Raw genomic sequence first — 72,089 nt, 5'->3', positions numbered from 1 at the left:
GTGCTTACATGGTCTATAACTTAAAAATGTTTTCTGCCAGGTTGTTTCAATTATAGATTGGCTTCTTTGTTGTATAGAAGCTTTTTGTTTACATATAAACCTGTATGTTTATAGAGTTATTGCTTCAGTGTTTTCAAAATTCTTATTGCCCAGGACAATTTCAAGGAGTGCTTCCCAGTTTTTCTAGGAGTTTTACGGTTCCAAGTCTTATGCTTCAATATTTATAGTAATTTTAGTTGATTTCCTATGTGGTTTGCAATAAAGATCGAATTTCACACTCTGTGAACACTCAATTTTGTCACATCACTTACTAAAGAGACGTACTTGGTTTTTCTTCGTTGTGAATTCTTGGTATCCTGTAAAATCAATTGACTGTATATGCTTGAGGGTATATCTGGGCTTTATAAAATGTTGATTATTGTAGCCTTTTACAAGTACTTGACTGTGCTGGCCCCTTTACATTCTCCAAAGTTATTTTGTATTATTCTTTCCTCCATTGTCACTGCTTTAAACAAATTTCTGTACATTTTGTCTTATAGTCAAGTACTGTGATAACTCAATAGTTTAATTCTCAAAATTGGTTTGGTCTTTTGTGCTTCCATATTGATTTGATAAGTTGTTTACTGTGGAAAGCACCATTGGAATTTAGAGAGGTTCTGTGTTTGATCTGTATATATCTTTGAATAGAATTCCTTGGATGTGTTAGTGCTATAAATTATTTCAATTTATAACTCTCTTTCCCTCTGACAATCATTATTGCTTTTTTGGGGTTGAAAGAACTTTTGATGAAAGCATGTCTAATTCTATGTCCGTATGCTGGTTTACAGTTTACAACTTTAGGCAGGTGAAGTGAACAAACTTGCTTTGTGGTTCACTTACTCAGATCACAAACTCCAATTAAACTAATTAATCCTTAATTAACTATGAGATAATTTCTGGGACAAACAAATACAATAATTGCGGGGAGGGAGTTGTACTTTAGGGACTGAGATTCTGCAGAGTTTTCTTCTTCCTGGCAGGATGATAGCAATGAAACTGAAGTATTCATGATATATTTTGGGCATCAAGACTTCTATAACCAGGGGCTGGGAAGGTGGTTCAGTGGTAGAGTGCTTGCCTTGCATGCCTGAGGCCCTGGGTTCGATTCCTCAGCACCACATAAGCAAAAAGAAAAAAGCCGGAAGTGGCGCTGTGGCTCAACTGGAAGAGCGCTAGCCTTGAGCTGAAGAGCAGAGGGACAGCGCCCAGGCCCAGAGTTCAGGCCCCACAACTGGACCCCCCCCCAAAAAAAGACTTCTATAACCATAACATGAAAAGCCTCATCTTAGCAAAAGGATTAACCCAGAGCTTGTCTACAGCACAGCTCAGGTAGGTAGATGTGATTTTTTTTGTTGTTGGCTATTCACAGATGCCATTTGAGTAGAAATGTTAATCTGTCTTTGACTAATCTAGAAAATCGATAAGAGGGCCTATGAATCTTAGATACTACTTTCCTTTTCTAATATCTAAGGTATCAATTGTGAGCAAGAAAGTGGAAGGGACTATTCCAACAGCTATTCCTCTAGAAATGCTTGGACATCTCTGACCTGAGGTTTAAGATCTGGAAAAAAGCTCTTCAGTGGGTTTCCCATAAGATTCTCACTTTGGGCTGGGAAGGTGGCTCAGTGGTAGAGCGCTTACCTTGCATGCATGAGGCCCTGGGTTCCATTCCTCAGCACCACATAAGCAAAAAGAAACAAGCTGGAAGGGGCGCTGTGGCTCAAGTGGTAGAGGGTTGGCCTTGAGCTGAAGAGCTGAGGGACAGCGCCCAGGCCCAGAGGTGAGGCCCCACAACCGGACCCCCCCCCAAAAAAAGATTCTCACTTTGTGTTTTCCCCAGTGTGAAGATAGGAGAGATTTATAAGTTATTAGGAAAACTGTTTTTCTTAGCATTCAATTTTGCCTGCCAATATTATTACTGTCAGCGTGGTCAGAATCCATTAAATTTATTTAATATTTGATTCATTCCTGTTATTTTGCTAAAATTTTGACATTGTAAAACAGTGAAGCGCTTGATGGAAAATATTGGGACTCTATAGAAAGATATCATTAAAAAACTTATGTTAAGTCTGTTATGAGTTCCATACCTTTCATGGACACTCATATTTTTGTTTGGTTGGTAGAGGGACTCACTGTGCAGCTCAGACTGGCTTCCAACTATCAAACCTCCTGTCTCAGCCTCCTGTGTGCTGGAAGTCTAGTCATAGAGCACCATGTCCAGCAAGTGCAATATTTTTTTATTGTGAGAATAACATACAGAGGAGTTACAATTACATGGGCAAGATAATGAGTACATTTCTTATCAAGCATTGTTGCCTCCTCATTGTTTCCTCTTCCCATCCCTTCCCATCCTCCTTCCCTCTCCCCACCAGATCCTCCCCTAATGCCCCACCAAAGTTGTTAAGTTTGTTTTTCGACATAACGACTTGTACATCCCATTGTTGCAATGGGTCCACCTGGATCCCTAGTTAAACAATTTGTTTTTTCCCTTCCCCTCTACAAATTATACCAATATCAAAACAGTGAAAGTATGGGTTATACTGTGGGGGAGGAACATACAAAGCAACATAGAAATCATCTTATAAATATGATAGAAACTATTGCATGAAAGGGAAAAAAACATTGCAATAATTATCTTGGGGTTCATTTCCCTAACATCAACTTATCTGACCTTTTCTGCTTGACTCAGACATATACTACTTAAAGTGCAATAATTTTTAAGAGCTCCTGATATCAGACTAAATACTAACCACTTACTATTCCATCCATACTAAGCAATTCCTTTGTTCTTATAGAAGCTTTGGCATACATCACTACATGGTAGACATTTGGAATTATGTTCTGCTTTCTTTAATGCATCTAAGAATCCTGTTTAAGATTTTTTATTTCCTTTAAGTATCTATACAAAGAGGTTTCAATTCAAAATGCTTGTTTATGAGTACAAAGCATCTTGTCAAGAATTCTTTAGTCACTCAAATTTAGGGGACGAGGAAGAATCTAATAGACAATAGCTGCTACTCCTAAAGTCAGCTGATACAAACCCACGTACAAGTCTATGTTCTTACAATCCATATTTCCAAGGAGAAAAATGAGAGAAATATAATAAATGCTTTTATATGTGATAGAGAAAGAGGAAGGAGAGGGAAATATAATAAACCCATTTATATGTGATAGGGAGTCAAAGTGGACTGCTTATCGAATTGCATTCCATGTATAGAGAATAAATGCAAATACTATGAGTGGACTGTATGTACTGAGTTCTTTTATTCTTTTAAATTCTCCATAGTTTGGTTTAAGTTTGTATGTAAGATAGGAATTAGGAACTCTAAGATTTTATTGATTCTTCAAGTCTGAAAATCAGCTTGAGCTGATAAAGACCAAAGAGGCCTCATTTTCTATCAGGTCACTTTTAATCAAAGTAATCAGGATAAAGTTATACCTGTTTTTTTTTTTTAATCGTTTCTCATAGAGTTATGCAGCACCTATAAAATACCACCATGGCCCACAATTTGAACAATCTCCCTTCAGAACAATTATACTATTAAAGCTATTATCACAGATTCCTACATCTTATGAAAACATATTAACACACACTCCCTTCTAACAGCCTGGATAAACATAAACATGTCTCAAACCCATTCAGCAGTCTGACACAGGTCCCAGATATAAGTCAATGCAAAATCAAACCTTTCTCTAAAGACCTCCTAGGTAGCATTCCAATCTGGAGGGTATCATTCCTGGCTGCAGCCCATCAATTATCTGATTTTTTTTTTCAGATGGATACTTGGTACTTGTCTTTGGCTGACTCACTTTTAACTATTGAATCCTAAATGAAAAGGCTATGGCATTTGGCCTGCTATTGAGGCTTACAAAGTACTACAGAATATTTGTAAGTAACTAAATCACAGAATCAATTTGGGGTTCAAATTTATCTCTGTAATACTGAGATTAGTCAAAAAAAAGAGTTATAAAATTTGGAAGCAAGCCGGGCACTAGTGGCTCACGCCTGTAATCCTAGCTACTCAGGAGGCTGAGATCAGAGGTTCACTGTTCAAAGCCAGCCTGGGCAGGAAAGTCCATGAATCTCTTCTCTCTAATAAACCACTAGAAAACCGGAGGTGGCGCTGTAGGTCAACTGGTAGAGCGCTAGCCTTGAGCTGAAGAGCTGAGGGAAAGCTCTCAGGCCCAGAGTTCAAGTCCCATGAATGACAAAAAAAAAAAAAAAAAAAAAAAAAAAAAGTGGAATCAAAAACCAAATGTAGAAATTTTACTCATGAAAAGTAGACAAAAGGAAAATTGAAAAAAAAAACTAAGAGAGAGAATTGAAGTTGAACTATTCCTAAAATTTAGAAATATTGAAGACGTTGAAGGGTGTTAGGAAATCAGACAGGTTAAGCATGAACCCCAGACATTTGCAAGTAGATATTGGAAACATGACAGAATAAAATTTAAAAAAAAACAGGAAAATATCCTGGCCAAAATTGGGGCATTTACCTTCACCAGGCTGAAATTGAAAATAGATACAACATATTAGGATTTAAGTAAATTGAGTCCTTGGTTACTATGGACCTCAAAGGAAAATTTGGATAGAGAATTTAGACCATTGAATATTAGTTTTCAGGATGGCATTTGAGACCACAACCAATGACCCAACAAGTGTGAAAAAAAAAAAAAAGAAATCAGAGTTACTGAACAAAAACTTGATAATATATAAACCAGATAATATATATATATATATATATAGTGTATATATATATATATATAGGGAGAGAGACAGAGACAGAGACAGAGAGACAGAGACAGAGACAGAGAGAGACAGAGAGAGAGTTTGTTTTCCCCTATATGCCAGGAAATAGCTATAGGATGAAGTCAGTTTTTTTTTTTTTTTTTTTTTTTACAGATACATATAGTCACTACTGATGCTTTTCTTCAAAACAGCATTTCCTGCATCTAAGTTTTTCTACCTATGAAGACAAAAATGGCTTTGAACATTGCTAAGGCAAAAACTTCTTTATTACTGGACTTGATATTGTGGATAAACCTTTCTGCTTTTGTAATTAATATGCTCAGTTTGGTGGGAAGCACAGAGAGGAAATCTAACCAATTTCATTTCATCCCCTGGGTTTTTACAAAGACACTAATGCTGCTTCCTAAAGGAATGCTAAAGACAAGAGTAGCTTTTGGTTTGATAAATGTACTAGATGCCATAAGCTGTCAGAGTGTTGTTTCCGTGGACAGAATGCCCCAGGGCATTTCAGTCACTACCAGCATTCTCCTAATGGTGGTCCAGACCATCACCAGCAGTCCCAGAGCTTCCCAGTGGGAGAGAATCAAGCTGGTGTCTCCATGGCACAATTCCATGTGGGTCTTCTTTTGGATTCTCAATTCATTGATAAGCATGACTTTATCCATTCCAACAAAAAACTAGCATAAAGACACCTAAAATTAGCAAAAGTGACAACTTTTGCTATTTTCCACCAGAAAGTCAGAACATGAAATGCATTTTTCTCACTCTTATGATTCCATGCGATGCCGTGTTTCAGGTTATCATGGCTAAGGCCAGGGCATTTCTTCTCCACATGGCACCATCTTAGAACTCTGTGCTGTCTACCTTCAGAGCTCCATAATTCTTTGCAAACCTCAACCGGAGATGAATGCTGACCCTTCTGATGCTTTGTTTTCCTTTCCTTTTAAATAGACAGCTTATATCCTCTGTTCATATTTAACATTCTCCTTCGTGAAAGATGTCTTAGCAATGAGTGTTTAAGAATCTGTGACCCGTTGTTTGCCAGGCCATTTATGCCAATTCAAAGAGGTGAACTTTGGCTCAAAGTTGGCATGTTAGTGGGTGAGAAAAATATTAGAACTTTTGTTTCATTCATCTTTTGGAATATAAGCTTCAAAGTAGTCTTTGTTCAGTTATTCTCTGTGTAAAATACAATCACATCAAATAGCATTAACATAGACATATTCATAGTTGAACAAAAATCCTAGTAGCCTCCAGCTAAGGCTGACACAAAAACTAGAGAAAAGTAGAATGATCTAGAAATCTCATTTTCACTCTGCTACTCTCAAAAAATTGGATGTAATTCCAAATTCCTTTAAAACTGGCTTTTATCATTTATGTGGGGGAGGGGAATCATTGTTACTGCTTCACACATGTCTATACTCTAATTTCAAGTCCTGAGACTAGTCTTTCACTACCTCTATTCTAATAATAGGGATTCACAAAAACAATTTGGTAAATTCTAATCAACATTATTAGAGCAGGACTAATTGTACAAAAAGATTTGTGCTTTTAGATCTGTGTTAGGTAAAATTTATACATTGTAGTATTTCTTCTCTTGTAACACAACTATCATAAATACTAATGAAAGGATCTTTTGTGGCTAATTGATAGCATTTGATAACTCTAGTATTTCCTTTAGGTATATCTGCTCAGAATGGGATTGAGGAACTTAGAAAATAATAGTAAGTTCAGCATGTATTCATGTGGAATGACATAAACTTGTGATTTTAATAAGTAGGTAATACATGCTATAGTTAAGGCATTCAAAAGGAAGTGAATTTGATGTTAGATCACCATTCAGAAACCTCTGTTATTTGGTCTGTGATGGAGGCCTTGTGCACAAATGTGTTTGCTGCACTGAAGACGTTCTTTTCTTTTCTTTTTTGCTTATGTGGTGCTGAGGAATCGAACCCAGGGCCTCAGGCATGCAAGGCAAGCACTCTATCACTGAGCCACCTTCCCAGCCCCTGAAGTCATTCTTTTCAAATAAGTCAGAGGTGTATAGGAGCATGGGTGTGAGGACGCATTTCTCCCATGAAATCTCTGCATAACATTTGTGTTTTATTTCCCATCAACCAGTTGGCATTTTCACTTAAGCATATTTCTTATTGATAGAGTTCTTCAGTCTCTTAAGGATATTACATTCTATCTTTATTAAAATATTTAGTATTTATTTTCCTTTTCCAGGATCCCATATACAATATAATTTCTCGCTACAGGGAATTAGGCAGGAGGATCCATAATAACACTACCAATCGGCGTTAAGAAAATTATCATTTAATACTTTCTGCTCACTTTTACAAGCACTACACACTTTAGTTCATTGAGTGGGCACAGTATATCTGGGTAGTACAAAGCACCATAGCTAGTGTGTAGCTGAGAGCACTGGATCTGAGAAGCTATATCTTTTGTTTTTAAAAGTCATTAATTTATGAGATGGGAAGGAAATTCAGAGTGTGGAATCTAGAGTACCTAACGGGAAACCTTCTAGTGAGCCCTAAACATCATACTTCTCAAGTTTAATGATAGCTCTCCATCATCTAGAATACGTGCATCCTCACCACCACTAGTTGCACAAAACTGTGACTTAACTAGATTCACAAAATCTGTGTTTGGTTAATTTTTACGTGCTTGGAAAAAACTGATGCAATCTTGTTAAATTATTAACCATAAGTATCTTTTCCCAGCAGCCTTCAGAGGAGTTGTAGATGCATAGCTTTTCCAGGCCATGTGTAACACTATTCAGGAAAAGAAAAACATCTTTATTCCAAAATACATTGATATCTTAACAAAGTAATGTATATCTGAAAAAAAGTTCAGTCCTAACTCAATAGAAGACACAGTTACTGAAATGTAACCATGATTTCTAAGTTTCTTTAAGGATAACATATGTCATTCATGGATTATCTGGATGGGTAAAGTATAGAAACTCACCTTTTTACCTATGAGAGAACACTAAAATTCTGACTAAATATTTCATCTAAAGAAGATTATTTTCTATAGGCATTTAGATGAATATTCATGAAAACACACAGACCAACTCACATGTCTTCCAGACAGGTTTATCAGCTCAACTCTGATTTAATGTTAAACTTTAGTAGTAAGTGTGTTTAGTATTCAATAGCAGGTGCTATGTTAGATAACTTAGATGCTAGGATGGAAGCATATGCATAGGAAACTAGTTTGGTAAGCTTGGGAAAAGTGTATGAGATCAAATTTTAGGCTCATTTGTGATGAATATGGGGCAGTTAGCTGTGAAGTGTGATGGTTGGGCTAAAGATTGACTTTTGGACATTTTGATATTCTAAGTGTCAATGTCATATTTGTTTTGTGGGAGTTTAAATTAATTCACAAGTAACTATGACAAGAAGGAATTTTCCAACTGTGGAAGAAAAATATGGTGACGTTTGGCATGTGAGGATTTAGATTATTTGTTCTAAAATGTCATTTTGCTAATAAAAAGAGAAGAAGTTGTTATATAAATCACAGTATGAGTGATGAAGAGAAACTGACCTACAGAGGAGGGGCTTTCTGATTGAGAAAAATCACTTGATTTGACAATGTTTAAAACACAGAATCAGTTAAATTGTATCTTTGGTTGAAGGCCATAGGACAAGAGCTTCTGTATCTGAATATTTTTCTGGTGTTTTATTAGAAGAGCACTCTAGGGAGAATGAAGAATAAAAGCAAGGTATATAAGGAGAAAAATCAGCTTCAATGACCTCTAGCCCATGTAGAGGTTTGGGAATTCATGTTAAACAGCATTCTTAGTCTTATTTTTAAGGAGGCCGTCCGTACCACTAAGTCTTCCCATAGGGCTGACGGAAAGGGCATACGACTTCTCCAGGAAAGCTGCTTCATTTGATTAGACAAAATTTTCTAGAGCAATTACAATCCTTTGTAAGTAATTCTTTGAGGAATAAATATGTATAGCATGGTAAAACTAACCTGGGTAGAGCACCAACAAAACCCACAAGAGCCAGATAACTTATTTATTAGGCATTAATTTTACAAGAATGCTCAGGAAATGGATTAGGAATTCAGTGAATGATATTGCCTTTGTTTAGCTTTTGTCCATAAAGACATTTATTATATAAATTTTATATATGAAGGCTATAAAGAAAGGTGTTTGGGAAAGGCAAGTAGTAGGAATCATATGAATTTATGCCCAAATTGACACAGCAAAGAAAGATGAAAAAAAGGAAAAAATGGTATCATAGGCTGTTAGGAAAGAAGTGTTTACATTCATATATTTCAGAAACTCTTCTTTTCACTAAGCACAGAAAAATCAAGACACCTGAAATACATCCTTTCACTCATTTGTGTTTTTCAAAATGTGTTTCCCAGCACTGAGCATGAAGTCCAGAGAGGATGTGGAGTAACATCATTCAGAGGATAATCTTCCTTTCTCTTACTGGACCTGGAATTGTGGGCAACATCCTTGTATGTGTGAGACATGTGTACACTTTTTTCACAGGTCCTGACAAAAAGTCCATAGACCTCATCCTCATCCACTTGACTTTTTCTAATGTCATCATTATTTGTAGCACAGGGGTAAGAGAGATAGCCACTGTGTTTTATGTCAGAAATTTTCTAGGTGATGTGGGTTGTAAACTTGTAGTTTATCTGGAAAGAGTGGCTCGAGGGCTTTCCATCTGCACCACCTGTTTCCTCAGCATGATCCAGGCCATCACCATCAGTTCCAGGACCACACAGTGGAGAAAGCTCAAACCTAAGACTGCATGGCAAGTTCTCCCCTATCTCCTCCTCTTTTGGATTTTAAATTCTGTTATAAGCTCCAACTTGCTCCACTATATCACAGCAGTCAATAACACGAATGGATCTGGACTTGGAATGTATGTTGTGTATTGTCATATGCTACCATCTATGCAAATAGTTAGATGGCTTTTCCTCTCCCTCATGGCTCTCCGGGATGTGATCTTTCAGAGTCTCATGGGCTGCAGCAGTGGGTACATGGCTTTCTATCTGTATAACCATCACAAGAGAGTCCTTTATCTTCATAACTCCAGGTCTGCAAACAATTCCAGCCCAGAAATCAGAGCTACTCTAAGTACCCTTGTTCTTATGGCCTGTTTCCTTGTCTTTTATTGGGCAGATTTCATTTTTTCCTTCTATACAGGTTCCCTCATGACCTTTGACTCCATAATAATAAATATTAAAATATTTCTAGTTCTTGCTTATGCTAGTATCAGCCCCTTTCTTTTGCTCATCAGAGATATTCGTGTTGCCAAATACTGGTGTTCTCACTGAGAAATACAGAAATTATATATCCATTCCTCCATAACCAAAAGTATAAAAATGAGAAATTGGTTTGACCTGCTGTTCCAATATTTCAGAACATTAACATTCATTTAGACACATTTTCATAGGTTTATTTACATTTTTAATAGATCTCATCCTAAGCAATCTAAAATGGATTCATTTGTTCCAAGAATTTAGCAGGAAAGATTCTTATCAGCCTCCCATTTCAGTCATCCCTATGATTTAGCTCTCAGTTTCTTGCTTTCATGGGGAAAAAACTAGAAATTAAGTCTGTTACCATAATTTCTTGTTGTTTTTGTTGCTGGTCCCGGAGGGTTAACTCAGGTTCTGAGTATAATGCCTGAGCCTGTTTTGCCCAAGACTAGTGCTCTACCTACACTGGAACCACACTGCTACTTCTAGCTGCTTCTGAGTAGATAATTGGAGATAAGAGTCTCCCAGACCTTCCTGCCCAGGCTGGCTTTGAACCATGATCCTCAGACCTCAGCCTCCTGAGTAGCTAGAATTACAGGTGTGAGCCACCAGCTCCCAGCTGTTGCCATATTTCCTGAGCTTAAGCTCTTCACCAAACAGAAACCCCCAACTATTTTCCACCTTTGTGAACCCTCAAATGGATTTCCTTGCTTATAGCTCACACAAGTTTTTGACTTGGGATACATACTAAGTATATATACTATGGCTACAAAAGAACAATGACCTTAAGAGCAAATTATGAAGAAGCTGTTCAGGTAATATTCCTTTTCTGAGTTCTACTTTTAGGACAAACTGATGCTGATCTGTAAGAGACTCTAACTCTCTACACAACAAGGGATTCACCGGTGGTTCTGGAGTACTAAGGAAACTGACAAGAAAAAAATAGCGAACCAGTTACAAACCTAGTAAAAACCATGAAGTATAAGCATCAAATATATAGGATAGCACAAATAGATATGTCTTCCTTTAGCAGAAGCAATCTCAGGTTTCAGAAAGATGCTACCAATTAGGCTTAACTTAATAACTACTGCTATATTAATGCCATGAGTTAACCAGTTGTAACTCTGGAGCACCAATCTCTGTTTCTGATCACAGTCTTTTCATGGACTACCAAGTACATCTGAGTTTTTACTTGAGTTACAATGGTTGAGGGATCCTGGTACATGCTGGGATTGTACTACATCTTCTCTTGACTAAATTTAGTCCTCAACATAGAAAAAACCCCAACATCAGTATGAAAATTTCTCAATAAATTCAAGACAAAAATCTATATGAACTAGCCCCATCATTTCAGTGAATATTCAAGCCATTTTACTGTGGAGGTATTTTCACACCCATGTATACCATGTCACAACTCACAATAACAGAACAATGGAACCTGTGTAGTTGTCCATTAGCAGATAAATGAATTAAGAAAGGGTAATATGTGTACACAATGGAATTTTACTTGCCTACAGAAAAGAAGGAAACTAGATGGAACTGGTGATAATCATATTTACTGAAATAAATGAGTCCATCCAAGACAGGTTACATATTTCTCTCATTTATTGGAGCTATGGAAGCAAATCTTAATGGAAGATCAAGCTCATGAAAGTAAAAGGGGTGACTATGGAGATGGAATTGGAAAAGAGAAAAGATGGAGGTGAATATAATCCTAGTACTTTATATGCAAGTAAGGAAATATAAGTAAATTCTTTCCTTTGTACAATTAATATATACTAATAAAAATTAAAATGGATCCAAAGGATGTGTGTGTGGGAGGGGTGGGTGGGTGGGTTGGTGGGTGTGTAGGCACACACAAATAATACTTAAGTGAAATTAAGTATCCTCAGGTTACAGTAACTCATAAACTGATAAATTCTCACTAGGAATTCTCATATGATTCGCGTTTATAAGACATTGTATAAATTAAAATATGACTCAATTTGTGAGATGTTAGATATTAAACCTATAGAAATTTTGTAACATGTGTTTGTGGATTGTTAAGAATGCAGAGACAGATGAAGCATAAGGCAAGGTTTTTGAAAATATTTGATGGGTATATTATCAAATTAGACTTTGAAAAAACATATGGAGAAATGTTGGTTGGAATAATTAGGGATCCAATTCAGCATGGCTGAGATTCAAGGTAAATTAAATGGGTAAGTATTTAAGCAAGTAGGTCAGTTATACTATTGTAAATTTTATAAAAACTTGAGTGAGATTCTTCAGATTTTAACATCGTTATCCAGAAGACATTTTAGACTATTTTAGATGGCCATGAAAATCCCAGAGAGCAGAAGTGGTGCTGTGGCTCAAGTGGTAGAGCTCTAGCCTTGAGCACAGAGAGGCTTAGGAACAGAGCTCAGGCCATGAGAACAGCAAAAGATAGGAGAACAGAAAAAGCCAGTTATTATATCTCCTTATATAACTGCTGTTATTTATATTAGTTTTACATTTATCTACTGTAACTGGCTTTTTTCCCCCCATACTGCATAGAGAACCAAGCAGAGAGGTCCTTAAACAAGTCAGTGGTAATCAATCCAAAAGAATGTAATACTAGGACTGGGAAGGTGGTTCAGTGGTAGAGCCCTTGCCATGTATGCTTGAGGCCCTGGGTTCGAGTCCACAGCACTAATAAACAGAAAAAAAAGCCAGAAGTGGCGCTGTGGCTCAAGCGGTAGAGTGCTAGCCTTGAGCTGAAGAGCTGAGGGACAGCGCCCAGGCCCACAGTTCAGGCCCCACAACCGGACCCCTCCCCGCCAAAAAAGAATGTAGTACTAGAAAGGTAATTAAGAATGACATCAAGGAATTAAGTTAGGAGCCACACACCAGTGGCTCCCATCTGTGATCCTAACTACTTAGAAGGCTGCAATCTGAGGACCATTGTTTGAAGCCAGCCCAGTCCTAGCCTGTGAGACTCTTATCTCCAATTAACCAAAACCTGAAAAGTGGAGTTGTGGTTGAAATAGTAGAGTGCTAGCCTTGAGAAAAGAAGGGGAAAAAAGGTTAGTGACAGTATCTCGACCCTGAGTTTGGACTGGCACAAGAAGGATGAGTTGAAGAAGAAAGAATCATCTGGACTGGACTTCAGACAATACTGAGTCACCATACCCCACCAAATACTTCACAGTAATAATTAGGATCCGGATATTATTGTCAGTTTATATGCCAAGCCTCTAAATCTCCAAAAATGTATGTTTCTATCCTTTCCCCACTTTCTGGGTACTTGTTTAAATGCTTACCTGTCCCCTTGGAGAAGGGTAGGAAGATTTTTAAGTTTACAGAAAGAAAGGATCAAATATATTTTAAAACATAAAAAATGTCCCATGTTCTAGTAGAGCAAGTGTATCACAGACAATAAACAAGGACACAGGAAGTGAACAATTTACTTTTGAATGATGAGTGGGTCACCAAAGAAATAGGAGGTGAAAAATCAAGAAATGGCAAAGATCAAAGGAAAATGAAAACAGTACCCTTGGGATACAGGAAAAGAATGAATAAAAGGAAAAGTTTATAACTATGAATGCCTACATGGGAAATTAGAGTAATCTCAAATAAATAGCCTAACAATACACCTCCACATCCTTCTATAAACATAATTGAGTCTTCAATTAGCCTCAGATAACTTCTGAGCCAATCAAAAGTAGTAATTGTGGAGGGAGAAGAAAAGCTGTACTTCAGGGATTGAGATTCTTCAGAGGCATCCTTCTGCCCAACAGGAGGACCTCTGTGACCTGAGTGAAGTCTCACTCAGCCCAGATCTCCACAAACCATGGAGGTATAAATAGGCTCTGGAAAAATTCAGCTTGCCAGGACTACCCCAAAGCTTGTCTGCATCACAGCTACTTAGGTGAGTAGACTTGAAAATTTTGTTATCACATAGGCCCTGTAGTATTTCTCAGACACATTAATATTAAGCTGTCTTTAGAGAAGCCCTGGAGTATCTAACAGAGTCTTGAACCTTCACTCATTATTTTACCCTTACAACGGCATGTCCCTGAGACGAGCAACAAGAAGGACCATGTCTAAGAAAAACACCCTAGAAATATTTAGTTAATTCTCTTTTTTTTGTTCAGGATTAAATAACAAGCTTCTACTCCAGGATGAGTTTTGTATAAAATTGTCTGGATACCCACTTCAAAAAATCAGAAAGATATAAAAAATTTTCAAGGTTCTAATTTTTTTTAAGCCTGGGTGCTGTCCCTCAGCTCTTCAGCTCAAGGCTAGCACTCTACCACTTGAGCCACAGCGCCACTTCCGGCTTTTTTCTTTTTGCTAATGTGGTGCTGAGGAATTGAACCCAGAGCCTCAGGCATGCAAGGCAAGCGCTCCAACACTGAGCCACCTTCCCAGCCCTTTAGCTTCTATTTTTACTGACATGATAACTGACTATTAATAATTAGCTTTTACAACATTTCTTTGCCTAATGTTTAATGTATTGCTATGTTTCCAGTGGGTTATCCTTTGTTCTTTCAAAATAATTCTGTTATTAGTGTATTACATTTAATTTTGAAGATACTCTTTCTGCATCCATTCTTAAAATCTCTCGACACTTAGACACAACATTATATCACACAGTGTTGTCAACTAAACTTACATGCTTATTTATTGGTGGCCCTATTCATTAAAATATAATTTCATATTATGGGTATTCTTTAGAGAATTCCTATTATGTTTCAGACAGGCTGCTTGTAAGTATAATTTGAGAAAACTCAGCTTAAATTGATCCTAGTTATGATATTAGGGCTACTGATCTCATATTTTAATTGAAAAGATTGGGCCTAAGATGGATGCACTTATTGGCCTATGCTATGCTTATTACTCTAGATGAGATATTATGCCCCTAGCCGAAATAATTTCCTGCATTATTTCAAAACCAATCTGTGGCAATACACTTCTTGCTTCTTTCTTTTGGCATTCTTCATTTTATTCTGTCAGAATGAGAGGGGACTTACTAAGTGTCTGAGAAGGGGATTCCAAATATTATTTAGCGTCAGAGAATTTTGGGAACTTGAGGAAGGGCTAGAAAAACAATGGAAATACCAAAAATGATAGAGTAAAAAGAAAAAACAGAATGAAACAACCAAAAAAAAAAAAAAAAGCTTAGATCAGTCCGTCAGGCAACTGATGAATACTGGCTCCAGTTATTTGAAACAAACTCAATATCTGAGTATGTGTTTATTAATTTTGTGACCCAGTTTAGTTACACAAAATGACTGTGCAAAATTTTGAAGATCATAGCATAATTCACTATATGCTAGACATTTAGGATTGTGTTTCTTAATGCCTAAACCCAGGCATTAATATCCCCAATTTTTTTTTTTTTTTGGGTCCGGTCGTGGGGCCTGAACTCTCGGCCTGGGCACTGTACTTCATCTCTTCAGCTCAAGGCTAGCACTCTACCCCTTAAGCCACAGCACCACTTCTGGCTTTTTTGTTTCGTTTAGGTGGTGCTGAGGAATCAACCCAGGGCCTCGAGCATGCAAGGCAAGCACTCTACCACTGAGCCACCTTCCTAGCCTCTAAAATCCCCATTTGTGAGAAGAGAAAATAATAATTGGATGGCAATAATTCATACTTGTAGAATCATTGAAATGTCTGACACGATTTGATACTCACATAGTTCATCCTGACAGAGACCTTATAGACAGAGCTATCTAAAGCCATTCTCTAATGATTAGTAAGAAGGAAGAGGGAAAGGCTTATAATTCTTTATAAAATATGCAAATCCTGTTTTCATTTATTCTAGAGAAATTGTATGTGCTTTATTGAATATTCTTAAATGAGATGTTAGATCTGACTTTTTAGAAAGGGAAACTAAAACTTTATGCAGGCCTGAGATCTGGAAATCAGCTTAGACTGATAAAAAGGACAGACAGTTCAATAAACTGTTGGTATCTATGGACTTAAAACTTGCAGGAGCTTTGTGTTGGAAAAACGATGAGTGCTCAGAATGCCTGGCACTGATAACTTTAAAATTATTTAAATTCCCTATAGTACATCTAAGAACCGTAACTTGAAAGTGCATAGAGTAGGCTACACTACTATCACACAAAAAATATTATTATAACACACTGATACTGTTCACTGCCAAACAAACTTAAAATCACAAAAACTCTACTTGTTGGATTTTGAATTTTATTCAGCGATGTTGATAATGAAGGTAGGTGGGACAGATAAGGAATGGCACTAGTCAGGTGGTTTTACTAGTATGAAACTATGAAAAAAGCCAAATAGGTGGAGTGCTGTGCATTGGTGGATCATGCCTATAATCCTAAATACTCCGGAGGCTGAGATCTGAGGATTGCAGTTCAAAGGCAGCCTGCAGTAATACTCTTACCTTCAGTTAACCAGTAAAAACTCAGAAGTATGGCCAGATCCTTGTGGCTGAGGCCTGTAACCTGAGCTACACAGGAGACTAAGATTTGAGGATCATGGTAGAAAGCCAGCCCACTTAGGAAGTCTATGAGACTCTTATGTCCAATTAACCACCAAAAAAAAAAAAAGGAAGTTGAGCTGTGGCTGGCTCAAAGTGAAAGTAGTAGGCCTATAACCTTGAGCACCCAGCTCAGGGACAGCATTCAGGCCGGGAATTCAAGCCCATAACCACCACCACCAACCAAAAGTAGATGTGCTGCTCATGTGGTAGAGTGTTAGTCTTGAGTGAAAAAGCCAAGCAAGAGTGAAAGACTGAGTGTTCAAAAAAATTTTTATGCCATTTCTTTTGTTGTTGTTGTTGTTTCAATTTTATTTTATTGCAAGGGTTATGTACTGAGGGGTTACAGTTACAAAGTAAGGTGATGAGTACATTTCTTGCCAAACATTGTTTCTTCCTCCCTCATGTTCTCCCCCTTTCCTGCCCCTCCAATCTCCTCCCTCCACCAAGGAGTTCATTTCCAAAGTAGTGTTTTGTGAGTACTGCTATGTCATTGGTTCACTCTTTGTCTTTTGTCTCATCATTTTGTTATTCCTCTTCCCTTTCCCAAATCAGATAAACATACATACAAGACCCATGGCACCAAAGTAAAATACAGTGACAACAGCGTGTTATTATTCCAAATGGCATTTCACAATAATCAAAGAATTCAAAAGGATTGCCACACAAAGGAAGACTTTAAGGTCAAAAACTCTGCGTCATTCTTATGAAATGAATGTCCCTATACTCGAGAAAATTGCTGAAAACAGGAGCTATTTTTGCAGATAATTATCACCATTACTGATGCTTTTTCTTCACAAGGGCATTTGGTGGATCCTAGTTTTTCTGACATGACACAAGAAAGTATTTCGAATCTTGTCAAGGGCACCATCTTCCTCTTTGTAACTGCGCTTGGCATTGTAGGGAATATCATTGTTTTTGCGAATTTTGTATGTAGTTTTTGGAGAGTTGCTCAGAAGAAATCTATACACCTTATTCTCATCCACTTGGCTTTTGCAAATACCATAATACTTATTTCCAAAGGATTGCTAAGAGCAATAACAGCTTTTGGTTTAAGAAACTTCCTGGATGATATAGGCTGTAAGATAGTTGTTTATCTGGAGAGGGTGGCCCAGGACCTTTCTGTCTGTACCAGCAGTCTCCTCACTGTTGTCCAGGCCATCACCATCAGTCCCAGAGGCTCTGTGTGCTGGAGATTCAAGCCAAAGACTCCATGGAAAATTCTTCCCCTGTTTCTCTTCTTTTGGATCCTCAGTTCCTCTATTAGCATCAACTTGCTTCATTACATCACAAGTAGCAGGAAAAACATGTCAGAAGCTGCTAAAACTAACAATTATTGTTCTTTTCAACCAGAAAGTCAGGAAATAAAATGGATACTTCTTATTCTAATGGCCATACACAGTGCCATGTTTCAGGGTGTCATGGGTGGGGCCAGTGGCTACATGGTATTTCTTCTCCACAAGCATCACCAGCGTGTTCTCTACCTTCAGAGCTCTCACCTTCATAAAAGTCTTCCTGAAATGAGAGCTGCTCAGAGTGTTCTCTTTCTGATGTTCTGTTTTCTTTTCTTCTATTGGACAGATTACATTTTTTCTTTCTTTTCAAATTCTTTCTTACAGAAAAATTCTATGATATTAAATGTCCAAGAATTTTTGACCATCGGTTATGCATTTCTCAGTCCCTTTGTGCTGATTCACAGAGAGGGAAATCTGGAGGAGACAAAGGCATTAAGAAAATGTCTATTTCAATGACTTTATAGTAAGTTTGAAAGAGTTCTTAATTCTGTTTTGCTGGTTATCAATATCATTTTAAATAGGCTAATATATAAATTTTTATTGCCAGACACGGACTCTTGTGATCTGTAGCCCTGAGTTGACAGAGAGATCATAGAAAAATAGAATGATGGGGCTGGGAAGGTGGCTCAGAGGTAGAGCGCTTGCCTTGCATGCATGAGGCTCTGGGTTTGATTCCTCAGCACCACATAAGCAAAAAGAAAAAAGGCGGAAGTGGTGCTGTGACTCAAGTGGTAGAGTGGTAGTTTTGAGCGGAAGAGCTGAGGAACCATGCCCAGGCCCAGAGTTCCGGCCTCACTAGGGGACCCTCACCAAAAAAAAAAAAAAAGAAAGAAAAACAAAAAGACATAGAAATCTCTTTCTCTACTCTGCCCTATTACCTTTATTTCTAATATTTTTGAGTCTGGGTTTTTCATTGTCACTAAATATGTAGTAGGTAGCCAGGAAACAATTTAGCAAATTTTCTAAAATATTCCTGTATATCTATCCTTTGTGGCAAGAATCCAGTTTCTAAGTGTTGATCCTACATTTGGCTCATTATTTCATAAACACAATTTAAATACTAGCAAGAATCCAGTTTCTAGGTTTTGATCACACATATGGCTCATTATTTCATAACCACAATTTAAATACTAGCAGAAGAGGAGTTTTGGGTTATGTTAAAATATCCCTAAGCATTTATTCATAGAATGAATGCAGTGGAACACAATGATGAGGTTAGTCTGTGGACACCCTGAAAACATTACAGGATGGAATAGAGGAAACCCTAGTTCTCCTTAGCACAGTCCAAAATGTTTTTAATAGAGACTCAGAAACACAACAAATTAAAGAAAAGTTGGACAAATGGGATTGAAGAGCTTCTGCATGGGAAAGGACATACCTAGCAAGATCAATAGAAAGCCCACGGATTGGGAGAAGATCTTCACTAGCCATACAATCGACAATGGTCTCATATCTAAAATATACCTGGAACTCGAAAAATTAAATCCTCCAACAACCAATCATCAAAGAAACAACTGATCTAATATATAGGTGGGCTAAAGACTTACTGAGAAACTTCTCTGAAGAGGAAAGGATGGCCAATAGACACATGAAGAAATACTGAACCTCCCTAGCCATAAAAGAAATGCAAATCAAAACAACACTGAGATACCACCTCACCCCAGTTAGATGGCTATAATCAAGAATTCTAATAACAACAGATGCTGGAGGGGATGTGGACAGAAGGGAACCTTACTGCATTGTTGGTGAGAGTGTAAACTTGTTCAACTACTTTGGAAAGTAGTATGGAGGTTCCTGAAAAGACTCTATATAGAGCTCCCCTATGACCCAGCAATCCCACTTTTGGGCATTTACCCAAATGGTTACAAACAAGACCACATTAAAGCTAGCAGCACAACTATGTTTACTGCAGCATTATTTACCATAGTTAAGATGTGGAACTAACCCAGATGCCCCTCAGTAGATGAATGGATCAAGAAAATGTGGTATATATACACAATGGAATTCTATGCCTCCATCAGAAAGAATGACATTGCCCCATTTGTTAGGAAATGGAAAGACTTGGAAAAAAAATATATTAAGTGAAGGAAGCCAGGTCCAAAGAAACATAGCTCCCATGGTTTCCCTTATTTGCAATAACTAGTATATGTCTGAGACAAGCAGAAACGGTCAGATAAGTTGATGTTAGTCGAAATGAACCTCAAGATAAGGACTCAAATGTTTTTTTTCTTGCTATTGTTTCTAACATGTTTATAAGACATTTCTTTGTTGCTTTGTATGTCCCTCCCCCATGGTATAACACCTGTTTTCATTGTATTTGATGTTGGTATAATTTGTGCAGGGGAAGGGAAAAACAAATTTTTAAAATAGGGATACAGGCTGATCCATTGTAACAATGAGATGTACAAGACAAGACACTATGTCGAAAAACAAACTTTGCAACTTTGGTGGTGGGGAGTGGGGGGGTTGGGGAATAGGGGAGAAATGGAAAGGCAGGGAAGGTAAGGGGAAACAAAGGAGGAGGCTAGAATGCTTGATAAGAATTGTACTCATTACCTTGCTCATGTAATTGTAACCCCTCTGTATGGAATTTTCACAATAAAAAACAACTTATTACTAGTAATTAAAAAAAGAAGCAGGACATCAACTTGGTAAGTATTTCAACATTGCTATTTTATTTTTTGTATTTTTGCAAGGAACTTCATTTCTTTTTATTTTAATAATTTTTTATTGTGAAAACACTGTAAAAGTGTTTCTCTTGCATTCAACATAAAGAACAAAACATAGCAAACACATTCTGAATCAATTATTGGTATTAAATTCAAACACAGTATGGCACAATCTGGAAATGAACTGCTACTGTACGAAGTTTGTATCATGAAGAATATATTACTGAATATTAAGCTGGGTGTGGTGATTTACAGCTGTCAACACAGCTGTGGTGTCTGGGGCCAGGGGTTCAAATGTCAAGCTCAGTTTAGCCTAAATAGAGAGACTACATCTCAAGAAAAAAAAAGGGGGAGGGGGATGTTACACACAAGTAAAATATAATTCCTGCCCGATGCTATGAATTGCTAGGCCTCGAATTTGCGTTTCCCAACACTGCTAATTTCAGCTCCACTTTTACATTTCAGAACTGAGTTGACAACAGTCAAAATACATCTAAATCATCAGAAGAAAACTACTAAAAAATTAACATAGAATTAAACATTTTATACATCAAAATGGTGGAAGGTAGCAAATAAAACACAGAATCATACAATTTTACAGTTTGCCCACATGGAGAGAAGTCACATCACTGCGTTTCCCTTCTAATACATCCACAAGTACTGTTTTCCAATACACTAGACATGAACTCTGCATTGATTTTTGCCTGTGAAATCTTATGAAAGATTGAGGAAAAAATTGACTGAAAACTTCAAATGACAAAATGAACTTTCAAGTTCAAGAGGTTCAGAAAACCCTAAGAAGGCAAACCTCCAAACATCAACACTGACAATAAAGTAATTTTTAAGAAATATACTCATTACCTGACTTGTATAACTATAAACCCTATGAATACCACTTTTATATCAATTAAAACATTTCAATCCATACACATACTCATCACTTAAAACAAGATTCTACAAGTTTAAACAACTCAAAACGGTGAAAGGGTTCTCAGAGAAATAAGAGATTTACCTCAAGAGAACAAAGATCCTCAGATATGTCTTATAAGAAAACATGAGCCTGAGACAAAACTCTGGTAATTAAATTTCTTTACTAAAGCCATAATCCTATAGTTCGTAGGAATACTTTGGATCTCCAGAAGATAATTTCTATTCAGAGTTGGTATTCATCCATCTCTAAGAAATCTAAGTAGATCTCCTGTAACATAGCACACTTATGAATGACTGCAATTGTTTTTGTTCAGGCCTGGCTGTAGATTGGCAGCACACCTTTGTTGTGATATCACTGTGATGGGGTTCTGGCTTCATCTCCTTTGCAGGAGTTATGATATGGATTCAAATCTGAATATTGATTATGATACATTTAGTGACTCAAGCCAGATTTCTGTTTAGTGGCTCTGTGTGTTTTTCTCATTGTGTAGATCAATTAAGCTCTTTCCTCCTACAGTGTACATACAGATACCACAGAACAAAATCAACTAAACACCGCCGAGATTTCTGTGATTGAAAGTATTCTGATTATGACCCATTGCCATAGCCACACCCACCATCTCTATGGTGACCAGAGCTATTCTAGGATGCATAGGTAATCTATTCTCATGGAATAGTTGTCACAGAAAGGCAGGTAGTTTGGACAACCAACGGATTCTACTATCAGTTCCTCTGGCAAGTGTAGGAACTCTCCTCTCTTCTCTGCTCTCCCTAAATACAACTGTGGGTTGTGGGTTAAAAAAGAAAGTGTCACCTGAATGTTAGGTCTCTTATTCCACTCACTTCACTGCACTCCTTTACTTCAGGAAATTTTAGGCAATGGAAGGAGCTCAGAAAAGTGTTATTTAAGGTAAATCTGCATATCTGCCTGTGGTGAATATAGAATTACCTGCCTTCCTCTCCTTGGATCTTCTGTTTTATCCAATGAGAAAGAGACCATTTCTGAAAATGGTATTAGGGATCCAGAACTAAGGTGTGATTCTGATAGGGAAGCCTACACACATCCTGGCAGTTCTCCTGGGCAATGACCACAGAAGTTGAGCATCTAAAAAGACAATCATGCTGGGGCTAGTGGCTTACACGTGTAATCCTACCTACTCAGGATGCTGAGGGCTGAGGATCACAGTTCAAAGACTACTCTGGAAGGAAAGTGTAACACTTCTATCTCCAAATAACCACCAGAAAACCTGATTTAGAGCTGTGCCTCAAAGTGGTAGAGTGCTAGCCTTGAACAAAAGAGCCCAGGGACAGCATCCAAGTCCTGAGTTCAAGACCCAAGAACAACAACCAACAAAAAAAAAAGACAATCCTGGTTTGGCAGTGAACATTTCAAGGAAAAATACCTATAACAAGGAAAATAGAAGTGAATACCTCAGGAAAACACATGAAAGGGCCCAAGAAAACAGCCAGAAGTGAAATCAGGACACACACCATCCCAGCTCTCCATAAGTCCCCAACTGCCATGTTCTGGACAATATGTGCAAGAATAGACCTAGATTGTATCATTTGATGAGCTTTTCTTTGCTTTTTTCTGTTGCACACAGTTTGATGATCTTTTCTATCAATGAAGGTGTATTCAGAAAATATTCAGAAAGTGACCTCTGTGGATTCTCAGAAGTTTCTTTAACATTACTTCCTGGCTTTGATGATGAATGGAGGATATGGGATGAGAGCAAAACCAAGTTGAAGAAACTTGGACTCTTTAGGGAACTCTTCATCATCACCGTGACTCCTCATTATTGTACATTCACTCTAATTCACTCAGCAAGTTTCTTGCCTCAGCAAATTACAGAGTAGTAAGAAGACAGCAGAATTGTGCCTCAGGGATGGAGAGGTGCAGAAGGAGCACTTTTCCCCTGGTGAAGATAAAACTCATGACAGTGACATCTTGACAGCAATGGAATTGGTTATGAGCACTGAGTCTAAGGAAGGATAAATACAACCTGACTCTTACTGTTTAATCACAATTTCCAAGTTGAGTCAGCTGCGACATCTATGTAGGTAAGTGATCCAGTACTGAAGGTTGGGGCTACCTTTGGCTTTAAAAGGGAAGCTGTGGAGACACAGGTCAGGGGCAGGTTGTGAGAGAGAAGGGTCTGAGACATTTGACCATTTGTAGAATAGGAAGGTATCAGACAGAACTGCGGTAGAGGAAGACTTATTAATTCCTCTCTACCTCTAACCTCTGTTTTTCTCTCTATAAGAAGTCATTGAGTTAGAAGGAGATAAGAAGCTTATAAAATATTAATATACACTCAATGTCTCTGCTAAAAAGGTTTTAGAGTAGATATAGGTGTATGGCTTTTCCAGCCCACTTGTAACATTCATCAAGACAACAAAGATACTCTTTCTTTATTCTAAGGTTTCTTAATTCTAAGATTTATTATGAATATTTCAGAGAACCAACATGTATATTTTTCTAAAGTAAAATCTTAGCCAGAGCAATACCGGGGGTATAGTAAGTAAAAATTAACTCTGATTTATGAGTGTCTTTAAGGATAGTCCCCGTCATTTCCTGTATCTGTAGAAACCTGTATGTTCACCTCATCTCTACATGTGAGAAGACACTGAAAATGAAATCAAAGTGCATTGACTTCTCCAGGCCATTCAGTTTTAACATCTATAATGAAACATAGGGAACCCAAATACCTTCACAATCTGTTTAGCTGATACGTTGCTGAGCTGAGTTTATTGTCAAGATTTGAGTCATATGCTTGAATTCCTAATTGATTTGTAAGCTGTTTTTCAAGCACTTAATAGCAGGAGATTATGTCAGGAAACATATGTAAATAGACTCAAAAGTGACATCTCCAAGTAGTTTTCATTATGCAGGTGAGGATGATGGCAGCTGGCAGACATCCAGCCAGCCAGGGAACACAGCGCGGTGGGGTCAGGTAATAATACTAAGGGACAAAATTCCAAGCTGATTTCTGACCCATAGCCAGCATTGTGCTAGGAAGGTTACTGGTTGGGAAAAAGTTCACCATGGAGACATTCTGCATATTCTTTTTGGCAAAGTGTCTATATGATATCTTCTGGGGGAGCTGATGGGGAAAAATGTTGAAAGTATTGCACAAATAAATTTAATAAACAAGAAAATTGTGGAGGACTAAATTCAGGTTGCATGGAAAGCTTTTTATGATAGGTAAGAATAAAAGCAACATAAATTTATGTTCTGATCTTCATTTTGAATATAATACAGAATATGCAGAAAATAAAAAGACCCCACTTCATAAAGTGGTTTTACAAATCACAGCAGGAGATTTTAGAGTAGTTTGGTTTACAGTGTGTGGATTCTTTGCTTACTTGAAGGATAGATGCATACAAGATCATACAGATGATCCCAGGGAAGGAAAACTACAATCAAATCTACCAATGACAGGTGCTGGTGGCTCATGCCTGTAATCCTAGCTACTGTAGAGGTTGAGATCTGAGGATTGTAGTACAAAGCCAGCCTAGGCAAAAAAAAGTCCCCATGAGACCCATATCTCCAATTAACCACTCTAAAGCCTGAAGTAGTGTTGTTACTCAATTGGTAGAGTACCAAGTTTGAACACAACAGCCTCAGTGACACACCCAGGACCTGAGTTCAAGCAACACACACGATAAAAAAAGACAAGAGAAGAAAAATATCCACCATAGTGATTGTATGTATTTGTTATGAGAAGTGAAAGGTGTACAGATTGGAAATTGACTGCATATATTTATTGCTTTTGCTTACCTCTTGTGGAAAAAGAACATGATCATTGAAAATTTGGACATGAGGAATAGAAAGAAGGAAAAAACAGGTGGATGCATGTAATCTATGTCTAAATTGTAGTCATCAAGATGCCCAGGTCACATGAATCAAGAAAGGAAGAAAGTGCTTGACACTGGTACCTCATGCCTGTAATTCTAGCTACTCAGGAGATTAAGATCTGAGGATCACAGTTCAGACCAATGAAGGCAGGAAAGTCCATGGGACACTTATTTCCAATAAACCACCAAAAATAAAAAAGGTGGAAGTGGATCTGTATTTCAAGTGGTAGAGTGGTAGCCTTGAGCTAAAGAGTTCAAAGACAGAGTTCAACCCTCAGGACTGGCAGATAGACAGACATACAGACAGAGTGAAAGAGAAAGAGAGGAAGCAAGGGAAGAAGGAAGGAAAGAAGGAAGGAATGAAGGAAGGAAGGAAGGAAGGAAGGAAGGAAGGAAGGAAGGAAGGAAGGAAGGAAAGGAGGGAGGGAGGGAGGGACGAAGGGAGGGAAGAAAAGGAGGAAAGTTTGGAGGGAAAGAAAAAAGAAAGAAAAGAAGGAAAAGAGGAAATAAGGGAGGGAGGAAATGAGGAAAGAAAGGAGCTTAGGCATCTTCCAGGAAACGGAATTTAAATACTTCATAAACCATTCCTTTATTTTGTAAACAGGGATAATCAATAGACCTGGACTATGTCATCTTCACTTGGGTGTACTCTCAAAAGACTTTTCCTGATCCTGTATATGAAATCAGATGATTTGGAGTAACCTCATTCAAAGGATAATCTTCTATATGCTTACTGGACCTGGAATTTTAGGAAACATCCTTGTACTTGTGAAACATGTATATACTGTCGTTATGGGTCCTGAAAAAAAGAAACCCATATGCATTATTCACATTCACCTGGTTTTTTCAAATATAATCATTATTTGTAGCATAGGGGCCAGAGGAATATTAGCCACAGATCTTTGTACCATAAACTTCCTAGGTGATGTTGGTTACAAAACTGTGATTTATATGGAAAAACTAGCTCGAGGCCTTTCCGTCTGCACCACATGTCTCCTCACCATGGTCCAGGCCATTACTCTCAGTCCAAGAACCACTCAGTGGAGAAAGCTCAAACCACAGACTGCATGGCAAGTTCTCCCCTATCTTCTCATCTTTTGGGTCTGGAACTCTCTGATAAGCTCCTATTTGTTCCTCTACATGACATCACTCAATAGCATGAACAGCTCCAGAATTGAAATACATGTTAGGTATTGTCATATGCATCAATCTGAGCATGGGGTTAGGTGGCTTTTCCTCTCCCTCATGACTCTCCAGGATGTGATCTTTCAGAGTCTCATGGGCTGGAACAGTGGGTACATGGCTTTCCATCTGTATAACCATCACAAGCGAGTCCTCTACCTTCATAACTCCAGGTTCACACACAATTCCAGCCCAGAAATCAGAGCCACTCTAAGTACTCTCATTCTCTTGACCTATTTTCTTTTTTTTATTTGGCAGATTTCATTTCCACAATTTATATAGGTTCTATCATGACACATGACTGCACAGTATTAAATACCAAGGTATTTCTAGTCCTTGGGTATGCTGGTCTCAGCCCCTTCATCTTGATCATCAGGGATGCACAGGCTGCTAAATACTGGACTGTTCACTGAGAAGTACAAAAATTACATTACATTGATTCCTCAATGAGCCAGATGTGTAAATTTCTTTATGCTACCATTCTATGAAATCATGACAATAAGACTATATTTTCATAGATTTATTTTATTTTTAAGATGTCTAGTTCTTGAAAAATCTAAGGTTGATTCAAAGATTCTAGAATCTTGGCCAGACAGATTCTTATTTTCTTCCTATTCCCATCCTGTAGTTTCTTGCCTGGGAAGAAAATACTTCTAGTCCTTCAAATACAGAGTGTATTTTCCCTCAAACCCCAACTTTTGATGAACTAATCCCTTGTATTAATGTTAGACCAAATAAGCTTTAGTGCTCACAATCTTCAGGAAGTTATTTAGTACCTTGTAAGTATGTACTAGTAGCTTTCTAAGGAACAAAAGAAAAATGAAGAATCAAGACGTCTCACTTAGCTCTGTATAGAAAATCAGAAGATGTTTGGTTTCAAAAGCATTAAAGAAATTGATCCTGAGAAACACTGTATGCCAATTAGAAACACATCCAAGACCATAATGGTCAGAAAATACCTAGGAATACACACAGGAAGAAAGTATTCTTTTACAAAGGATGCTATCCTGGCTTTGAAAACAATGCTCCAGATGGTGCTCCAATGTATAGCTGGGTCATCGCTGGCACTGATATCTCTACTATAAATTTCACAGGCCAAGAGACTGCACCTTTGGAGAACACAGCTTCCACTTCAAGTCACTCATGATATGGCCTGCACAGGAACAACTCCAAGTCTTTGCTCCAGTCACAATCCTGAGTATTCATCCCCTCATGGATGCAAATGTGGGCTGGATTCATGGCACATAAGGACCACCACTCCCAAAAGCAGGAGTGTGTTGTGATTGCTGAAACCAAGGTGAACATTTCTCTGACTTTCAAAGAAGACCAGGGAAAGGGGAAGTTCAGGAAACTTCCACTGCCTGAGGCATCTACAGAAGGAATCCATGCTCTGGGCAGACCACAGTCCACTGCAGCTCAGTTTCATCTAGAAGGTGCACAAAATCTTTTCAGCTGTTTTATTAAAGCTTTGTGCTGGCTCTAGATCTTACTTAGCAAAGATTTCTTGAAGCAGAAAAAGGGTTTCTGTGAGCAAAGAGGAAGTGGTCTTACTCTGCATTTTCTGAGAATAGGTGGTGTAGAAAGCAGTTGATGGAATGGAAGCCAGAACTCTCTTTGTTCCAAAGTCATGTCCTGAGCTTCTGACTTGGGAAACTTTCCAGAGGAAGCAACAGCCATAGGACCAGCACTAGTCTCTGGAAATCTAAATGTCTTTGTAAGAAATTGTGTGGGTAGGCAATATGTGTGAAAATAAGAGAGTAAGCAAAATTAGCTGAGCTTTCTATCCAACACTGTTTATGTTCCTTGATTTTTATTTATCTTGCAATTACAAAAATTAAAAGCAGATCTGGGCAATGGTGTCTCATGCCTATATACCTAGCACTTTACAATGCGAAGATTTTAAGATTGCAGATTGAAACCAACCCTAGGGGAAAAAGTCTTTCAGACTATTTCCAACTAACCAGCAAAAATGCTGGACTGGAACCTGACTCAAGTGGTAAAGTGCCAGCTCTGAGAAAAAAGTCACTGATAAAGAGCTTACAACCCTCAGTTCAAACCTGTTACAACAATCAACCAATAAATTAATTGACTTAAGTATAATTAACCTTAACTTTAGGCATATCCAATTAAATGATGTTTTGATGCATAAGTGTACCATAAAAGTTTCCTATCATTTTCTGATATAATAGAGATCTCAAAATGTTTTATGCATGCACATGTACATAGACACACATTTATAGAACTTATACTGCATTATATAAAAATAAAGTGTAGGCCAGGTGCTGGTGGCTCACGCCTGTAATCCTAGCTACTCAGGAGGCTGAGATCTGAGGATCTCGGTTCAAAGCCAGCCCGGGCAGGAGAGACCTTGAGACTCCTATCTCCAGTAAACCACCAGAAAACCAGAAGTGGCGCTGTAGCTCACGTGGTAGAGTGCTCGCCTTGAACTGAAAAGCTGAGGGACAGCGCCCAGGCCCAGAGTTCAAGCCCCACGACTGACCCAAAAATAAATAAATAAATAAATAAAATAAAATAAAAATAAAGTCTAAAATAGGAAAGCAAACTATAACATTGGAAAGTTGGGATTGTTCATACGTCACTATGGGAAAACAAATTTGTAAACAAAGTTGTCAGTTACTTTTAAACATTTCCTATGCTTTTCGGGGGGGGGTTGTAGAGAGAGTTACAGGGAATAAGAGATAGAGAGGGAGAAACAAAAATTACATAATGCACTGTATATACAAATGCAGCTGGGTGCTGGACGCTCACATTTGTAATCCTTGCTACTCAGAAGGTTGAGATCTGAATATGGTGCTTTGAAGCCAATCAAAAACAGAAAAGTTGCCATGAGAGTATTCTCTCTAATTAGCCAATCAAAGACCGGAAGTACTGCCCTGGCTCAAAGTGGTAAAGAGTTAGAAAGAGCTCAGGGACAGAGCCCAGGCCCAGCACCCCAACCCAAAGTATATAAACTAAGAATTTCTATTTTTTTTACTTTATCAAGATGCTAAAAATAATCAAGGCTTATTTAAGAGTTACATCTTCATTTTTAAAATGTCTGGTACTAGGCAGTCTAGACTAGTTCAGAGTTTTCAGCAAGTTGAAAATACAGATTATTCCCAGGTTTTTAGCTTCTAATTCCAATGGGACTTTGGCTTCTTGTTTGCATGGAGGGAAAGTGCTGAAGATAATTTTCTTGCCAGAAATCAGTGTTATTTTTTCCAAAAGCGTTTGAATCAAACAGGAACATCCAAGTATTGTCTACCTTGTTTTTTTTTTTTCAAATAGATTTGCAATATCTCCTTAATTTAGTTACTAGTACTCATGAAGTTTGTGCCAGGGGATACCCAAGAAACAATGATCAAAGTACAACATAGTGATGTAGAGTATCAGGAAATACCGTGTATCTCTACTGGAAAAAATGGAGATGGTTAGTGAGAGACACTAGTTCACTGGAGTACAATGGGTGTGGTTCACAGTTTCTTGGTGTTATTGTTTCCAAAGATCTAAGGAACTTGTAACATATATAAACATTGTGAGTCAATTCAAAATACACTGAAGACTGAATTATGGTCAGCAAATTCATAGGAAAGCAGAGGGAAAGATTCGCCTTCCAAGAATACTGTTTTGGATTCAAAAAGGATGCTCCTTTCCAGGCTCAAACTCACACCCTATGACATATACTTTGTGTAAGTACTGCAAACAACTTCTTTTCTGACCTCCATTTCTGGTTAAGTTCATTGCATGGCCTATCAAAAACATACAAAAGGTTTTGCTTCAATCCAAGGGGCCTGGGAATTTCCCGGTGCATTCTCCAAATCCATATTACATGTCTCTTTGATATGTCAAATGTGGTCTGGGTTCAGCTGTGGGCTGCACTGGAACGACTAGTACTGAAGGTAAAGACAATACTCTGCTTGCTGAAACTGTGATAGACACTCCCTTCCGAAATGACCAGAAAACCTGTGGGCTCCCATGGAACTCCACTGACTCAAGCACCTTGGAGAAGATTCCCAGTGGTGACCTTGTGGGTGTACAGACATCTCTTGTCTGAGTAGATAAGAAGCATTTTCCTTTCTTCTCTTCCTGGTGATTTTATTTGTTGGTTTGTTTATATTGGGAACGGGATGTACAGAAAGATTATAGTTACATAAGTGAAGTAATGAGTATGTTTCTTTTTGAACAGGGTCACTTGGTCTCTCCCTTTCTCCCATTTTTCCCCTCCCTACTCCCTTTGACCACAAGTTGTATAGTTCATTTTCAACAGTGTCTAGTGTGTATCAAGCCGCATTTGTTCACCCTTTGTTCCACCATTTCTGTGCTCCACCTTACCTTCCCCAAAGTTATTTTGCTTTATTCTTTTCTCCTTTGGTGCTGTTTTTTTTTTTTTAATTTCTGTACCTTTTGTCTTATAGGTAACTTTTTCCTGGTGATTTTTTTTCCATGCCTCAGTAAGATTCTTGTTGTAGAAAGCCTATTGGACGTCATCTTGGGAGGAACTCCAAGCCCCTTCAGGTGTTTACTAAAGCCACTGCTGCCAGCTTGCTCACATTCTCCCCCTGTCCCAATACATATGCTAGAAAAATAAAGAGGAGGTATTGAAGGGAGTGGTGCTGCATTTTCTATGACTAAGTTATCTACCAAGTAATGAATACACTGAGGGCTAACAAACTCTTCGTCTTGAATTGAAATTTCTAGGGAACACAACTGCAAAGGGGTATGAAATGGGTCTCTGAAACTCTGGAAGTTTCTAGGTTAAAATTAAACTAGCGTATTATTTTGGTGGTGGTGGCGATGGTGGTGTGAGTGGTGTGTCTGCACATGTATGAATATGTTTGTCTCTGTGTGTGCTTACATGGTCTATAACTTAAAAATGTTTTCTGCCAGGTTGTTTCAATTATAGATTGGCTTCTTTGTTGTATAGAGGCTTTTTGTTTACATATAAACCTGTATGTTTATAGAGTTATTGCTTCAGTGTTTTCAAAATTCTTGTTGCCCAGGACAATTTCAAGGAGTGCTTCCCAGTTTTTCTAGGAGTTTTATGGTTCCAACTCTTATGCTTCAATATTTATAGTAATTTTAGTTGATTTCCTATGTGGTTTGCAATAAAGATCGAATTTCACACTCTGTGAACACTCAATTTTGTCACATCACTTACTAAAGAGACGTACTTGGTTTTTCTTCGTTGTGAATTCTTGGTATCCTGTAAAATCAATTGACTGTATATGCTTGAGGGTATATCTGGGCTTTATAAAATGTTGATTATTGTAGCCTTTTACAAGTACTTGACTGTGCTGGCCCCTTTACATTCTCCAAAGTTATTTTGTATTATTCTTTCCTCCATTGTCACTGCTTTAAACAAATTTCTGTACATTTTGTCTTATAGTCAAGTACTGTGATAACTCAATAGTTTAATTCTCAAAATTGATTTGGTCTTTTGTGCTTCCATATTGATTTGATAAGTTGTTTACTGTGGAAAGCACCATTGGAATTTAGAGAGGTTCTGTTTTTACTCTGTATATATCTTTGAATAGAATTCCTTGGATGTGTTAGTGCTATAAATTATTTCAATTTATAACTCTCTTTCCCTCTGACAATCATTATTGCTTTTTTGGGGTTGAAAGAACTTTTGATGAAAGCATGTCTAATTCTATGTCCGTATGCTGGTTTACAGGTTACAACTTTAGTCAGGTGAAGTGAACAAACTTGCTTTGTGCTTCACTTACTTAGATCACAAACTCCAATTAAACTAATTAATCCTTAATTAACTATGAGATAATTTCTGGGACAAACAAATACAATAATTGCGGGGAGGGAGTTGTACTTTAGGGACTGAGATTCTGCAGAGTTTTCTTCTTCCTGGCAGGATGATAGCAATGAAACTGAAGTATTCATGATATATTTTGGGCATCAAGACTTCTATAACCAGGCGCTGGGAAGGTGGTTCAGTGGTAGAGTGCTTGCCTTGCATGCCTGAGGCCCTGGGTTCGATTCCTCAGCACCACATAAGCAAAAAGAAAAAAGCCGGAAGTGGCGCTGTGGCTCAACTAGAAGAGCGTTAGCCTTGAGCTGAAGAGCAGAGGGACAGCGCCCAGGCCCAGAGTTCAGGCCCCACAACTGGACCCCCCCCAAAAAAAGACTTCTATAACCATAACAGGAGAAGCCTCATCTTAGCAAAAGGATTAACCCAGAGCTTGTCTACAGCACAGCTCAGGTAGGTAGATGTGATTTTTTTGTTGTTGGCTATTCACAGATGCCATTTGAGTAGAAATGTTAATCTGTCTTTCACTAATCTGAAAATCGATAAGAGGGCCTATGAATCCTAGATACTACTTTCCTTTTCTAATATCTAAGGTATCAATTGTGAGCAAGAAAGTGGAAGGGACTATTCCAACAGCTATTCCTCTAGAAATGCTTGGACATCTCTGACCTGAGGTTTAAGATCTGGAAAAAAGCTCTTCAGTGGGTTTCCCATAAGATTCTCACTTTGGGCTGGGAAGGTGGCTCAGTGGTAGAGTGCTTGCCTTGCATGCATGAGGCCCTGGGTTCGATTCCTCAGCACCACATAAGCAAAAAGAAACAAGCTGGAAGTGGCGCTCTGGCTCAAGTGGTAGAGCGTTGGCCTTGAGCTGAAGAGCTGAGGGACAGTGCCCAGGCCCAGAGTTGAGGCCCCACAATTGGACCCCCCCAAGAAAAAGATTCTCACTTTGTGTTTTCCCCAGTGTGAAGATAGGAGAGATTTATAAGTTATTAGGAAAACTGTTTTTCTTAGCATTCAATTTTGCCTGCCAATATTATTACTGTCAGCGTGGTCAGAATCCATAAAATTTATTTAATATTTGATTCATTCCTGTTATTTTGCTAAGATTTTGACATTGTAAAACAGTGAAGCGATTGATGGAAAATATTGGGACTCTATAGAAAGATATCATTAAAAAACTTATGTTAAGTCTGTTATGAGTTCCATACCTTTCATGGACACTCATATTTTTGTTTGGTTGGTAGAGGGACTCACTGTGCAGCTCAGACTGGCTTCCAACTATCAAACCTCCTGTCTCAGCCTCCTGTGTGCTGGAAGTCTAGTCATAGAGCACCATGTCCAGCAAGTGCAATATTTTTTTATTGTGAGAATAACATACAGAGGAGTTACAATTACATGGGCAAGATAATGAGTACATTTCTTATCAAGCATTGTTGCCTCCTCATTGTTTCCTCTTCCCATCCCTTCCCATACTCCTTCCCTCTCCCCACCAGATCCTCCCCTAATGCCCCACCAAAGTTGTTAAGTTTGTTTTTCGACATAACGACTTGTACATCCCATTGTTGCAATGGGTCCACCTGGATCCCTAGTTAAACAATTTGTTTTTTCCCTTCCCCTCTACAAATTATACCAATATCAAAACAGTGAAAGTATGGGTTATACTGTGGGGGAGGAACATACAAAGCAACATAGAAATCATCTTATAAATATGATAGAAACTATTGCATGAAAGGGAAAAAAAACATTGCAATAATTATCTTGGGGTTCACTTCCCTAACATCAACTTATCTGACCTTTTCTGCTTGACTCAGACATATACTAGTTAAAGTGCAATAATTTTTAAGAGCTCCTGATATCAGACTAAATACTAACCACTTACTATTCCATCCATACTAAGCAATTCCTTTGTTCTTGTAGAAGCTTTGGCATACATCACTACATGGTAGACATTTGGGATTTTGTAGGGAGCCGAGGCGAGACTCCGCCCACTCCCTTGCAGTTTTGAGGATTACCACTCCAGACGGTGCTTGGCGGGACGCCTGGGCTGTGCGCGTGCGCGAGCCCGGTAGTGTCCCCAGCCAATCCCATGACACCTGGTGACGGTAAAAGGCAGGCGACCAACAATAGAAAAGACCCGTGTTCGAATTCCCTATATAAGCGGCTGTGTTTCGGGTGCACGCTCTCTCGTGCCCAAGCTCTCCTACAACTAAAAGGCTCTCCAATGAAGCGTGATCTGAGAAGACTCCTGGTGTGGTGGTCGTTTTTCCTCGCTGGTCGAGTAGGCGGTCACTACAACTGGTGCTGAAACCCGGGAACGAACCTGGTACGGGACCCGCGCGAGAGGCCGAATTGGAGCCAGAACTCAACACGCGGAGAGGAGACGTCGGTAAATATCCCCCGGTATGCTGTTCACTGTAGATTTAGATATTTATTGGTTGCTTGCATTGCTTCTTCCCTTGTGGCTTGTCTTTTTGATGGTGCGCAGTTGCCTCGAAGAGGGAGGGTTTGATTTAATCCAGGAAGGACGCAAAGTACTAACGCAGCATCAGGATAGTCTATCAGAGTCAGTATACAGTAATGGGGAGGAAAAGAGGCCTAAAAGAAAAAGGGAAAAAAGAGAAAAGGATCCTAAAGAATTAAAGCAAGAGGGGCTGCAGCCCTCACAAAAGGAGAAGGGTTTCAGAGAGGAGGGGGTCTCAAGGAGACTCCCTTACCCTTCTTTAAAAGCAAACCGGTTCTCAGCCCTACATGTGGAAGGGCGGGACCAAGAATATAGTAATCTTGTGAGTGACTCAGAGGAAGAAATGTTAGAGGAGGAGGGAGAGCAGCTCGATCCAGCTGATAGTGAAGAGTTAGAAGAGGCTGCGGCAGAGCACGTGGCAGACAGATATGGAGGGTGGCGCCCCCTAGGGGTGGGAGTACCGCAGCAGCCAGGGAGAGGAAACGGAGCTGCCCCTCACCCGTCGGCCCCCCTGCCGTGCCCGCCGGCAGGGAAGAGTCACTTTATAAAAGGCAGCACCTGGTCGCTGTTAGCGGCCGCCTTTCCAGTTTTTGAAAATCCCATTACTAATGAGAGAATTCTTGAGCCGGTTTCCTACTTCCAGCTTAAGGATTTAGTTGAGGCAGTCCGGACTTATGGAGTGACGGCCAATTATACCACTGCCTTGCTTCAAAGGCTAACTATTAATGCTATGATTCTGTGGGAGCAAAAACTGTTCAATATTTTCCTGAATTAGTGGCTAAACAGGCAATTTTGATCTGAGAAAAAAAAATAAAAATAAAAAAAAATAAAAAAAAATAAAAAAATAAAAAAAAAACAGGCAATTTTGGGTATGAAGTGTTGTTTAATGCACTTTGCAAAAATTCCAGATAAATTAATTATTCCATACACCCGTGAGCAAGTTGAAATTTTAGCAGCCACAATGGATATGTGGGCAATTCTTGTTTGCTCATTTCCAAATGTAATTGATAATCATTATCCTAAGCATCCTCTGCTTGCCATAGTTAACAAAAATTTAGTGTATTTTCCTGTTGTCACTTCAAAGGAGCCCTTGGTTGATGCTCTGACCATCTTTACGGATGGATCAAAATCTGGACAAGGTGCCTTTTTTGTTCAAGGACACAAACAGCCGGTAGTTTTTAATTTTCGGCCTAATGTCCCACAGGCTGTTGAATGTTTAATTGTGCTTGAAGTTTTTAAAAGATTTGATCAACCTTTTAACTTATTTTCTGATTCATTATATGTTGTAAATGCCGTTGCTTCTCTTGAAGTTGCTGCTTCAGTTAAGCAGGCCAGTACAATTTCTAATGTTTTGTTACAGATTCAATCCCTTATCTTAAACAGAAAACATCCTTTTTATATTGGACATATTCGTGCCCACTCTATGTTGCCGGGCCCGATGGCAAAGTGTAATGATTTGGTGGACCAGGCAACTCGGGCTGTGGCTCTGGTCGCTGCTGATCCTGTAGAATTGGCAAAAGACTTTCATAGATTGTATCATGTACCTGCTAATACCCTTAGGAAAAGATATAATTTGTCCAGGCATGTGGCAAGAGATATTGTTAAAGCCTGTAAATCTTGTGTCACCTTTCTTCATCCTCCCCATGTGGGGGTAAACCCCAGGGGGTTGAGACCAAATGCCCTATGGCAAATGGATGTTACTCATCTGACGGAATTTGGTAAGTTGAAATATTTACATGTGTCTGTGGACACCTTTTCTGGTGTCATTCATGCCACACCTCTGGCAGGAGAAAAGGTGTCTCACGTCAGAATACACTGCTTAGAAGCTTGGGCAGCTTGGGGAAAGCCCCTTAGACTTAAGACGGATAATGGCCCTGCTTATACTTCCCATGGTTTTCGCGCCTTTTGCGCACAAATGCAGGTTGCCCACACCACCGGATTGCCCTACAATCCTCAAGGACAAGGTATAGTGGAAAGAGCTAATTGAAGCATAAAAGAAATGCTTCAAAAACAAAAAGGGGGAGTTGCTGAGTCCACGTCCCCCAGGGAAAGACTTTCTCTTGCGCTCTTTACCCTTAATTTTTTAATTCTAAATGACAACGATCAGTCTGCCGCAGATCGGCATATGACAAGAGACTCCATGGATACTAAAGACATGGTTATGTGGAAGGATGTTATTAATAATAAATGGTATGGACCGGATCCGGTAATAACGAGATCCAGGGGAGCTGTTTGTGTTTTTCCACAGAGTCAAGAAGTACCTCACTGGGTGCCAACGAGACTGACCAGGCCAGTGGAGACTGCAGAAGAACCCCATCTTGAAGATGCCATCCACTCAGCTGATCTTCCTGCTGTTAGCAACAGTGCTAATAGCAATCCCTGTGATAGCTAAACCGATGATGCTGTGGGCTGTTACAATTTACTGACTGGATTGCCTCTGCGGTGTCCTTTTCCAAAGAGCGGGTGGGAGTCGGAATGTTTTTAGCCTGCTGCTTGGGAGGATGCGTGGTCTGCCTATGGTTGGTCTGTCGCCTTCGAGCCCAAACCAGAAGGGACAAGGTTGTTATCTCGCAAGCATTAGCCACTTTGGAGAGTGGATCCTCACCCCAGATTTTGCTGTCGGCCCTAAGAGGCAGTTAAGCCTTACCATTCTGCATAGCCTTAGCACCCCGAGGGATCAGGGGATCCCATTGCACCGGGACAGGTATGCAATTTGCAATTTGGGACAGGGTGCAAGGCAAGTGCACTGCACTTGAGGAGATGGTTCTCATCTCCTCAAGAAGAGCATGCTGGGTTGCAAGTGGGTTGATGCCCAAGATCCCACCTCTGCAAAAAAGGCATCGGACGGGCCTGGTCATCACTGGGGAAGGCGCGCCCCTCAGGCGAAGGCCAGTGCAAGGTCCTCTCATTAATGTCTTAGACAGAGGCCCAACCTCTACTCTTACCTGTTGCCATAAAACAAAGAAGGGGGAACTGTAGGGAGCCGAGGCGAGACTCCGCCCACTCCCTTGCAGTTTTGAGGATTACCACTCCAGACGGTGCTTGGCGGGACGCCTGGGCTGTGCGCGTGCGCGAGCCCGGTAGTGTCCCCAGCCAATCCCATGACACCTGGTGACGGTAAAAGGCAGGCGACCAACAATAGAAAAGACCCGTGTTCGAATTCCCTATATAAGCGGCTGTGTTTCGGGTGCACGCTCTCTTGTGCCCAAGCTCTCCTACAACTAAAAGGCTCTCCAATAAAGCGTGATCTGAGAAGACTCCTGGTGTGGTGGTCGTTTTTCCTCGCTGGTCGAGTAGACGGTCGCTACAGGATTTTGTTCTGCTTTCTTTAATGCATCTAAGAATCCTGTTTAAGATTTTTTATTTCCTTTAAGTATCTATACAAAGAGGTTTCAATTCAAAATGCTTGTTTATGAGTACAAAGCATCTTGTCAAGAATTCTTTAGTCACTCAAATTTAGGGGACGAGGAAGAATCTAATAGACAATAGCTGCTACTCCTAAAGTCAGCTGATACAAACCCACGTACAAGTCTATGTTCTTACAATCCATATTTCCAAGAAGAAAAAGGAGAGAAATATAATAAATGCATTTATATGTGATAGAGAAAGAGGAGAGGGAAATATAATAAACCCATTTATATGTGATAAGGAGTCGAAGTGGACTGCTTATTGAATTGCATTCCATGTATAGAGGATAAATGCAAATACTATGAGTGGACTGTATGTACTGAGTTCTTTTATTCTTCTAAATTCTCCATAGTTTGGTTTAAGTTTGTACGTGAGATAGGAATTAGGAACTCTTAAGATTTTATCCAGTCTTCAAGTCTGAAAATCAGCTTGAGATGATAAAGACCAAAGAGGCCTCATTTTCTATCAGGTCACTTTTAATCAAAGTAATCAGGATAAAGTTATACCTGTTATTTTTAAAATTGTTTCTCATAGAGTTATGCAGCACCTATAAAATACCACCATGGCCCACAATCTGAACAATCTCCCTTCAGAACAATTATACTATTAAAGCTATTATCACAGATTCCTACATCTTATGAAAACATATTAACACACACTCCCTTCTAACAGGCTGGATAAACATAAACATGTCTCAAACCCATTCAGCAGTCTGACACAGGTCCCAGATATAAGTCAATGCAAAATCAAACCTTTCTCTACAGACCTCCTAGGTAGCATTCCAATCTGTAGGGTATCATTTCTGGCTGCAGCCCATCAATTATCTGATTTTTTTTTTCAGATGGATACCTGGTACTTGTCTTTGGCTGACTCATTTTAACTATTGAATCCTAAATGAAAAGGCTATGGCATTTGGCCTGCTATTGAGGCTTACAAAGTACTACAGAATATTTGTAAGTAACTAAATCACAGAATCAATTTGGGGTTCAAATTTATCTCTGTAATACTGAGATTAGTCAAAAAAAGAGTTATAAAATTTGGAAGCAAGCTGGGCGCTAGTGGCTCACGCCTGTAATCCTAGCTACTCAGGAGGCTGAGATCAGAGGTTCACTGTTCAAAGCCAGCCTGGGCAGGAAAGTCCATGAATCTCTTCTCTCTAATAAACCACTAGAAAACCGGAGGTGGCGCTGTAGGTCAACTGGTAGAGCGCTAGCCTTGAGCTGAAGAGCTGAGGGAAAGCTCTCAGGCCCAGAGTTCAAGTCCCATGAATGACAAAAAAAAATGTGTAATCAAAAACCAAATGTAGAAATTTTACTCATGAAAAGTAGAGAAAGGAAAATTGAAAAAAAAAAAACTAAGAGAGAGAATTGAAGTTGAACTATTCCTAAAATTAAGAAATATTGAAGAAGTTGAAGGATGTTAGGAAATCAGACAGGTTAAGCATGAACCCCAGACATTTGCAAGTAGATATTGGAAACATGACAGAATAAAATTAAAAAAAAAAACAACAGGAAAATATCCTGGCCAAAATTGGGGCATTTACCTTCACCAGGCTGAAATTGAAAATAGATACAACATATTAGGATTTAAGCAAATTGAGTCCTTGGTTACTATGGACCTCAAAGGAAAATTTGGATAGAGAATTTAGACCATTGAATATTAGTTTTCAGGATGGCATTTGAGACCACAACCAATGACCCACCAAGTGTGAAAAAAAAAAAAAGAAATCAGAGTTACTGAACAAAAACTTGGTAATATATAAACCAGATAATATATATATATATATATATATATATAATGTATTATATATAGAGTGAGACAGAGACAGAGAGACAGAGATAGAGACAGAGAGAGACAGAGAGAGTTTGTTTTCCCCTATATGCCAGGAAATAGCTATAGGATGAAGTGAGTTTTTTTTTTTTTTTACAGATACATACAATCACTACTGATGCTTTTCTTCAAAACAGCATTGCCTGCATCTAAGTTTTTCTACCTATGAAGACAAAAATGGCTTTGAACATTGCTAAGGCAAAAACTTCTTTATTACTGGACTTGATATTATGGATAAACCTTTCTGCTTTTGTAATTAATATGCTCAGTTTGGTGGGAAGCACAGAGAGGAAATCTAAGCAATTTCATTTCATCCACTGGGTTTTTACAAAGACACTAATGCTGCTTCCTAAAGGAATGCTAAAGACAAGAGTAGCTTTTGGTTTGATAAATATACTAGATGCCATAGGCTGTCAGAGTGTTGTTTCCGTGGACAGAATGGCCCAGGGCATTTCAGTCAGTACCAGCATTCTCCTAATGGTGGTCCAGACCATCACCAGCAGTCCCAGAGCTTCCCAGTGGGAGAGAATCAAGCTGGCGTCTCCATGGCACAATTCCATGTGGGTCTTCTTTTGGATTCTCAATTCATTGATAAGCATGACTTTATCCATTCCAACAAAAAACTAGCATAAAGACACCTAAAATTAGCAAAAGTGACAACTTTTGCTATTTTCCATGAAATGGATTTTTCTCACTCTTATGATTCCATGCGATGCCGTGTTTCAGGTTGTCATGGCTAAGGCAAGGGCATTTCTTCTCCACATGGCACCATCTTAGAACTCTGTGCTCTCTACCTTCAGAGCTCCATAATTCTTTGCAAACCTCAACCGGAGATGAATGCTGACCCTTCTGATGCTTTGTTTTCCTTTCATTTTAAATAGACAGCTTATATCCTCTATTCATAGTTAACATTCTCCTTAGAGAAAGATGTCTTAACAATGGGTGTTTAAGAATCTGTGACCCGTTGTTTGCCAGGCCATTTATGCCAATTCAAAGAGGTGAACTTTGGCTCAAAGTTGGCATGTTAGTGGGTGAGAAAAATATTAGAACTTTTGTTTCATTCATCTTTTGAATGTAAGCTTCAAAGTAGTCTTTGTTCAGTTATTCTCTGTGTAAAATACAATCACATCAAATAGCATAAACATAGACATATTCATAGTTGAACAAAAATCCTAGTAGCCTCCAGCTAAGGCTGACACAAAAACTAGAGAAAAGTAGAATGATCTAGAAATCTCATTTTCACTCTGCTACTCTCAAAAAATTGGATGTAATTCCAAATTCCTTTAAAACTGGCTTTTATCATTTATGTGGGGGAGGGGAATCATTGTTACTGCTTCACACATGTCTATACTCTAATTTCAAGTCCTGAGACTAGTCTTTCACTACCTCTATTCTAATAATAGGGATTCACAAAAACAATTTGGTAAATTCTAATCAACATTATTAGATCAGGACTAATTGTACAAAAAGATTTGTGCTTTTAGATCTGTGTTAGGTAAAATTTATACATTGTAGTATTTCTTCTCTTGTAACACAACTATCATAAATACTAATGAAAGGATCTTTTGTGGCTAATTGATAGCATTTGATAACCCTAGTATTTCCTTTAGGTATATCTGCACAGAATGGGATTGAGGAACTTAGAAAATAATAGTAAGTTCAGCATGTATTCGTGTGGAATGACATAAACTTGTGATTTTAATAAGTAGGTAATACACGCTATAGTTAAGGCATTCAAAAGGAAGTGAATTTGATGTTAGATCACCATTCAGAAACCTCTGTTATTTGGTCTGTGATGGAAGCCTTGTGCACAAATGTGTTTGCTGCACTGAAGACGTTCTTTTCTTTTCTTTTCTTCTTTGCTTATGTGGTGCTGAGGAATCGAACCCAGGGCCTCAGGCATGCAAGGCAAGCACTCTACCACTGAGTCACCTTCCCAGCTCCTGAAAACGTTATTTTCAAATAAGTCAGAGGTGTATAGGAGCATGGGTGTGAGGACGCATTTGTCCCATGAAATCTCTGCATAACATTTGTGCTTTATTTCCCATCAACCAGGTGGCATTTTCACTTAAGCATATTTCTTATTGATAGAGTTCTTCAGTCTCTTAAGGATATTACATTCTATCTTTATTAAAATATTTAGTATTTATTTTCCTTTTCCAGGATCCCATATACAATATAATTTCTAGCTACAGGGAATTAGGCAGGAGGATCCATAATAACACTACCAATCGGCGTTAAGAAAATTATCATTTAATACTTTCTGCTCACTTTTACAAGCACTACACACTTTAGTTCATTGAATGGGCACAGTATATCTGGGTAGTACAAAGCACCATAGCTAGTGTGTAGCTGAGAGAACTGGATCTGAGAAGCTATATCTTTTGTTTTTAAAAGTCATTCATTTATGAGATGGGAAGGAAATTCAGAGTGTGGAATCTAGAGTTCCTAACGGGAAACCTTCTAGTGAGCCCTAAACATCATACCTCTCAAGTTTAATGATAGTTCTCCATCATCTAGAACACGTGCATCCTCACCACCACTTGTTGCACAAAACTATGACTTAACTAGATTCACAAAATGTGTGTTTGGTTAATTCTTACATGCTTGGAAAAAACTGATGCAATCTTGTTAAATTATTAACCATAAGTATCTTTTCCCAGCAGCCTTCAGAGGAGTTGTAGATGCATAGCTTTTCCAGGCCATGTGTAACACTATTCAGGAAAAGAAAAACAACATCTTTATTCCAAAATACATTGATATCTTAACAAAGTAATGTATATCTGAAAAAAAAGCTCAGTCCTAACTCAGTAGAAGACACAGTTACTGAAATGTAACCATGATTTCTAAGTCTCTTTAAGGATAACATATGTCATTCATGGATTATCTGGATGGGTAAAGTATAGAAACTCACCTTTTTACCTATGAGAGAACACTAAAATTCTGACTAAATATTTCATCTAAAGAAGATTATTTTCTATAGGCATTAAGATGAATATTCAAGAAAACACACAGACCAACTCACATGTCTTCCAGACAGGTTTATCAGCTCAACTCTGATTTAATGTTAAACTTTAGTAGTAAGTGTGTTTAGTATTTAATAGCAGATGCTATGTTAGATAACTTTGATGCTAGGTTGGAAGTATATGCATAGGAAACTAGTTTGCTAAGCTTGGGAAAAGTGTATGAGATCAAATTTTAGGCTCATTTGTGATGAATATGGGGCAGTTAGCTGTGAAGTGTGATGGTTGGGCTAAAGATTGACTTTTGGACATTTTGATATTCTAAGTTTCAATGTCATATTTGTTTTGTGGGAGTTTAAATTAATTTGGAAGTAACTATGACAAGAAGGAATTTTCCAACTGTGGAAGAAAAATATGGTGACATTTGGCATGTGAGGATTTAGATTATTTGTTCTAAAATGTCATTTTGCTAATAAAAAGAGAAGACGTTGTTATATAAATCACAGTGTGAGTGATGAAGAGAAACTGACCTACAGAGGAGGGGCTTTCTGATTGAGAAAAATCACTTGATTTGACAATGTTTAAAACACAGAATCAGTTAAATTGTATCTTTGGTTGAAGGCCATAGGACAAGAGCTTCTGTATCTGAATGTTTTTCTGGTGTTTTATTAGAAGAGCACTCTAGGGAGAATGAAGAATAAAAGCAAGGTATATAAGGAGAAAAATCAGCTTCAATGACCTCTAGCCCATGTAGAGGTTTGGGAATTCACGTTAAACAACATTCTTAGTCTTATTTTTAAGGAGGTCGTCCGTACCACTAAGTCTTCCCATAGGGCTGACCGAAAGGGCATATGACTTCTCCCGGAAAGCTGCTTCATTTGATTAGACAAAATTTCCTAGAGCAATTACAATCCTTTGTGAGTAATTCTTTGAGGAATAAATATGTATAGCATGGTAAAACTAACCTGGGTGGAGCACCAACAAAACCCACAAGAGCCAGATAACTTATTTATTAGGCATTAATTTTACAAGAATGCTCAGGAACTGGATTAGGAATTCGGTGAATGATATTGCCTTTGTTTAGCTTTTGTCAGTAAAGACATTTATTATATAAATTTTAGATATGAAGGCTATAAAGAAAGGTGTTTGGGAAAGGCAAGTAGTAGCAATCATATGACACTTATGCCCAAATTGACACAGCAAGGAAATATGAAGAAAAGCAAACAATGATATCATAGGCTGTTAGGAAAGAAGTGTTTACATTCATATATTTCAGAAACTCTTCTTTTCACTAAGCACAGAAAAATCAAGACACCTGAAATACATCCTTTCACTCATTTGTGTTTTTCAAAATGTGTTTCCCAGCACTCAGCATGAAATCCAGAGAGGATGTGGAGTAACATCATTCAGAGGATAATCTTCCTTTCTCTTACTGGACCTGGAATTGTGGGCAACATCCTTGTATGTGTGAGACATGTGTACAGTTTTTTCACAGGTCCTGACAAAAAGCCCATAGACCTCATCCTCATCCACTTGACTTTTTCTAATGTCATCATTATTTGTAGCACAGGGGTAAGAGAGATAGCCACTGCTTTTTATGTCAGAAATTTTCTAGGTGATGTGGGTTGTAAACTTGTGCTTTATCTGGAAAGAGTGGCTCGAGGGCTTTCCATCTGCACCACCTGTTTCCTCAGCATGATCCAGGCCATCACCATCAGTTCCAGGACCACACAGTGGAGAAAGCTCAAACCTGAGACTGCATGGCAAGTTCTCCCCTATCTCCTCCTCTTTTGGATTTTAAATTCTGTTATAAGCTCCAACTTGCTCCACTATATCACAGCAGTCAATAACACGAATGGATCTGGACTTGGAATGTATGTTGTGTATTGTCATATGCTACCATCTATGCAAATAGTTAGATGGCTTTTCCTCTCCCTCATGGCTCTCCGGGATGTGATCTTTCAGAGTCTCATGGGCTGCAGCAGTGGGTACATGGCTTTCTATCTGTATAACCATCACAAGAGAGTCCTTTATCTTCATAACTCCAGGTCTGCAAACAATTCCAGACCAGAAATCAGAGCTACTCTAAGTACCCTTGTTCTTATGGCCTGTTTCCTTGTCTTTTATTGGGCAGATTTCATTTTTTCCTTCTATGCAGGTTCCCTCATGACCTTTGACTCCATAATAATAAATATTAAAATATTTCTAGTTCTTGCTTATGCTAGTATCAGCCCCTTTCTTTTGCTCATCAGAGATATTCGTGTTGCCAAATACTGGTGTTCTCACTGAGAAATACAGAAATTATATATCCATTCCTCCATAACCAAAAGTATAAAAATGAGGAATTGGTTTGACTTGCTGTTCCAATATTTCAGAACATTAACATTCATTTAGACACATTTTCATAGGTTTATTTACATTTTTAATAGATCTCATCCTAAGCAATCTAAAATGGATTCATTTGTTCCAAGAATTTAGCAGGAAAGATTCTTATCAGCCTCCCATTTCAGTCATCCCTATGATTTAGCTCTCAGTTTCTTGCTTTCATGGGGAAAAAACTAGAAATTAAGTCTGTTACCATAATTTCTTGTTGTTGTTGCTGGTCCCGGAGGGTGAACTCAGGTCCTGAGTATAATGCCTGAGCCTGTTTTGCCCAAGACTAGTGCTCTACCTACACTGGAACCACACTGCTACTTCTGGCTGCTTCTGAGTAGATAATTGGAGATAAGAGTCTCCCAGACCTTCCTGCCCAGGCTGGCTTTGAACCATTATCCTCAGACCTCAGCCTCCTGAGTAGCTAGAATTACAGGTGTGAGCCACCAGCTCCCAGCTGTTGCCATATTTCCTTGCTTATAGCTCACACAAGTTTTTGACTTGGGATACATACTAAGTATATATACTATGGCTCCAAAAGAACAATGACCTTAAGAGCAAATTATGAAGAAGCTGTTCAGGTAATATTCCTTTTCTGAGTTCTACTTTTAGGACAAACTGATGCTGATCTGTAAGAGACTCTAACTCTCTACACAACAAGGGATTCACCGGTGGTTCTGGAGTACTAAGGAAACTGACAAGAAAAAAATAGCGAACCAGTTACAAACCTAGTAAAAACCATGAAGTATAAGCATCAAATATGTAGGATAGCACAAAAAGATATGTCTTCCTTTAACAGAAGCAATCTCAGGTTTCAGAAAGATGCTACCAATTAGGCTTAACTTAATAACTACTGCTATATTAATGCCATGAGTTAACCAGTTGTAACTCTGGAGCACCAATCTCCGTTTCTGATCATAGTCTTTTCATGGACTACCAAGTACATCTGAGTTTTTACTTGAGTTACAATGGTTGAGGGATCCTGGTACACGCTGGGATTGTACTACATCTTCTCTTGATTAAATTTAGTCCTCAACATAGAAAAAAAACCAACATCAGTATGAAAATTTCTCAATAAATTCAAGACAAAAATCTATATGAACTAGCCCCATCATTTCAGTGAATATTCAAGCCATTTTACTGTGGAGGTATTTTCACACCCATGTATACCATGTCACAACTCACAAGAACAGAACAATGGAACCTGTGTAGGTGTCCATTAGCAGATGAATGAATTAAGAAAGGGTAATATGTGTACACAATGGAATTTTACTTGCCTACAAAAAAGAAGGAAACTAGATGGAACTGGTGATAATCATATTTACTGAAATAAATGAGTCCATTCAAGACAGGTTACATATTTCTCTCATTTATTGGAGCTATGGAAGCAAATCTTAATGGAAGATCAAGCTCATGAAAGTAAAAGGGGTGACTATGGAGATGGAATTGGAAAAGAGAAAAGATGGAGGTGAATATAATCCTAGTACTTTATATGCAAGTAAGGAAATATAAGTAAATTCTTTCCTTTGTACAATTAATATATACTAATAAAAATTAAAATGGATCCAAAGGATATGTGTTTGTGTGTGTGTGTGTGTGTGTGTGTGTGTGTGTGTGTGTGTGTGTGTGTGTGTAGGCACACACACATAATACTTAAATGAAATTAACTAAGTATCCTCAGGTTACAGTAGCTCATAAACTGGAAAATTCTCACTTGGAATTCTCATATGATTCGCGTTCATAAGACATTGTATAAATTAAAATATGACTCAATTTGTGAGATGTTAGATATTAAACCTATAGAAATTTTGTAACATGTGTTTGTGGATTGTGAGGAATGCAGAGACAGATGAAGCATAAGACAAGGTTTTTGAGAATATTTGATGGGTATATTATCAAATTAGACTTTGAAAAAATATATGGAGAATGTTGGTTGGAATAATTTGGGATCCAACTCAGCGAGGCTGAGATTCAAGGTAAATTAAACGGGTAAGTATTTAAGCAAGTAGATCGGTTACACTATTGTGAATTTTATAAAAACTTGAGTGAGATTCTTCAGATTTTAATATGTTTATCCAGAAGACATTTTAGACTACTTTAGATGGCCACGAAAATGCCAGAGAGCAGAAGTGGTGCTGTGGCTCAAGTGGTAGAACTCTAGCCTGAGCTCAGAGAGGCTCAGGAACAGACCTCAGGCCCTGAGAACAGTAAAAGATAGAGAGCGTTAGAGAGAGAGAGAGAGACAGAGACAGAGAGAGACAGAGACAGAGAGAAACAAGGTATAAGCCATAGGGAGGAAGAACACACAAAAGAAACAAGAGAACACGTAGTACATTAAAAACAAGCACCTAGAGAAACCTCTTGTGTCCATGCCTTAGAGTTCATTTCAGTTAGCATCATCTTTTTTTTTTTTTTTTTGGTCAGTTGTTGAGCTTGAACTCTGGGCTTGGGTACTGTCCCTGTGCTCTTCATCTCAAGTTGAGCACTCTACCATTTGAGTCACAGCACCATTTCTGGGTTTCTGAGTGGTTTATTGGAGGTAAGTCTCATGGACTTTCCTGTCCAGGCTGGCTTTGAACCACAATCCTCAGATCTCAGCCTCCTAAATAGCTAGGATTACAGGTGTGAGCCACAGACACCAGGCATCATCGTTTTTTTAAATTTTTAATTGTCAAGTTGATTTTCAAAGTTGTGAGACAAGATCTTGCTGCTACCTTGCCCAGAATGGCCTCAAAGTGATGACTCTCCTGGCTCAACCACCCAAGAAACTTATAGCCACTATAGATGGCTCCAGTATTGTTGTTTTTTTTAAGTGAATTAAAAAGACTTATATAAAAATAAAATATATTAATATCCAGTGAAATATTCATTTTGTTGTTTTTTCACAGTTTGAAGGTATTAAAAATATCCATCCATGTGTGAAGGTATTAAAAATATCCATCCATGTGTAAGAATTTTCTTGATCATATGAAAGACTGGGCAAATTCCAATGGAGCTGATAAGTGTTGTATCTCAAGACTTATTTACAGTTAATTAAATACACAGATCAAAATAACTATTGATGAATAAGATAAAATAAAATTTCATAAAGTTTAATGATCTGCTTACTGTATTATTATACACTAAAGTATTATAAAAGGAAGAGAGTAGAATTTGTGCCTTCTAAAAGAAATCAGGTTGAGTCAGAGTAAGTTAGATTTAATTTTGTTGCATATTATCTTATTTGTTATATATTTAAATGTATTCGTATAAAAATATATGGAAAATAATGTTCAATACTGCTTGAAGCTTATTTCACAACATCACTTGTTAATGGTTTTACATTGCCTAATGCTCTTAAGTCTGTGTCTTTACATAGTCACAAATATTTCGGTTCCTTTCTTTTGTTTTGGTAGATCATGGGGCCTGAACTCAGGGTTTCAGCACTGTCTCTGAGCTTTTTCATGTAAGGTTAGCACTCTACCACTTGAAACTACAATACTACTTCCGGTTTTCTGGTGGTTAATTGGAGATAAGAGTCTCATGGACTTTCTTGTGTGGGCTGGCTTTGAACTGCAATCCCCAGATCTTAGCCTCCTTAGTAGCAAAGATTACAGGTATGAGCCACCAGTGCCCAGCTAATACTTGAGTTCTTCATTAGTTTAAGTGAAGCATTTTGTTTTTATTTTTCTTATATTAGAACCAAAACTCCTATTCTGGTAAAATATGGAACTATGGTTTTAGCTCTTGACCAAGTCTTTTTTTTCTTTGGTCCGGGTGTGGGGCCTGAACTCTGGACTGGACTGGGCCCTGTCCCTCAGTTATTCAGCTCAAGGCTAGCACTCTACCACTTGAGCCAAAGCACCACTTCCGGCTTTTTTTTTCTTCTTATGTGGTGCTGAGGAATAGAACCCAGGGCCTCATGTATGCAAGGCAACGCTCTACCACTGAGCCAACTTTCCAGCCCTTGACCAAGTCTTTAAATCAGTCTATGATTTCCCTTTACTGATTACATATATTCATAGTATAAAATATTAGAATCTATATGGAAAGATAGCTTTACCCTATTATTAAATAGTAAAAGTACTTCACTTCTCACTTTTATATTTGAAATCTGTGGGAGAGAGGAGCTTGCTGGTGATTAAGCCCATGGCCTTATGCCTACTACCCACGTATTCTACTACTGAGCTATATTTTAACCTTCTCTATGCTATTATTAAAAATGTCTCATCAGTAGCTCCCACATGACTTTGTATACTTGGATATTTTACTTCGTTAATAATAGTAGTCAATGCCTATTCTTTCTGGTTTCGGTCATGCCATGGTTGCACATTGTTTTTATTTGTCAGTCTTAGGGTTTGAACTCTGGGCCTGAGGGCTGTCCCTCAGCTCTTCAGCTCAAGGGAGCACTCTATTGCTTGAGCCACAGTGCCACTTCCAGTTTTCTAGTGGTTTATTGGAGATAAGAGTCTCACGGACTTACCTTTGGGCTGACTTTGAACCGTGATCCTCAGATCTCTGCCTCCTCAGTAGCTAGGATTACAGGCGTGAGCCACCAGTGCCTGGCATTGCACAAACTTGATGTTATTAATGTTACTATATCTTCTTATATAACTGTTGTTATTTATATTAGTTCTACAGTTATCTACTGTAACTGGCTTTATTTTTTCATATTGCATAGAGAACCAAGCAGAGAGGTCCTTAAACAAGTCAATGGTAATCAATCCAAAACAATGTAATACTAGGACTGGGAAAGTGGCTCAGTGGTAGAGCCCTTGCCATGTATGCTTGAGACCCTGGGTTCGATTAAGCAGCACTAATAAGCAGAACAAAAAGCCGGAAATGGTACTGTGGCTCAAGCGGTAGAGTGCTAGCCTTGAGCTGAACAGCTGAGGGACAGCGCCCAGGCCCAGAGTTCAGGCCCCACAACTGGACCCCCCCCCCAAAAAAAGAATGTAGTACTGGAAATGTAATTAAGAATGACATCAAAGAGTTAAATTAGGAGCCACACACCAGTGGCTCCCATCTGTGATCCTAACTACTTAGAAGGCTGCAATCTGAGGATCACTGTTTGAAGCCAGCCCAGTCCTAGCCTGTGAGACTCTTATCTCCAATTAACCAAAACCTGTAAAGTGGAGTTGTGGGTGAAATAGTAGAGTGTTAGCCTTGAGAAAAAATGGGAAAAAAGGTTAGTGACAGTATCTCGACCCTGAGTTTGGACTGGCACAAGAAGGATGAGTTGAAGAAGAAACAATCATCTGGACAGGACTTCAGACAATACTGAGTCACCATACCCCACCAAATACTTCACAGTAATAATTAGGATCCATATATTATTGTCAGTTTATATGCCAAGCCTCTAAAGCTCCAAAAATGTATGTTTCTATCCTTTCCCCACTATCTGGGTACTCGTTTAAATGCTTACCTGTCCCCTTGGGGAAGGGTAGGAAGATTTTTAAGTTTACAGAAAGAAAGGATCAAATATGTTTTAAAATATAAAAAATGTCCCATGTTCTAGTAAAGCAAGCGAATCATAGACAATAAACAAGGACACAGGGACTGAACAATTTACTTTTGAATGATGAGTGGGTCACCAAAGAAATAGGAGGTGAAAAATCAAGAAATGGCAAAGATCAAAGGAAAATGAAAACAGTACCCTTGGGACACAGGAAAAGAATGAATAAAAGGAAAAGTTTATAACTATGAATGCCTACATGGGAAATTAGAGTAATCTCAAATAAATAGCCTAACAATACACCTCCACATCCTTATATAAACATAATTAAGTCTTCAATTAGCCTCAGATAACTTCTGAGCCAATCAAAAGTAGTAATTATGGAGGGAGAAGAAAAGCTGTACTTCAGGGATTGAGATTCTTCAGAGGCATCCTTCTGTCCAACAGGAGGACCTCTGTGACCTGAGTGAAGTCTCACTCTTCCCAGATCTCCACAAACCATGGAGGTATAAATAGTCTCTGGAAAGATTCAGCTTGCCAGGACTACCCCAAAGCTTGTCTGCATCACAGCTACTTAGGTGAGTAGACTTGAAAATTTTGTTATCACATAGGCCCTGTAGTATTTCTCAGACACATTAATATTAAGCTGTCTTTAGAGAAGCCCTGGAGTAGCTAACAGAGTCTTGAACCTTCACTCATTATTTTACCCTTACAACGGCATGTCCCTGACACAAGCAACAAGAAGGACCATGTCTAAGAAAAACACCCTAGAAATATTTAGTTAATTCTCTTTTTTTTGTTCAGGATTAAATAACAAGCTTCTACTCCAGGATGAGTTTTGTATAAAATTGTCTGGATACCCACTTCAAAAAATCAGAAAGATATAAAAAATTTTCAAGGTTCTAATTTTTTTTAAGCCTGGGTGCTGTCCCTCAGCTCTTCAGCTCAAGGCTTGCACTCTACCACTTGAGCCACAGCGCCACTTCCGGCTTTTTTCTTTTTGCTAATGTGGTGCTGAGGAATTGAACCCAGAGCCTCAGGCATGCAAGGCAAGCGCTCCAACACTGAGCCAACTTCCCAGCCCTTTAGCTTCTATTTTTACTGACATGATAACTGACTATTCATAATTAGCTTTTACAACATTTCTTTGCCTAATGTTTAATGTATTGCTATGTTTCCAATGGGTTATCCTTTGTTCTTTCAAAATAATTCTGTTATTAGTGTATTACATTTAATTTTGAAGATACTCTTTCTGCATCCATTCTTAAAATCTCTCGACACTTAGACACAACATTATATCACACAGTGTTGTCAACTAAACTTACATGCTTATTTATTGGTGGCCCTATTCATTAAAATATAATTTCATATTATGGGTATTCTTTAGAGAATTCCTATTATGTTTCAGACAGGCTGCTTATAAGTATAATTTGAGAAAACTCAGCTTAAATTGATCCTAGTTATGATATTAGGGATACTGATCTCATATTTTAATTGAAAAGATTGGGCCTAAGATGGATGCACTTATTGGCCTATGCTGTGCTTATTAGGTCTAGATGAGATATTATGCCCCTAGCTGAAATAATTTCCTGCATTATTTCAAAACCAATCTGTGACAATACACTTCTTGCTTCTTTCTTTTGGCATTCTTCATTTCATTCTGTTAGAATGAGAGGGAACTTACTAAGTGTCTGAGAAGGGGATTCCAAATATTATTTAGAGTCAGAGAATTTTAGGAACTTGAGGAAGGGCTAGAAAAACAATGGAAAAAGCAGGAATGTTTCAGTAAAAAAAAATGAAACAACCAAAAAAAAACTTAGAGCAGTCCATCAGGCAACTGAGGAATACTGACTCCAGTCATTTGAAACAAACTCAATGTCTGGTTGTGTGTTTAATAATTTTGTAATCTAGTTTTGTTACACAAAATAACTGTGCAAAATTTTGATGATCATAGCATAATTCACTATATGCTAGACATTTAGGATTGTGTTTCTTTTTTTTTTTTTTTGTTTTAAAAAATATTTTTATTATCTTTAATTGTACAGGGAGTTTCAATTCAACATGTCAGTTCATGAGTACAATGCATTTTGATCAATGTGTCACTCCTTCCATAATTATTCCCATCCCTTCCAACTCCACCCATCCCTCAGCTTTCCATTTCCATTTTTACATATGTACATTATATTAAAAAAATGAAAAGAATCCCAAATAATTGTGTTCGGCTGGTGGTTGTAGTTGTTTGCTGATTTGGTGGTTGTAATGTTTGCTAACGTTACATTACAGTAATTAACATTCTTTTTTTCTCTACTGGTGTTCCACACTTAAAACCTTCGTCCTGTTTTCCTCCATGATCTGACTGTTACTTTGGCTTTATTTGCTCTTGATATTATTTTGCTTTTTTCTCATCAGGGTCCTTTGTGTGACTAAATATGGTTCCAAGGATGACTGCAAATTTGCAAATCATGATTGGTTTGATATAGGGGATTTTCCCTTCATGTGTTATTACACTTTTTAAGGGATAGGATTTATCACCTAGATTTTTATTAATGTTGTGTTATATTTGCTCCATCCATCCATCCATCCATCCATCAATCCATCCATCCATCTGTCTTATTTCTTGAAGCATTTGAAAAGAAGTTGCAGGGATCAAACACTTGATTCCTAGATGGTTTAGAATGTATGTAATTAGCTGAGCTTTTAAGATTTCTTTTTAGCTAATTCATATACAGTGAAACCTTTTAGATAATTTTCTTGACAAATGAATATGCTTGAGTCTTTATTTAGTCTTAGAAAAAATTTCATAGAGTATTTATTTTCATAATATTTTTTTTTAATTGTATTTTATTTTATTTGAGAACATACTGTACAGAGGGGCAACAATTACATGGGCAGGATAATGCATACATTTCTTACCAAGCATTGCAGCCTCCTCCTTTGTTTACCCTTCACTTCCCTTCCCCGTCTCCCCCCTCCCCCCACCCAATTTTACCCCCCTCCCCCCACAAAATTATACCCCCCTCCCCCCCCACAACGAAATTGTAAAGCTGGTTTTGACATGACATTTTGTACTTCTCATTGTTGCAACAGGTCCACCTGAATCCTTAAACGACTTGTTTGTCCCCATCTCCTCCACATGTTATACTAACATCAAATATAGTGAAAGCGGGGGTTACACTGTGGGGGAGGGACATACAAAGCAACAAAGAAATAATCTTATAAATGCATTAGAAACACATGCATGAAAGAAACGAAAACATTAAAATACATATTTAAGGTTTCATTTTCCTAACATCACATTATCTGGCCTTTTCCGCTTGACTCATACCTATACTAGATATTGCAAATAAGGGAAACCATGGGACCTATGCTTCTTTGGGCCTGGCTTACTTCACTTAATATAATTTTTTCCAAACCTTTCCATTTCCTAACAAATGGGGAAATGTCATTCTTTCTGATGGAGGCATAGAATTCCATTGTGTATATATACCACATTTTCTTGATCCATTCATCTACTGAGGGGCATCTGGGTTGGTTCCATATCTTAGCTATGGTAAATAATGCTGCAATAAACATAGTTGTGCTGGTAGCTTTAGTGTGGTCTTGTTTGTAAACATTTGGGTAAATGCCCAAAAGTGGGATTGCTGGATCATAGGGGAGATCTATGTGAAGTCTTTTGAGGAACCTCCATACTGCTTTCCAAAGTGGTTGAACAAGTTTACATTCCCACCAACAATGAAGTAAGGTTCCTTTCAGTCCACATCCCCTCCAGCATCTGTTGTTATTAGAGTTCTTGATTTTTGCTGTTCTAACTGGAGTGAGGTGATATCTCAATGTTGTTTTGATTTGCATTTCTTTTATGGCTAGGGATGTTGAACATTTCTTCATGTGTCTATTGGCCATCCTTCTTTCTTCTTCAGAGAAGCTTCTCTTTAAGTCTTTCGCCCACTTATTTATTGGGCAGTTGTTTCTTTGAGGATTTGTTGTTGGGTGGTTTAATTTTTTGAGTTCCAAGTATATTTTAGATATGAGACCCTTGTCCGTTGTATGGCTAGTAAAGATCTTCTCCCAATCGGTGGGCTTTCTATTGATCTTGCCAGCTATGTCATTTGCCCTGCAGAAGCTCTGCAACCTTATGCAATCCCATTTGTCCAACCTTTCTTTGATTTGTTGTGTTTCCGGGTCTCTATTCAGAAAATTTCGACCTGAGCCAAGGAGACCTAGGGTTTCTCCTATTCCATCCTGTAATGTTTTCAGAGTGTCTGCTTTGAGTTCAAGGTCTTTGATCCATTTGGAGTTGATTCTGGTGCAGGGTGATATATAAGGATCTAGCTTTAGTTTTCTACATGTAGTTAACCAATTTTGCCAGCACCATTTACTGAAGAGGCTGTCTTTCTTCCATTCTATTGTTTTAGCTTCCTTATCGAAGATTAGATGGCTATAGGTCTGTAGGTTCATTTCTGGGTTTTCAATTCTATTCCATTGGTCCTGAGGTCTGTTCTTATTAGGATTGTGTTTCTTAATGCTTAAATCCAGGCATTAATATCCCCATTTGTTTTTTTTTTGTTTTTTTTTTTTTCTGGGTCTGGTTTGAGGCTTGAACTCTCGGCCTAGGCGCTGTCCCTCAGCTCTTCAGCTCAAGGCTAGCACTCTACCACTTGAGCCACAGTGCCAACTTCTGGCTTTTTTCGTTTTGCTTATGGGGTGCTGAGGAATCGAACCGGGGCCTCGAGCAAGCAAGGCAAGCGCTCTACCACTGAGCCACCTTCCCAGCCCCTAATATCCTCATTTGTGAGAAGAGAAAATAATAATTGGATGGCAATAATTGATACTTGCAGAATCATTGAAATGTGTGACACGATGTGTGAACTATGTGATACTCACATAGTTCATCCTGACAGAGACCTTACAGACAGAGCTGTCTAAAGCAATTCTCCAATGTTTAGTAAGAAGGAAGAGGGAAAGGCTTATAATTCTTTATAAAATATGCAAATCCTGTTTTCATTTATTCTAGAGAAATTGTATGTGCTTTGTTGCATATTCTTAAATGAGATGTTAGATCTGACTTTTTAGAAAGGGAAACTAAAACTTTATGCAGGCCTGAGATCTGGAAATCAGCTTGGACTGATAAAAAGGACAGACAGTTCAGTAAACTGTTGGTATCTTAAAACTTGCAGGAGCTTTGTGTTGGAAAAACTATGAATGCTCAGAATGCCTGGCATTGAGAACTTTAAAATTATTTAAATTCCCTATAGTACATCTAAGAACCTGTAACTTGAAAGTGCATAGAGTAGGCTACATTACTATCATCACACAAAAAATATTATTATAACATACTGATACTGTTCACTGGCAAACAAACTTAAAATCACAAAAACTCTACTTGTTGGATTTTGAGTTTTATTCAGCCATGTTGATAATTAAGGTAGGTGGGACAGATAAGGAATGGCACTAGTTAGGTGGTTTTACTAGTATGAAAGTATGAACAAAATAAAACAGGTGGAGTGCTGTGCATTGGTGGATCATGCCTATAATCCTAACTACTCAGGAGGCTGAGAGCTGAGAATTGCAGTTCAAAGGCAGCCTGGAGTAATACTATTACCTCCAGTTAACCAGCAAAATCCCAGAAGTGTGGCCAGGTCCTTGTGGCTGAAACCTGTAACCTGAGCTACACAGGAGACTAAGATTTGAGGATCATGGTAGAAAGCCAGCCCACTTAGGAAGTCTATGAGAATCTTATGTCCAATTAACCACCAAAAAAAGAAAAAAGGAAGTTGAGCTGTGGCTGGCTCAAAGTGAAAGTAGTAGGCCTATAACCTTGAGCACCCAGCTCAGGGACAGGATTCAAGCTGGGAATTCAAGCCCATAACCACCACCACCAACCAAAAGTAGATGTGCTGCTCATGTGGTAGAGTGTTAGTCTTGAGTGAAAAAGCCAGGCCAGAGTGAAAGACTCAGTGTTCAAAAAATTTTTAATGCCCATTTCTTTTGTTGTTGTTGTCATTTCAATTTTATTTTATTGCAAGGGTTATGTACTGAGGGATTACAGTTACAAAGTAAGGTGATGAGTACATTTCTTGCCAAACATTGTTTCCTCCTCCCTCATGTTCTCCCACTATCCTGCCCCTACCCCCTCCTCCCACCAAGGAGTTCATTTCCAAAGTAGTGTTTTGTGAGTACTGTTATGTCATTGGTTCACTCTTTGTCTTTTGTCTCATCATTTTGTTATTCCTCTTTCCTTTCCCAAATCAGATAAACATACATACAAGACCCATGGCACCAAAATAAAATACAGTGACAACAGCGTGTTATTATTCCAAATGGCATTTCACAATAATCAAAGAATTCAAAAGGATTGCCACACAAAGGAAGACTTTGAGGTCAAAAACTCTGTGTCATTCTTATAAAATGAATGTCCCTATACTTGAGAAAATTGCTGAAAACAGGAGCTATTTTTGCAGGTAATTACCACCATTACTGATGCTTTTTCTTCACAAGGGCATTTGGTGGATCCCAGTTTTTCTGACATGACACAAGAAAGTATTTTGAATCTTGTCAAGGGCACCATCTTCCTCTTTGTAACCGCACTTGGCATTGTAGGGAATATCATTGTTTTTGCGAATTTTGTATGCAGTTTTTGGAGAGGTGATCAGAAGAAATCTATACACCTTATTCTCATCCACTTGGCTTTTGCAAATACCATAATACTTCTTTCCAAAGGATTGCTAAGAGCAATAACAGCTTTTGGTTTAAGAAACTTCCTGGATGATACAGGCTGTAAGATACTTGTTTATCTGGAGAGGATGGCCGGGGACTTTTCCATCTGCACCAGCAGTCTCCTCACTGTGGTCCAGGCCATCACCATCAGTCCCAGAAGCTCTCTGTGCTGGAGATTCAAACCAAAGACTCCATGGAAAATTCTTCCCCTGTTTCTCTTCTTTTGGATCCTCAATTCCTTGAAAATCATCAACTTACTTCATTACATCACAAATAACAGGAAAAACATGTCAGAAGCTGCTAAAACTAACAATTATTGTTCTTTTCAACCAGAAAGTCAGGAAATAAAATGGATACTTCTTATTCTAATGGCCATACACAGTGCTATGTTTCAGGGTGTCATGGGTGGGGCCAGTGGCTACATGCTATTTCTTCTCCACAAGCATCACCAGCGTGTTCTCTACCTTCAGAGCTCTCACCTTCATAAAAGTCTTCCTGAAATGAAAGCTGCTAAGAGTGTTCTCCTTCTGATGTTCTGTTTTCTTTTCTTCTATTGGACAGATTACATTTTTTCTTTCTTTTTAAATTCTTTCTTACAGAATAATTCTATGATATTAAATGTCCAAGAATTTTTGACCATCGGTTATCCATTTCTCAGTCCCTTTGTGCTGATTCACAGAGAGGGAAATCTGGATAGTTGCAAGCCTTGGAGGAGACCAAGGCATTAAGAAAATGTCTATTTCAATGACTTTATAGTAAGTTTGAAAGAGTTCTTAATTCTGTTTTGCTGGTTATCAATATCATTTTAAAATAGCCTAATATATAAATTTTTATTGCCAGACACCGACTCTTTTTTTTTTTTTAAATTTTGTTCAGTGTCTTTTTATTTTTATTAAAAAATTTTGTTAAGGCGATGTACAGTCGTAAGGTGGTACTAACATTTCTTGTTATTTTCTTGTTATTCTTGTCATTTTTCTCCCACTTTTCCTCCCCTACAACCACCCCCCCTGCAAGTTGTATAGATCATTTCCAACATATTGTCATATGACCATCACTGTTGCATAGGTTTCCCCCTTGTCCTTTGTCTCACCATTTTGTTGTTCACTTTTCCTTCCCTAAAAATATATACATATGTATATATAGATATGCATATGTATATCTATATAAACATATATACAATACCCAGGGTACCAAAATCAAAGACAATGACAGCAGATATAAACCATAGGAAAAAGAAAGAAAAACAGAAAAGAAAAAAGAAATCACATCCTACATTAACAACAATAACAACAACAAAGACCTCTTATTTCCATCAGACACCGACTCTTATAATCTGTAGCCCTGAGTTGACAGAGAGATCATAGAAAAACAGAATGATGGGGCTCGGAAGGTGGCTCAGAGCTAGATTGCTTGCCTTGCATGCATGAGGCTCTGGGTTCGATTCCTCAGCACCACATAAGCAAAAAGAAAAAAAGGCGGAAGTGGATCTGTGACTCAAGTGATAGAGTGGTAGTTTTGAGCGGAAGAGCTGAGGAACCGTGCCCAGGCCCAGAGTTCCTGCCCCACGAGGGGACCCTCACCAAAAAGAAAAAGAAAAACAGAATGACATAGAAATCTCTTTCTCTACTCTCCCCTATTACCTTTATTTCTAATATTTTTGAGTCTGGGTTTTTCATTACCACTAAATATGTAGTAGGTAGCCAGGAAACAATTTGGCAAATTTTCTAAAATATTCCTGTATATCTATCCTTTGTGGCAAGAATCCAGTTTCTAAGTGTTGATCCTACATTTGGCTCATTATTTCATAAACACAATTTAAATTCTAGCAAGAATCCAGTTTCTAGGTTTTGATCACACATATGGATCATTATTTCATAACCACAATTTAAATACTAGCAGAACAGGAATTTTTGGTTATGTTAAAATATCCGTAAGCATTTTTTCATAGAATGAATGTAGTGGAACACAATGATGAATTTAAAGTCTGTGGACACCTTGAAAACATTACTCGATGGAATAGGAGAAACCCTAGTTCTCCTTAGCACAGTCCCAAATGTTTTTAATAGAGACCCAGAAACACAACAAATCAAAGAAAAGTTGGACAAATGGGATTGCAGAGCTTCTGCATGGCAAAGGACATACCTAGCAAGATCAATAGAAAGCCTACGGATTGGGAGAAGATCTTCACTAGCCATAGAATGGACAAGGGTCTCATATCTAAAATATACCTGGAACTCGAAAAATTAAATCCTCCAACAACAAATCATCAAAGAAACAACTGATCCAATACATAGGTGGGCTAAAGACTTACCGAGAAACTTCTCTGAAGAGGAAAGAAGGATGGCCAATAGACACATGAAGAAATACTGAAACTCCCTAGCCATAAAAAAAATGCAAATCAAAACAACACTGAAATACCACCTCACCCCAGTTAGAATGGCTATAATCAAGAATTCTAATAACCACAGATGCTGGATGGGATGTGGATAGAAGGGAACCTTACTGCATTGTTGGTGGGAGTGTAAACTTGTTCAACTACTTTGGAAAGTAGTATGGAGGTTCCTCAAAACACTCTACATAGAGCTCCCCTATAACCCAGCAATCCCACTTTTGGGCATTTACCCAAATGGTTACAAACAAGACCACACTAAAGCTACCAGCACAACTATGTTTACTGCAACATTATTTACCATAGCTAAGATGTGGAACTAACCCAGATGCCCCTCAGTAGATGAATGGATCAAGAAAATGTGGTATATATACACAATGGAATTCTATGCCTCCATCAGAAAGAATGACATTGCCCCATTTGTTAGGAAATGGAAAGACTTGGAAAAAAATATATTAAGTGAAGGAAGCCAGGTCCAAAGAAGCATAGGTCCCATGGTTTCCCTTATTTGCAATAACTAGTATATGTCTGAGACAAGCAGAAACGGTCAGATAAGTTGTTAGGCGAAATGAACCTCAAGATAAGGACTCAAATGTTTTTTCTTTCTTGCTATTGTTTCTAACATGTTTATAAGATATTTCTTTGTTGCTTTGTATGTCCCTCCCCCACGGTATAACCCCTGTTTTCATTGTATTTGATGTTGGTATAATTTGTGCAGGGGAAGGGAAAAAACAAATTTTTAAAATAGGGATATAGGCTGATCCATTCTAACAATGAGATGTACAAGACAAGACATTATGTCGAAAAACAAACTTTGCAACTTTGGTGGTGGGGAGTGGGGGGGGGTTGGGGAATAGAGGAGAAATGGGAGGGCAGGGAAGGTAAGGGGAAACAGGAGGAGGCAAGAATGCTTGTTAAGAAATGTACTCATTACCTTGCTCATGTAATTGTAACCCCTCTGTATGGAATTTTCATAATAAAAAACAACTTTTTACTAATAATTAAAAAAAGAAGCAGGACATTAACTTGGTAAGTTTTTCAACATTGCTACTTTATTTTTTGTATTTTTGCAAGGAACTTCATTTCTTTTCATTTTAATAATTTTTTATTGTGAAAACACTGTACAGAGGGGCTACAATTACATGAGCAAGGTAATGAGTACATTTCTTATCAAGTATTGTTGCCTCCTCATTTGATTTTCCCCTACCATCCTACCCCACCAAAGTTGTAAAGTTCTTTTTTCGACAAAACGTCATGTACATCTCATTGTTGCAATGGGTTCACCTGTATCCCTATTACAACAATTTATTTTTTCCCTTTCCCTCCCCAAATAATAACAACATCAAATAAAATGAAAACAAGGGTTATACCATGGGGGAGGAACATACAAAGCAACAAAAATAATCACCTTACAAATATGTTAGAAACAATAGCAAGAGGGCTGGGAAGGTGGCACAGTGGTTGAGCGTTTGCCTTGCATGCTCGAGGCCCTGGGTTCGATTCCTTAGTACCACATAAGCAAAAAAAGAAAAAAGCCGGAAGTGACGCTCTGGCAAAAGTGGTAGAGCACTAGCCTTGCGCTGAAGTGCTGAGGGACAGCGCCCAGGCCCAGAGTTCAGGCCCCACGACCGGACCCAAAAAAAAAAAAAAAAAAAGAAAGAAAGAAAGAAAGAAACAATAGCAAGAAAGAAAAAAAAATCACTTTTGTCCTTATCTTGGGGTTCATTTTGCCTAACATCATCTTATCTGACCTCTTCTGTTTGTCTCAGACATCTACTAGTTATTACAAATAAAGGGACTTTATTTCTAACAATTGGTCATACATGTATACTTAATATTTGAGAATTATAATCTAAAAATTATATATTGTGTGATTCATTATTTTAAAGACACTATGAAAAGGGTAGCAGATATAAATTTGTACTTGAAAATAGTCACAAATATTCATCCATAGAATAGGATTGATTGTATGCAGATGATGAAAGGATAAGTTCAATGCCTTCTCATATCAAATGACTTTTGACATATAATTTTACTCAATAAAAAGCAGTCAGTAATGGGATTAAAATTCAGGGAAACATATTTGTTTTATGTGACATGAATGAAGAATCTCTGGACAAACATAAGAGAAACTATATATGTGAGAGACACAACAGCTGAAATTCCAGTTGACTCCTTTCTATGTTTTCCATTGTAGTTAACAATATAAATTAATCTCTTTTAAAAATGGATCAATGAGTCATATTGGGGGAAAAACACATCGAGTTTTTCTAGACACCATTCATTAGAGCCCTGGCATGCTCCATCATGCTATCAATGTCTTTATCTTCAAAGACCTATAAATTAATATGATTCTACATTAATTTAAACAGGGGTTGCAGTTAATTTCTTAAGACAGAACCATTCAAAACAGGTATATGTGTAGCATACATAGTTTCATCAGTAAACTAGCTGATAAAGATATTTAAAATATTGATGCCATTTATTATAGGCACAGAACACAAAATCTTTGATCAATTTGGTAGAGACAGGCTTACAAATTTATGCTTTTAGAATGCATCTACCAAGCCAGGTTCTGGTGACTGACACTTATAAGCCTAGCTTTTCAGGAGGCTGAGATCTGAGAATTATGTTTTCAAAGCCAACCTAGGCAGGAAAATCTAAGATATTTTTCTCTCTAACCAACCATAGGCTAAAGGTGGAGCTATGGCTCAAGTGTAGAATGCTACCCTTGAACAGAAAAAGTTTAGGAACAGCATCCAAGACTTGAGTTTAAGTCCCACATTGGCAAAAAAAAAAATATTCTATTACTTAACATTATTGTCCATATAAACATACAGGTTTACATTGCCCTACTTAACAGTAGTAAATGGCTGTTCCTTTTTTAGTTAGTTGTACTATACATAAAAAACTCTTAAATTACTTGTATTACTATAAGTACAGACCCTTTATTTTTAATATAGCTGTGACTTGCTTGAAAACAAACAGTAATTTATCTTTCTTTCACAGCTTTTTGTAAAAGTGTTTTCTTGCATTCAACCTAAAGAACAAAACAAAGCAAATACTTTCTCAATCAATTATTGGTATTAAACTCAAACAAAGTATGTCACAATTTGGAAATGAAATGCTACCATATGAAGTTTGTATCATGAAGAATATATTACTGAATATTAAGAACAGACAGGAAGACTGGGTGTGGTGGTATACAGCTGTCAACACAGCTGTGGGGATCTGGGGTTAGGGGTTCAAACAACAAGCTTAACTTAGCCTGAATAGAGAGACTCCATCTCAAGAAGAAAAAGGGGGATGTTACACACAAGTAAAATATAATTCCTGCCTGATGTTTTGAATTGCTAGGCCTCGAATTTGAGTTTCCCAACATTTATATTTCAGAACAGAGTTGACAACAGTTAAAATACATCTAAATCATCAGAAGAAAACTACTAAAAAATTAACATAGAATTAAATGTTTTATACATCAAAATGGTGGAAGGTAGCAAATAAAACACAGAATCATACAATTTTACAGTTTGCCCACATGGAGAGAAGTCACATCATTTGCTTTTCCCTTCTCATACATCCACAAGTACTGTTTTCCAATACACTAGACATGAACTCTGCATTGATTTTTTCCTGTGAAATCTTATGAAAGATTGAGGAAAAAATTGACTGAAAACTTCAAATGACAAAATGAGCTTTCAAGTTCAAGAGGTTCAGAAAACCCTAACAAGGCAAACCTCCAAACATCAACACTGAAAATAAAGTATTTTTTAAGAAATATACTCATTACCTGACTTGTATAACTATAAACCCTATGAATATCACTTTTATATCAATTAAAACATTTCAATCCAGGAATAGGAGAAACCCTAGGTCTCCTTGGCTCAGGCCGAAATTTTCTGAATAGAGACCCGGAAACACAACAAATCAAAGAAAGGTTGGACAAATGGGATTGCATAAAGTTGCAGAGTTTCTGCATGGCAAAGGACATAGCTAGCAAGATCAATAGAAAGCCCACGGGTTGGGAGAAGATCTTCACTAGCCATACAACAGACAAGGGTCTCGTATCTAAAATATACTTGGAACTCAAAAAATTAAATCCCCCAACAACAAATCCTCAAAGGAACAACTGCCCAATAAATAAGTGGGCAAAGACTTAAAGAGAAACTTCTCTGAAGAGGAAAGAAGGATGGCCAATAGACACATGAAGAAATGCTCAACATCCCTAGCCATAAAAGAAATGCATATCAAAACAACATTGAGATACCACTTCACTCCAGTTAGAATGGCAAAAATCAAGAACTCTAACAACAACAGATGCTGGAGGGGATGTGGACAGAAGGGAACCTTACTTCATTGTTGGTGGGAATGTAAACTTGTTCAACCACTTTGGAAAGCAGTATGGAGGTTCCTCAAAAGACTTCACATAGAGCTTCCCTATGACCCAGCAATCCCACTTTTGGTCATTTACCCAAATGTTTACAAACAAGACCACACTAAAGCTACCAGCACATTATCTGACCTTTTCTGCTTGACTCATACCTATACTAGATATTGCAAATAAGGGAAACCATGGGACCTATGCTTCTTTGGGCCTGGCTTACTTCACTTAATATAATTTTTTCCAAGCCTTTCCATTAAATGAACCCTTAAATATGTATTTTAATGTTTTCGTTTCTTTCATGCATATGTTTCTAATGCATTTATAAGATTATTTCTTTGTTGCTTTGTATGTCCCTCCCCCACAGTGTAACCCCCGCTTTCACTATATTTGATGTCAGTATAACATGTGGAGGAGATGGGTGCAAACAAGTCGTTTAAGGATTCAGGTCGACCTGTTGCAACAATGAGAAGTACAAAATGTCATGTCAAAACCAGCTTTACAATGTTGGTGGGGGGGGGGAGGGGGGTATAATTGGGTGGGGGGAGGGGGGAGACTGGGAAGGGAGGTGAAGGGTAAACAAAGGAGGAGGCTGCAATGCTTGGTAAGAAATGTATGCATTATCCTGCCCATGTAATTGTAGCCCCTCTGTACAGTATGTTCTCAAATAAAATAAAATAATATTAAAAAAAAAAGCTACCAGCACAACTATGTTAATTGCAGCCTTATTTACCATAGCTAAGATATGGAAACAACCTAGGTGCCCCTCAGCAGATGAATGGATCAAGAAAATGTGGTATATATACACAATGGAATTCTATGCCTCCATCAGAAAGAATGACATTGCCCCATTTGTTAGGAAATGGAAAAACTTGGAAAAAATTATATTAAGTGAAGTAAGCTAGGCCCAAAGAAACATAGGTCCCATGGTTTCCCTTATTTGCAACATCTAATATATGTGTGAGTCAAGCAGAAAAGGTCAGATAATGTGATGTTAAGAGAATGAACCCTTAGATATGTATTTTAATGTATTTTTTCTTTCATACATGTGTTTCTAACGCATTTATAAGATTATTTCTTTGTTGTTTTGTATGTCCCTCCCCCACAGTATAAGCCCTGCTTTCACTATATTTGATGTCAGTATAACTTGTGGAGGAGATGGGGAAAAACCAGTTGTTTAAGGATACAGGTGGACCTGTTGCAACAATGAGAAGTACAAGTTGTCATGTCCAAAAAGAGCTTTACAACGTCAGTGTAGGGCGGTGGGAAGGATGGGGGGGGGGGAGGGGAAGGATTGGGATTGGGATTGGGATTGGGGAGGCTGGGAAGGGATGTGAAGGGTAAACAAAGGAGGAGGCTGCAATGCTTGGTAAGAAATGTATGCATTATCCTGCCCATGTAATTGTAACCCCTCTGTACAGTATGTTCACAAATAAAATAAAATTAAATTAAAAAAAAGTAATGAAAATTATTTACATTAAATCCAGAATGGTTCTTTTCTAAAAAAAACAAAAACAAAAACACCCCATTTCAATCCATACACATACCCATCACTTAAAACAAGATTCTACAAGTTGAAACAACTCCAAACGGTGAAAGAGTTCTCAAAGAAATAAGAGATTTACCTCAAGAGAACAAAGATCCTCAGATATGTCTTATAAGAAAACATGAGTCTGAGACAAAATTCTGGTAATTAAATTTCTTTATTAAAGCCATAATCCTATAGTTCATAGGAATACTTTGGATCTCCAGAAGATAATTTCTATTCAGAGTTGGTATTCATCCATCTCTAAGAAATCTAAGTAAATCTCCTGTAACACAGCACACTAATGAATGACTGCAGTTGTTTTTGTTCAAGCCTGGCTGTAGATTGGCAGCACACCTTTGTTGTGATGTCAGTGTGATGGGGCTCTGGCTTCATCTCCTTTGAAGGGGTTATGATATGGATTCAAATCTGAAAATTGATTATGATACATTTAGTGACTCAAGCCAGATTTCTGTTTAGTTGCTCTGTGTGTTTTTCTCATTGTGTAGATCAATTAAGCTCTTTCCTCCTACAGTGTACATACAGATACCACAGAACAAAATCAGCTAATCACCGCTGAGATCTCTATGATTGAAAGTATTCTGACTGTGACCCATTGCCATAGCCACACCCACCATCTCTATGGTGACCAGAGCTATTTTAGGATGCATAGGTAATCTATTCTCATGGAATAGTTGTCACAGAAAGGCAGGTAGTTTGGACAACCAACAGATTCTGGCAAGTGTAGGAACTCCCCTCTCTTCTCTGCTCTCCCTAAATACAACTGTGGGTTGTGGGTTAAAAAAGAAAGTGTCACCTGAATGTTAGGTCTCTTATTCCCCTCACTTCACTGCATTCCTTTACTTCAGGAAATTTTAGGCAATGGGAGGAAAAAAGTGTTATTTAAGGTAAATCTGCATATTTGCCTGTGGTGAATATAGAATTACCTGCCTCCCTCTCCTTAGATCCTTTGTGGTGTCCAATGAGAAAGAGACCATTTCTGAAAATGGTATTAGGGATACAGAACTGAGGTGTGAATCTCATAGGGAAGCCTACACACATCCTGGCAGTTCTCCTGGGCAATGACCACAGAAGTTGAGCATCTAAAAAGACAATCATGCTGGGGCTAGTGGCTTACACGTGTAATCCTACCTACTCAGGATGCTGAGGGCTTAGGATCACAGTTCAAAGACTACTCTGGAAGGAATGTGTAACACTTCTATCTCCAAATAACCACCAGAAAACCTGACTTAGAGCTGTGCCTCAAAGTGGTAGAGTGCTAGCCTTGAACAAAAGAGCTCAGGGACAGCATCCAAGTCCTGAGTTCAAGACCCAAGAACAACAACCAACAAAAAAAAAAGACAATCCTGGTTTGGCAGTGAACATTTCAAGGAAAAATACCTATAACAAGGAAAATAGAAGTGAATACCTCAGTAAAACACATGAAGGGGCCCAAGAAAACAGCCAGAAGTGAAATCAGGACACACACCATCCCAGCTCTCCATAAGTCCCCAACTGCCATGTTCTGGACAATATGTGCAAGAATAGATCTAGATTGTACCATTTGATGAGCTTTGCTTTGCTTTTTTCTGTTGCACACAGTTTGATGATCTTTTCTATCAATGAAGGTGTATTCAGAAAATATTCAGAAAGTGACCTCTGTGGATTCTCAGAAGTTTCTTTAACATTACTTCTTGGCTTTGATGATGAATGGAGGATATGGGATGAGAGCAAAACCAAGTTGAAGAAACTTGGACTCTTTAGGGAACTCTTCATCATCACCGTGACTCCTCATTATTGTACATTCACTATAATTCACTCAGCAAGTTTCTTGCCTCAGCAAATTACAGAGTAGTAAGAAGACAGCAGAATTGTGCCTCAGGGATGGAGAGGTGCAGAAGGTGCACTTTTCCCCTGGTGAAGATAAAACTCATGACAGTGACATCTTGACAGCAATGGAATTGGTTATGAGCACTGAGTCTAAGGAAGGATAAATACAACCTGACTCTTACTGCTTAATCACAATTTCCAAGTTGAGTCAGCTGCGACATCTATGTAGGTAAGTGATCCAGTACTAAAGGTTGGGGCTACCTTTGGCTTTAAAAGGGAAGCTGTGGAGACACAGGTCAGGGGCAGGTTGTGAGAGAGAAGGGTCTGAGACATTTGACCATTTGTAGAATAGGAAGGTATCAGACAGAACTGCGGTAGAGGAAGACTTATTAATTCCTCTCTACCTCTAACCTCTGCTTTTCTCTGTATAAGAAGTCATTGAGTTAGAAGGAGATAAGAAGCTTATAAAATATTAATATACACATCAATGTCTCTGCTAAAAAGGTTTTAGTGTAGATATAGGTGTATGGCTTTTCCAGCCCACTTGTAACATTCATCAAGACAACAAAGATACTCTTTCTTTATTCTAAGGTTTATTATGAATATTTCAGAGAACCAATATGTATATTTTTCTAAAGTAAAATCTTAGCCAGAGCAATACCGGGGGTATGGCAAGTAAAAATTAACTCTGATTTATGAGTGTCTTTAAGGATAGTCCCCGTCATTTCCTGTATCCGTAGAAACCTGTATGTTCATCTCATCTCTACATGTGAGAAGACACTGAAAATGAAATCAAAGTGCATTGACTTCTCCAGGCCATTCAGTTTTAACATCTATAATGAAACATAGGGAACCCAAATACCTTCACAATCTGTTTAGCTGATACGTTGCTGAGCTGAGTTTATTGTCAAGATTTGAGTCATATGCTTGAATTCATAATTTATTTGTTAGCTGTTTTTTAAGCACTTAATAGCAGGAGATTATATCAGGAAACATATGTAAATAGACTCAAAAGTGACATCTCCAAGTAGTTTTTATTATGCAAGGGAGGATGATGGCAGCTGGCAGACATCCAGTCAGCCAGGGAACATATCCCGGTGGGGTCAGGTAATAATACTAAGGGACAAAATTCCAAGCTGATTTCTGACCCATAGCCAGCATTGTGCTAGGAAGGTTACTGGTTGGGAAAAATTTCACCATGGAGACATTCTGCATATTCTTTTTGGCAAAGTGTCTATATGATATCTTCTGGGGGAGCTGATGGGGAAAAATGTTGAAAGTATTGCACAAATAAATTTAATAAACAAGAAAATTGTGGAGGACTAAATTCAGGTTGCATGGAAAGCTTTTTATGATAGGTAAGAATAAAAGCAACATAAATTTATGTTCTGATCTTCATTTTGAATATAATACAGAATATGCAGAAAATAAAAAGACCCCACTTCATAAAGTGGTTTTACAAATCACAGCAGGAGATTTTAGAGTAGTTTGGTTTACAGTGTGTGGATTCTTTGCTTACTTGAAGGATAGATGCATACAAGATCATACAGATGATCCCAGGGAAGGAAAACTACAATCAAATCTACCAATGACAGGTGCTGGTGGCTCATGCCTGTAATCCTAGCTACTGTAGAGGTTGAGATCTTGAGGATCGTAGTACAAAGCCAGCCTAGGCAAAAAAAGTCCCCATGAGACCCATATCTCCAATTAACCACTCTAAAGCCTGAAGTAGTGTTGTTACTCAATTGGTAGAGTACCAAGTTTGAACACAACAGCCTCAGTGACACACCCAGGACCTGAGTTCAAGCAACACACATGATAAAAAAAGACAAGAGAAGAAAAATATCCACCATAGTGATTGTATGTATTGGTTATGAGAAGTGAAAGGTGTACAGATTGGAAATTGACTGCATATATTTATTGCTTTTGCTTACCTCTTGTGGAAAAAGAACATGATCATTGAAAATTTGGACATGAGGAATAGAAAGAAGGAAAAAACAGGTGGATGCATGTAATCTATGTCTAAATTGTAGTCATCAAGATGCCCAGGTCACATGAATCAAGAAAGGAAGAAAGTGCTGGACACTGGTACCTCATGCCTGTAATTCTAGCTACTCAGGAGATTAAGATCTGAGGATCACAGTTCAGACCAATGAAGGCAGGAAAGTCCATGGGACACTTATTTCCAATAAACCACCAAAAATAAAAAAGGTGGAAGTGGATCTGTATTTCAAGTGGTAGAGTGGTAGCCTTGAGCTAAAGAGATCAAAGACAGAGTTCAACCCTCAGGACTGGCAGATAGACATACAGACAGAGTGAAAGAGAAAGAGAGGAAGCAAGGGAATAGGAAGGAAGGAAGGAAGGAAGGGAGGGAGGGACGAAGGGAGGGAAGAAAAGGAGGAAAGTTTGGAGGGAAAGAAAAAAGAAAGAAAACAAAAGAAGGAAAAGAGGAAATAAGGGAGGGAGGAAATGAGGAAAGAAAGGAGCTTAGGCATCTTCCAGGAAATGGAATTTAAATACTTCATAAACTATTCCTTTACTTTGTAAACAGGGATAACAATAGTCCTGAACTATGTCATCTTCACTTGGTTGTGCTTCCCAAAAGACTTTTCCTGATCCTGTATATGAAATCAGATGATTTGGAGTAACCTCATTCAAAGGATAATCTTCTATATGCTTACTGGACCTGGAATTTTAGGAAACATCCTTGTACTTGTGAAACATGTATATATTGTCATTATGGGTCCTGAAAAAAAGAAACCCATATGCATTATTCACATTCACCTGGTTTTTTCAAATATAATCATTATTTGTAGCATAGGGGCCAGAGGAATATTAGCCACAGATCTTTGTACCATAAACCTCCTAGGTGATGTTGGTTACAAAACTGTGATTTATATGGAAAAACTAGCTCGAGGCCTTTCCGTCTGCACCACATGTCTCCTCACCATGGTCCAGGCCATTACTCTCAGTCCAAGAACCACTCAGTGGAGAAAGCTCAAACCACAGACTGCATGGCAAATTCTCCCCTATCTTCTCATCTTTTGGGTCTGGAACTCTCTGATATGCTCCTATTTGTTCCTCTACATGACATCACTCAATAGCATGAACAGCTCCAGAATTGAAATACATGTTAGGTATTGTCATATGCATCAATCTGAGCATGGGGTTAGGTGGCTTTTCCTCTCCCTCATGACTCTTCAGGATGTGATCTTTCAGAGTCTCATGGGCTGGAACAGTGGGTACATGGCTTTCCATCTGTATAAACATCACAAGCGAGTCCTCTACCTTCATAACTCCAGGTTCACACACAATTCCAGCCCAGAAATCAGAGCCACTCTAAGTACTCTCATTCTCTTGACCTATTTTCTTTTTTTTTATTTGGCAGATTTCATTTCCACAATTTATATAGGTTCTATCATGACACATGACTGCACAGTACTAAATACCAAGGTATTTCTAGTCCTTGGGTATGCTGGTCTCAGCCCCTTCATCTTGATCATCAGGGATGCACAGGCTGCTAAATACTGGACTATTCACTGATAAGTACAAAAATTACATTACATTGATTCCTCAATGAGCCAGATGTGTTAATTTCTTTATGCTACCATTCTATGAAATCATGACAATAAGACTATATTTTCATAGATTTATTTTATTTTTAAGATGTCTAGTTCTTGAAAAATCTAAGGTTGATTCAAAGATTCTAGAATCTTGGCCAGACAGATTCTTATTTTCTTCCTATTCCCATCTTGTAGTTTCTTGCCTGGGAAGAAAATACTTCTAGTCCTTCAAATACAGAGTGTATTTTCCCTCAAACCCCAACTTTTGATGAACTAATCCCTTGTATTAATGTTAGACCAAATAAACTTTAGTGCTCACAATCTTCAGGAAGTTATTTAGTACCTTGTAAGTATGTACCAGTAGCTTTCTAAGGAACAAAAGAAAAATGAAGAATCAAGACTTCTCACTGAGCTCTGTATAGAAAATCAGAAGATGTTTGGTTTCAAAAGCATTAAAGAAATTGATCCTGAGAAACACTGTATGCCAATTAGAAACACATCCAAGACCATAATGGTCAGAAAATACCTAGGAATACACACAGGAAGAAAGTATTCTTTTACAAAGGATGCTATCCTGGCTTTGAAAACAATGCTCCAGATGGTGCTCCAATGTATAGCTGGGCCATTGCTGGCACTGATATCTCTACTATAAATTTCACAGGCCAAGAGACTGCACCTTTGGAGAACACAGCTTCCACTTCAAGTCACTCATGACATGGCCTGCACAGGAACAACTCCAAGTCTTTGCTCCAGTCACAATCCTGAGTATTCATCCCCTCATGGATGCAAATGTGGGCTGGATTCATGGCACATAAGGACCACCACTCCCAAAGGCAGGAGTGTGTTGTGATTGCTGAAACTAAGGTGAACATTTCTCTGACTTTCAAAGAAGACCAGGGAAAGGGGAAGTTCAGGAAACTTCCACTGCCTGAGGCATCTACAGAAGGAATCCATGCTCTGGGCAGACCACAGTCCACTGCAGCTCAGTTTCATCTAGAAGGTGCACAAAATCTTTTCAGCT

At 38.2% G+C, this 72,089-nt stretch overlaps 5 protein-coding genes and 1 pseudogene across 5 annotated transcripts; all 6 read left to right on the top strand.

Annotated features, from left to right (window-relative positions):
• Positions 1-9,199: 9,199 nt before the first annotated feature.
• On the top strand, positions 9,200-10,099 carry LOC138827682 (putative vomeronasal receptor-like protein 4). Its single transcript, XM_070023301.1, has one exon. It carries the CDS (start codon positions 9,200-9,202, stop codon positions 10,097-10,099), a length of 900 nt encoding a protein of 299 aa, XP_069879402.1.
• Positions 10,100-17,332: 7,233 nt separating this feature from the next.
• On the top strand, positions 17,333-18,253 carry LOC138827681 (olfactory receptor class A-like protein 1). The gene has a single exon (XM_070023300.1). The coding sequence runs from the start codon at positions 17,333-17,335 to the stop codon at positions 18,251-18,253; it is 921 nt and encodes a 306-aa protein (XP_069879401.1).
• A 7,627-nt stretch (positions 18,254-25,880) lies between these two features.
• LOC138827680 (vomeronasal type-1 receptor 40-like) lies at positions 25,881-26,849 on the top strand (annotated as a pseudogene).
• A 17,399-nt stretch (positions 26,850-44,248) lies between these two features.
• On the top strand, positions 44,249-45,148 carry LOC138827679 (putative vomeronasal receptor-like protein 4). The gene has a single exon (XM_070023299.1). It carries the CDS (start codon positions 44,249-44,251, stop codon positions 45,146-45,148), a length of 900 nt encoding a protein of 299 aa, XP_069879400.1.
• Positions 45,149-57,190: 12,042 nt separating this feature from the next.
• On the top strand, positions 57,191-58,108 carry LOC138827678 (vomeronasal type-1 receptor 4-like). Its single transcript, XM_070023298.1, has one exon. The coding sequence runs from the start codon at positions 57,191-57,193 to the stop codon at positions 58,106-58,108; it is 918 nt and encodes a 305-aa protein (XP_069879399.1).
• A 12,031-nt stretch (positions 58,109-70,139) lies between these two features.
• On the top strand, positions 70,140-71,048 carry LOC138827677 (vomeronasal type-1 receptor 40-like). The gene has a single exon (XM_070023296.1). It carries the CDS (start codon positions 70,140-70,142, stop codon positions 71,046-71,048), a length of 909 nt encoding a protein of 302 aa, XP_069879397.1.
• The last annotated feature ends 1,041 nt before the right edge of the window (positions 71,049-72,089 follow it).

This window comes from Dipodomys merriami, unplaced genomic scaffold (assembly GCF_024711535.1).
Source record: "Dipodomys merriami isolate MVZ:Mamm:240054 unplaced genomic scaffold, mDipMer1.0.p SCAF_16, whole genome shotgun sequence".
Taxonomy (NCBI): Eukaryota; Metazoa; Chordata; class Mammalia; order Rodentia; family Heteromyidae; genus Dipodomys; species Dipodomys merriami.
Note: the sequence above shows the minus strand (reverse complement) of the source record. Positions and strands in the feature narration are given on the sequence as shown.

What these genes read in the sequence shown, in the direction of transcription:
- LOC138827681 (XM_070023300.1), top strand. Translation starts at nt 17,333, where the DNA reads ATGACACAAGAAAGTATTTCGAATCTTGTCAAGGGCACCATCTTCCTC.
- LOC138827678 (XM_070023298.1), top strand. Translation starts at nt 57,191, where the DNA reads ATGACACAAGAAAGTATTTTGAATCTTGTCAAGGGCACCATCTTCCTC.
- LOC138827682 (XM_070023301.1), top strand. Translation starts at nt 9,200, where the DNA reads ATGTGGAGTAACATCATTCAGAGGATAATCTTCCTTTCTCTTACTGGA.
- LOC138827679 (XM_070023299.1), top strand. Translation starts at nt 44,249, where the DNA reads ATGTGGAGTAACATCATTCAGAGGATAATCTTCCTTTCTCTTACTGGA.
- LOC138827677 (XM_070023296.1), top strand. Translation starts at nt 70,140, where the DNA reads ATGATTTGGAGTAACCTCATTCAAAGGATAATCTTCTATATGCTTACT.